Below are 72,089 nucleotides of genomic sequence, written 5' to 3'. Positions count from 1 at the left end.
TTCCAGGCTTTTTCATCTTTGAACTTATATGGTGATCGGCATCTAAACTTTCATAGTATTACCACGACCACCGGCAAAACAGTTAGTCTTTCAATCACCCACGTGGGTATAACCAATGAGGAGATGGCACGTGGGTACCTACTTCTATAAACCAATGAGGAGATGGGAGAGGCAGGACTTTCAGCACGATCTGCGTCAGAAATAGAAAGGAGTTCTATTTTAGCCCTTGGCAGACGCTCGTTGGCGTGCGCGAGCGGTGTGGGTGCAATAATAGAACAACATGGATTTCGAAATGTATTTTGTGACGCTGTCCGGTCTGGTCAGCATGTTAGCGACTCCTGTGCACGCTGACACGGTCGCCAGGTGTACAGTGTTTCCTTCAATACTTTGGTGCAGCTGGCTTCGGGTTAAGCGGGTGTTATGTCAAGAAGCAGAATGGGCTTGGCTGGGTTGTGTTTTGGAGGACGCACGGCTCTCGACCTTCTCCTCTCCCGAGTCCTAAATGGAGTTGCAGCGATGGGACAAGACTAAATACCAACTGGATATGACGAAATTGGGGATAAGAAAAAAACGAGGGCTGAGGGGCTTACGTTGCAAAGTTCCCTTGCTTGGCTAATCATTTTGACCGATGACAAATATGGCTGCGGGGATTCCCCCAAGGGGACACCCAAAATCTCTAGAGTTTACAGGTGTAGAATCTTAAACCTTAAACCTCAAATACACTACAAATGTGCATTTCCTGCTAAGCAGGAAAATTCTCAGCAACAAATCAAATTAAGATCCTACATCTGTAGTTAGTGGTGGATATCATACTAAGATATAGGTAACTTTCTAACTAAACCCATTGCCTTTACATTCCAAATAAAAAGGCTCTACCTGCACCCATGGATCATCTGGATAACAACTGACAAGCCACGTGTAGCACAGAAAATGTCCTCAGAAAGTTCATGGTAAAGTAGTTCTGCAGAGGAACAGATAGCCAGCTGTTTGAACATCAGGGACTGCTCTGCTGGCCTTGTATCTCTGTGAGCCACCTGGCAGTGACAGAGAGGGGAGAACAGCCTCCTGTTGGCCTCACTGAAATATAGGAACAAAGGGAAGCAGTGCCTCAGGGGCATGGTCTAGGACAGGGAAAGGGAGCTGGGGAGAGGGGAGGAGAGGGCCTTGCACTGTGAGGGCTTCTGCTTGACCTCTGCTCTGCCTATCTTTTCGAGATCAAAACAGACCTGTCCTCCCTCGCTCTTTCCGAGAAAAGAGAAGCAGTTGCAGCAACGTGTTCCTGGTTCCCAGGAAGCACAAAGTCCATATATGCACATTAATAATCCTCTCTCACAAAGAGGGAAACACTCATCCATCCCAGAACATGCAGTTACAGGTAGGGTTTGTTACAGAGTTCCTATGAATGCTTCCTCCCTACGTCAACAAAACAGGGTGGGAAGGGAAAGAAACTGAACAAGCACATTAATGCTGGGCCATGGTTTCTAATATGAGAGATGAAAAGTGATGATCAAAAGGAGAGTATCAACCACATCACTTCCTCTTTCAGGAGACCACGCCTGTATGTCTGCTTTACCCTTTGCTAACAGGGAGGGGGGCATGGGGGGGAAGGGTGGTGCAGGAATTGGACCTAGAGGAACCTAGAGCCAACACAGGAGGAGGATGGGACGCCCATATATGAGCGTAGGCTTAAGGATCAGGATAGAATTACATACAGTAATGTATACAACACATCCTACACATAGATCCATCATTAGACAGAGACTGGCACACGCACAAAGAGCTCAGGTTCTCATAGCCTCACAGAAACTACTCAATTGACTCTGTCTGACACATGCACCATTACAGGCTATCCTGTACAGTACAGTATGTGCTTCCAGAGTGTGAATGAAACCTTGGCATTATGCAACAAAGACACAAACCAAAGTGATGAGAGAGCTGAGAGTGGCTCACATGATTAAATCAATCATATCACGGGTTTGGTATAAACAGTCATTTTTAAAATAGTAGATTGCAGCTGGATTCTCGTGCTCATGAAAGCACTACTAGAGTAGTGCAAAAAGCCTGCCTTACTTCTTCTTTCTGAAAATATATACAAAAGTAGGAAATGTAACACAATTCTAACATGAATGACGTCTGTTTGTAGTCATCTTCAAAAAAAACTGCAAGGAGTCACCAAAAAATGGTTTCTTTGGAACAGGCTTCAGTCAATGCAAGGCTGATGACATTGAAACATCCATCAGTGTTCAGGCAAAAGACACTGGTCCCCTCTTCAGTCTGTGCAGAGAGGAGAGGCAGAGAGAGACCCCTCAGCCAGCCTGGCTAGCCCATCCAGCCTCACACCTGTCTAGTCCTCCAAGCAGGAGAAAGAGCTATTGTTGAACACCTGTGCTGTCAGCCTTGCTCGCTCTATCCTCTCACTCCGCCTCTGCAATTACATGGGAGGGACACTGACACACAGTACACACTCTCCTGGTGCCAGCCGCCAGGCCACCTGTACCTGAGTGAGAACACACCTTGAGGCCTTTTCACACTGCATTGTTCTTAGCCTCGGGTTACCTTATCCCCAGAATACGACTGGCACTGGGATAGATTATCCTTTGTTCATGCAAGCATTTGTTAACCCTGGGCTAAACTTTAGCCCTGGGTTAAGAATTGACACTTGTATTCCAAAGTCCCGGGCTAATGGACAAACACACATGCGACCAACATTCTCTCTGTACCACATGACCAATGTTAAGCAATAAGGGATTTTTTTAACACATTACTTCCTCTTGCTTCTAGCTTAGCACTTTATTTCCAACAGTGATGGTTTGAATAAACCATGCCATCTGGCTGTCCAACCTTAGAAACAATGTTTCACTTTTGAAATGCAATCTTGATCTCACCCCTGTAGAGAGAACGCTGTGCATGGACCAGACACAGTTTTATGATCCATGAAACAATATTATTGTCTTGGATAGCTAATAAAATTAATTAAATGTCAGTAGAAAAGCTATAAAAACAACCGAAATTGAGTATTTGCTGCCCTTCAAGCTGTAGTTTGTTGCTTCAGTTGAGAGCTATACATAAATCCAGAAATTAAGTGAAAGGCTACAAATGCACTGAAAAAGTTGATGGTTAAAAATGTTTGTCAGGAGTTGCTTGCTGTCCAGTATTGGGCTATGCATCGGGACTACAAGTTCAACTAGTGCTCAATACTGCCACCATGTGGATAACAGGTTGTAGCACAGCTCTGGAAACAGACACAGTAAATGCTTTTTCTAATCACCAGTAGAGGGAAGTGTCCCCTCAGGTGTCTTTAGGAGTGACTATTTTCCAGGGCCCAGTTTGTCAAAAAGTACTCTGATCAGATTTCAGCAATCAAATAAGATTAAAGGTTAGAATTGGGGTTTTCAAAACCGAAAAATGTGATTCTGATCCTCTGGATAGGGATAAGGAATTGGTATCCAATCTGAGCTTTTTTTAAAAAAATACAACAACAAAAAGTCTTGAATGTAATTTTTGCATTTTTCAAAAGTGAACATAATGATTATGATAGTTTTGATGCTGAAAATCTGGATTATTTTTATCCCATTAGAAGGGTGGATTCAGAAAGGTGAAAGGCACTACAACCAATACATGTCAATGTCACTAAGATGAGGATTAAAAACGAAATCGTACATAAAAATAAAAGTCAACTGTTATATTGACCGCAGTTTAGCCATGTGGTCAGTTTTATAATGAGTGTGAAATAAATGTATCTACTCCTTATAAGTGATATGCAAGCTCTTTCACTTTTAAATCAAGGTATCTTTCATTTATTAGTGTAGTTGACTCATCTTTGTTTACCTATTTACAATGACATTTTAGTCATTTTCTAGTAGTGATGGGGAAGAAATTGATACAGTAACATATTGGATATTATTTTTGACGATATATCGTATCATACCATTGACACTATCCCAATATCATGTTTGATCTAGTTGGCTGTACCTGCACCAACCCTCCTGTATTTTTCCTTTATATCGAGTTGCAATACTCATAGAATCGTGAGAATTGCAATACATATCGACACAGAGGTATCGTGACAATATTGTATTGTGAGGTCCCTAAGAAATTCAAGCCCAATAGCAAAGTGACAACCACATACAGTTGAAGTCGGAAATGTACATACACTTGGTCATTAAAACTCGTTTTTCAACCACTCCACAAATGTCTTGTTAACAAACTATAGTTTTGGCAAGTCGGTTAGGACATCTACTTTAAGCACGACACAAGTAATTTTTACAATAATTGTTTGCAGACAGATTATTTAACTTAATCACAATTCCAGTAGGTCAGAAGTTTACAAAGACTAAGTTGACTGTGCCTTTAAACAGCTTGGAAAATAACAGAAAAGGATGTCATGGCTTTAGAAGCTTCTGATAGGCTAATTGACATCATTTGAGTCATATATTGTGGATATATTTCAAGGCCTACCTTCAAGCTCCGTGCCTCTTTGCTTGACATCATGGGAAAATCATAAGAAATCAGCCAAGACCTCAGAAAAAAATATTGTAGACCACAACTCTGGATCATCCTTGCGAGCAATTTCCAAACGCCTGAAGGTACCACATTCATCTGTACAAACAATAGTATGCAACTATAAACATCATGGGAGCACACAGCCGTCATACCGCTCAGGAAGGAGACGTGTTCTGTCTCCTAGAGATGAACGTACTTTGGTGCAAAAAGTGCAAATCACTCACAGAAGAACGCCAAAGGAGCTTGTGAAGATGCTGGAGGAAACAGGTACAAAAGTATCTCTATCCACAGTAAAACGAGTCCTATATCGACATATTCTGAAAGGCCGCTCAGCAAGGAAGAAGCCACTGCTCAAAAACCGCCATAAAAAAGCCAGACTACAGTTTGCAACTGCACATGGGGACAAAGATCGTACTTTTTGGAGAAATGTCCTCTGGTCTGATGAAACAAAAATAGAACTGTTTGGTCATAATGACCATCATTATATTTGGAGGAAAAGGGGGAGGCTTGCAAGCTGAAGAACACCATCCCAACCGTGAAGCACGGGGATGGCAGCATCATGTTGTGGGGTGCTTTGTTGCAGGAGGGACTGTTGCACTTCACAAAATAGATGGCATCACGAGGTAGGAAAATGTTGTGGATATATTGAAGCATCTCAAGACATCAGTCAGGAAGTTAAAGCTTGGTCGCAAATGGGTCTTCCAAATGGACATTGACCCCAAGCATACTTCCAAAGTTGTGGCAAAATGGCTTAAGGACAACAAAGTCAAGGTATTGGAGTGGCCATCACAAAGCCCTGACCTCAATCCCATAGACAACTTGTGGGCAGAACTGAAAAAGCATGTGCGAGCAAGGAGGCCTACAAACCTGACTCAGTTACACTAGCTCTGTCAGGCAGAATGGGCCAATATTCCCCCAACTTATTGTGGGAAGCTTGTGGAAGGCTACCCAAAACGTTTATCTCAAGATAAACAATTTAAAGGCAATTCTACAAAATACTAATTGAGTGTATGTAAACTTCTGAACCACTGGGAATGTGATGAAATAAACAAAAGCTGAAATAAATTATTCTCTCAGCTATTATTCTGACATTTCACATTCTTAAAATAAAGTGGTGATCCTAACGGACCTAAGATAGGGAATTTTTACTAGGATTAAATGTCAGGAATTGTGAAAAACTGAGTTTAAATGTATTTGGCTAAGGTGTATGTAAACTTCTGACTTCAACTGTATCTCCGTCATAGTAAGTACATGTTCCATAAATAAAGTAGTTATCAGCAAAGTCGGTGTTAGTAATGTAGAAGTAGTACCACAACCTGCCGAGTAGATGGCAAGGTGTATAGTAGGCCTGTTCAAAGCACTGGAAATCCTGATTCAGTGGTATCTGTATCAGAATGATCCTATCCGATTATTTTCTGAAAAAACGTCTCAAAAACAGCAAGATCGATCTGACCCTAAATAGCAATTTATTTTAATCCATATTCAAGGTTTTGAAAAACTGGTCTCTGGAAAGTGATAATGTATCTTCAGGTAACTGCCAAAATAATGAAATGCTTGAGTAAATGAGGGATAGAAAGTATATTGAAAGCAGGTGCTTCCACACAGGTGTGGTTCCTGTGTTAATTAAGCAGTTAACATCCCATCATGCTTAGGATCTAGTATAAAAATGCTGGGCAAGCCATTATTTTGGGTATCATAACTATGGATGACAATGCCCCCATCCACAGAGTGGTCACTGAATGGTTTGATGAGCATGAAAATTATGTAAACCATATGCCATGGCCGTCTCAGTCACCAGACCTCAACGGCGCCTGAGGCAGCGTATCCCACCTCCATCAACAAAACACCAAATTATGGAATTACTCGTGGAAGAATGGTGTCGCGTTCCTCCAATATAATTCCAGATACTTGTAGAGTCTATGCCAAGGAGCATTGAAGCCGTTTTCGGCTCGTGGTGGCCCAAACACCCTATTACTTTATGTTGGTGTTTCCTTTATTTTGGCAGCTACCTGTAGATTGAAAAGGAAGATGTAGCCTACAATATGTAACCTGACCAGCTCTAACAAAGACCTCAATCACAATATGGGGTCAGCGGGTATATAGTAGAGATACACCTGGTGGTAGAAGGGGAAATTTGTGTCTATCTGGAAAGGGAGAGGAGACGGACCTTGCTGTGAGGAATTGCCTGGGACAATTGTTCTTTTTTGTTTCTTCTGGTCCCTCACAAATAGGGAAATGAGTGGAAAGGAAGTAACAAAGTAGGTTACATACATCTACTGTGTAACGTGTGATGATGAACAACGTTATCATCAGAGCAACCCAAAGCATAAGCTATCTCCATCGCTGGCGTGTACAGTCTCATCTTGTCTTCATCATTTGAAGTACAGTAAATGATGACTGGTGACCACACATTTTGGGTGGAGTCAGCCTCCACTTGCCACCCTTGCTGGTCAGTCAGTGAGTCTCGCATTCAACACATTCCAGTGAAACTAGTCAGACCAACGTCTGTTTCAGAGCTGATCGCAGATTTGGGTAAATGCAATTTCAGTCAAATCAGGAAGTACAATGGAATTCTAAACTCCAATTCCTTTCCCAATGCATTTCAAGGAGGAACATTTGGAATCGGTTTACTTTCTGAATTGACGAGAATTTAAATGGAATTGACCCCAACCCTGGTGCTGTGTGTATACTCTCGGAATCAACATAAAGAAGGGTATCCCTCAGTACACAATGCTTTCCTCTTATGTAGAACAAGGAGGATCTTGTTACAGGGGAGGAAGTTAACTACATATGGTAGCAGTACTCCCCAACTGAGCAAATTAAACCATGACATTCACTTTTTGAGCTGTCAATGATGACAAGAGGCGAGAGTCTGATGGGCCAACAGGACCATCTATGGTCTATAGGCTAAACCCACAAAACAATCAGTTTTTGGGTGCATAGGACCATTTTTGGTCCTCATTGATCTTCCATGGGTTTAGAGTGGGTGTAGTAAGCCTGGGGCTGAGGTCATTCAGTGTTGAGTACTTCCAGGTCCATCAGAGCCGTAAAATGGAGCAATTTGTTTAAGGCAAACATCTACAAACATTTTGAGTGAACAGCAACAGACGGAGCAAAATAAGAATTCAGCATCAGGGTGGTATTTTGTTTTTATGGGTCAAAGATAGTTAAGGGAGTTGGAGCGGGCGACATTAACAAAGCAACAGACATAGCAAAGCAAGTTTTCAGTACCAGGGAAGCATCGTTTAACCTCTTGAAGCTATGGGGGCGCTAATTTCATTATTGGATAAAAAACGTGCCCGTTTTAAGCACAATATTTTGTCACAAAAAGATGCTCGACTATGCATATAATTGACAGCTTTGGAAAGAAAACACTCTGATGTTTCCAAAACTGCAAAGATATTATCCGTGAGTGCCACAGAACTGATGCTACAGGCGAAACCAAGATGAAACTTCAAACAGGAAATGAGCAGAATTTGAGGCTCTGTTTTCCATTGTCTCCTTATATGGCTGTGAATGTGCCCTGAACGAACCTACGCTTTCTGCCGTTTTCCCAAGGTGTCTGCAGCATTGTGACGTATTTGTAGGCATATCATTGGAAGATTGGCCATAAGAGACTACATTTACCAGGTGTCCGCCCGGTGTCCTTTGTCGAAATTGCTGCGTAATCTCCAAGCTGCACGCATTCATCCATGTGATTCAGGGGAGAGAGGAGACTTCCGCGAACGATATATCATCGAAGAGATATGTGAAAAACACCTTGAGGATTGATTCTAAACAACGTTTACCATGTTTCAGTCGATATTATGGAGTTAATTTGGAAAAAAGTTTGGCGTTTTGATGACTGAATTTTCTGTTTTTTTTGGTAGCCAAATGTGACGCACCAAACGGAGCGATTTCTCCAAAACAAATAATCTTTCAGGAAAAACTGAACATTTGCTATCTAACTGAGAGTCTCCTCATTGAAAACGTCCGAAGTTCTTCAAAGGTAAACAATTTTATTTGAATGCTTTTCTGTTTTTTGTGAAAATGTTGCCTGCTGAATGCTAACGCTAAATGCTACGCTAGCTATCAATACTGTTACACAACTGCTTGTTTTGCTATGGTTGAGAAGCATATTTTGAAAATCTGAGATGACAGTGTTGTTAACAAAAGGCTAAGCTTGAGAGCTAGCACATTTATTTCATTTCATTTGAGATTTTCATGAATAGTTAACGTTGTGTTATGCTCATGAAGTTGCGAATAGAATTACACTCCTGGATACAGGTTTTTTTCGTAGCTAAACATGATGAACAAAACGGAGAAATTTCTCCTAAACAAATAATCTTTCAGGAAAAACTGAACATTTGCTATCTAACTGAGAGTCTCTTCATTGAAAACATCCGAAGTTCTTCAAAGGTAAATTATTTTATTTTAATGCTTTTCTGTTTTTTGTGAAAATGTTGCCTGCTGAATGCTAATGCTAAATGCTACGCTAGCTATCAATACTGTTACACAAATGCTTGTTTTGCTATGGTTGAGAAGCATATTTTGAAAATCTGAGACGACAGTGTTGTTAACAAAAGGCTAAGCTTGAGATCTAGCATATTTATTTCATTTCATTTGCGATTTTCATGAATAGTTAACGTTGCGTTATGGTAATGGGCTTGAGGCTGTAGTCTCGATCCCGGATCCGGGATGGCTCGACGCAAGAAGTTAACTTTAGGGGTCACTGGGAAGGAAAGTCACAAAACACAGGAGAGCGAGATAGGAGTAGCCTAGTCAATAGGGCAGGATTGCTCAACTACTATTTGAGAAGGTCCGGTCACACATATTTCCTAGATGGCAACGGATGGATATTGTCATTTATCGGAAAAACACTTTTACAACCCTAAACTGTTCCCACCCCTCTTGTTGGCGAAGATAACCTTTTGGCATTTTACAGATTATTTCCCTGCAATTCTACACATTTTGCCGTGGGGCGGAGAGAACATTTAGCCGTTTTAAAGCTATTTTCATGCAATTCTACACATTTTGACATGTCTTATGCATGTTATGAGACATGAGTGACTCAAAACAAAAACTGTGGGCCCCCTGGGGGCCGAGGCCCCTGGGGACGTAAACTGGCCATGATAACTACAATATTTATACTGAACAAAAATAAACACAACATGCAACAATTTCAAAGATTTTACTGATTTACAGTTCATATAAGGAAATCAGTTAATAATTTAAATGAATTCATTAGACCGTAATCTATGGATTTCAAATTTTTTTTAATTTTTTTTTTATTTCACCTTTATTTAACCAGGTAGGCTAGTTGAGAACAAGTTCTCATTTGCAACTGCGACCTGGCCAAGATAAAGCATAGCAGTGTGAACAGACAACACAGAGTTACACATGGAGTAAACAATTAACAAGTCAATAACACAGTAGAAAAAAATGGGCAGTCTATATACAATGTGTGCAAAAGGCATGAGGAGGTAGGCGAATAATACAATTTTGCAGATTAACACTGGAGTGATAAATGATCAGATGGTCATGTACAGGTAGAGATATTGGTGTGCAAAAGAGCAGAAAAGTAAATAAATAAAAACAGTATGGGGATGAGGTAGGTGAAAATGGGTGGGCTATTTACCAATAGACTATGTACAGCTGCAGCGATCGGTTAGCTGCTCGGATAGCTGATGTTTGAAGTTGGTGAGGGAGATAAGTCTCCAACTTCAGCGATTTTTGCAGTTCGTTCCAGTCACAGGCAGCAGAGTACTGGAACGAAAGGCGGCCAAATGAGGTGTTGGCATTAGGGATGATCAGTGAGATACACCTGCTGGAGCGCGTGCTACGGATGGGTGTTGCCATCGTGACCAGTGAACTGAGATAAGGCGGAGCTTTACCTAGCATGGACTTGTAGATGACCTGGAGCCAGTGGGTCTGGCGACGAATATGTAGCGAGGGCCACCCGACTAGAGCATACAAGTCACAGTGGTGGGTGGTATAAGGTGCTTTGGTGACAAAACGGATGGCACTGTGATAGCAAACTGGATGCAGTTTGCTGAGTAGAGTGTTGGAAGCCATTTTGTAGATGACATCGCCGAAGTCGAGGATCGGTAGGATAGTCAGTTTTACTAGGGTAAGCTTGGCGGCGTGAGTGAAGGAGGCTTTGTTGCGGAATAGAAAGCTGACTCTTGATTTGATTTTCGATTGGAGATGTTTGATGTGAGTCTGGAAGGAGAGTTTGCAGTCTAGCCAGACACCTAGGTACTTATAGATGTCCACATATTCAAGGTCGGAACCATCCAGGGTGGTGATGCTAGTCGGGCATGCGGGTGCAGGCAGCGATCGGTTGAAAAGCATGCATTTGGTTTTACTCGCGTTTAAGAGCAGTTGGAGGCCACGGAAGGAGTGCTGTATGGCATTGAAGCTCGTTTGGAGGTTAGATAGCACAGTGTCCAATGACGGGCCGAAAGTATATAGAATGGTGTCGTCTGCGTAGAGGTGGATCAGGGAATCGCCCGCAGCAAGAGCAACATCATTGATATATACAGAGAAAAGAGTCGGCCCGAGAATTGAACCCTGTGGCACCCCCATAGAGACTGCCAGAGGACCGGACAGCATGCCCTCCGATTTGACACACTGAACTCCGTCTGCAAAGTAATTGGTGAACCAGGCAAGGCAGTCATCCGAAAAACCGAGGCTATTGAGTCTGCCGATAAGAATATGGTGATTGACAGAGTCGAAGGCCTTGGCGAGGTCGATGAAGACGGCTGCACAGTACTGTCTTTTATCGATGGCGGTTATGATATCGTTTAGTACCTTGAGCGTGGCTGAGGTGCACCCGTGACCGGCTCGGAAACCAGATTGCACAGCGGAGAAGGTAAGGTGGGATTCGAGATGGTCAGTGACCTGTTTGTTGACTTGGCTTTCGAAGACCTTAGATAGGCAGGGCAGGATGGATATAGGTCTATAGCAGTTTGGGTCCAGGGTGTCTCCCCCTTTGAAGAGGGGGATGACTGTGGCAGCTTTCCAATCCTTGGGCATCTCAGACGATATGAAAGAGAGGTTGAACAGGCTGGTAATAGGGGTTGCGACAATGGCGGCAGATAGTTTCAGAAATAGAGGGTCCAGATTGTCAAGCCCAGCTGATTTGTACGGGTCCAGGTTTTGCAGCTCTTTCAGAACATCTGCTATCTGGATTTGGGTAAAGGAGAACCTGGAGAGGCTTGGGCGAGGAGCTGCGGGGGGGGCGGAGCTGTTCGCCGAGGTTGGAGTAGCCAGGCGGAAGGCATGGCCAGCCGTTGAGAAGTGCTTATTGAAGTTTTCGATAATCATGGATTTATCGGTGGAGACCGTGTTACCTAGCCTCAGTGCAGTGGGCAGCTGGGAGGAGGTGCTCTTGTTCTCCATGGACTTCACAGTGTCCCAGAACTTTTTGGAGTTGGAGCTACAGGATGCAAACTTCTGCCTGAAGAAGCTGGCCTTAGCTTTCCTGACTGACTGCGTGTATTGGTTCCTGACTTCCTGAACAGTTGCATATCACGGGGCTATTCGATGCTATTGCAGTCCGCCACAGGATGTTTTTGTGCTGGTCGAGGGCAGTCAGGTCTGGAGTGAACCAAGGGCTGTATCTGTTCTTGGTTCTGCATTTTTGAACGGAGCATGCTTATCTAAAATGGTGAGGAAGTTACTTTTAAAGAATGACCAGGCATCCTCAACTGACGGGATGAGGTCAATGTCCTTCCAGGATACCCGGGCCAGGTCGATTAGAAAGGCCTGCTCACAGAAGTGTTTTAGGGAGCGTTTGACAGTGATGAGGGGTGGTCGTTTGACTGCGGCTCCGTGGCGGATACAGGCAATGAGGCAGTGATCGCTGAGATCCTGGTTGAAGACAGCGGAGGTGTATTTGGAGGGCCAGTTGGTCAGGATGACGTCTATGAGGGTGCCCTTGTTTACAGAGTTAGGGTTGTACCTGGTGGGTTCCTTGATGATTTGAGTGAGATTGAGGGCATCTAGCTTACATTGTAGGACTGCCGGGGTGTTAAGCATATCCCAGTTTAGGTCACCTAACAGAACAAACTCTGAAGCTAGATGGGGGCGATCAATTCACAAATGGTGTCCAGGGCACAGCTGGGAGCTGAGGGTGGTCGGTAGCAGGCGGCAACAGTGAGAGACTTATTTCTGGAGAGAGTAATTTTCAAAATTAGTAGTTCGAACTGTTTGGGTATGGACCTGGAAAGTATGACATTACTTTGCAGGCTATCTCTGCAGTAGACTGCAACTCCGCCCCCTTTGGCAGTTCTATCTTGACGGAAGATGTTATAGTTGGGTATGGAAATCTCTGAATTTTTGGTGGCCTTCCTGAGCCAGGATTCAGACACGGCAAGGACATCAGGGTTAGCAGAGTGTGCTAAAGCAGTGAGTAAAACAAACTTAGGGAGGAGGCTTCTGATGTTGACATGCATAAAACCAAGGCTTTTTTGATCACAGAAGTCAACAAATGAGGGTACCTGGGGACATGCAGGGCCTGGGTTTACCTCCACATCACCCGCGGAACAGAGAAGGAGTAGTATGAGGGTGCGGTTAAAGGCTATCAAAACTGGTCGCCTAGAGCGTTGGGGGCAGAGGATAAGAGGAGCAGGTTTCTGGGCATGGTAGAATATATTCAGGGCATAATGCGCAGACAGGGGTATGGTGGGGTGCGGGTACAGCGGAGGTAAGCCCAGGCACTGGGTGATGATGAGAGAGGTTGTATCTCTGGACATGCTGGTTGTAATGGGTGAGGTCACCGCATGTGTGGAAGGTGGGACAAAGGAGGTAACAGGGGTATGCAGAGTGGATCTAGGGGCTCCATTGTGAACTAAAACAATGATAACTAACCTGAACAACAGTATACAAGGCATATTGACATCTGAGAGAGACATAAAGCGAGGCATACAGTAATCACAGGTGTTGAATTTGGAAAGCTAGCTAAAAACAGTAGGCGAGGCTAATCCGCTAGCACAACAAACAGCAGGTAAAATGGCGTTGACTAGGCAGCGGGGCCGACAGGTAAAACAAACAAGCAGAATGGAGTACCGTGATTAATGGACAGTCCAGCGTGCGTCAGCTATGTAGCCAAGAGATCAGTGTCCAGGGGGCAGCGGTGGATGGGCAGGGAAGCTGGGCTGGCGAGTGTTATCCAGTTTTTTTTTTAAACTAACAATGACTAAATAGCTTGTAGCTAGTTAGCTGGTTAGTGTCTGGAGGTTCTTGAGTGTGTCATAAAAATAAAATTAAAATTAAAAGTAATAGCGATTCCGTATCACATTGGGTGAGGCAGGTTTCCGGAAGGTATAAACAAATTAAAAATCAAAAAGAGATAGAAAGTAAATGGGGTCAGAGAGTGATTGGGACGCGGTGGTTCAGACGGTTAGCAGGCCTGTGCTAACAAGCTAACAGTTCGTAGGCCCGGGCTAGACAAGGTAGCAGTTAGCGGACCGGAGCTTGACAAACTAGCCGTTAGCAGGCCGAATTAGCAAGCAGGGAGATAGCGAGGGCTAGAGAGTTAACCTTTGGGGGACGTCGCAATGGGGTGAGTCTGTTTATTCCTCTTCATGCGGTGACATCGACAGACCGGTCGTGGGCCCGGGTGATTGTAGCCCAGGAGTATGCTACAGGTGCTCTAGTACGCTAGGTGAGCTGGAGACACAGCGATTCAGAAAGCTCGCGGGCCTTGGCCAGCAGATGGATCATTGGCGATGTCGCAGCGGAAAAGCCTGTTGAAACCACCTCGGACGATTATGTCGGCGGACCAGTCGTGATGGATCGGCGGGGCTCCGTGTCGGCAGTAGAGGGTCCAGGCCAATTGGCAAAATAGGTATTGTTGGACCTCTTCGGCTAGTCGGGAGATGGGCTTAGCTCGAGGCTAGCTCAAGGCTAACTGGTGCTTGCTCTGGGACAGAGACGTTAGCCAGGAGTAGCCACTCGGATTGTAGCTAGCTAGTTGCGATGATCCGGTGTAAAGGTTCAGAGCTTGCGGTAGGAATCCGGAGATGTGGTAGAGAAAAAGCAGTCTGATATGCTCTGGGTTGATGTCGCGCTGGTGTCCTAGTTAGCTTTGAAGACCGCTAGCAGTTGCTAGCTAGTAGCTAGTTAGCTGGCTAGCTTCTGATGAGGGTTCCGGTTCTAAAGTATAGAAAAAGCAGATCCGTACCACATTGGGTGATGCGGGTTGCAGGAGAGTATATTCAGCCTGTAGTTGGAAAGTGAGATTAAAATATGTACGAAATATATACAGAAAAAAAAAAAAACGAGGAAAACTATATTTACACTATATTTACACCAGACAGGACGGGACAAGACAAAACACACGTCCGACTGCTACGCCATCTTGGCAAATGACTGGGAATACAGATACACAATCTGTGGGTCACAGATACCTTAAAGAAAAGGTAGGGGTGTGGATCAGAAAACCAATCTGTATCTGGTGTGACCACCATTTGACTCATGCAGCGTGACACATCTTCGCATAGAGATGATCAGGCTGTTGATTGTGGCATGTAGGCTGTTGATTGTGGCATGTGGACTGTTGTCCCACTCCTCTTCAACGGTTCGACGAAGTTGCTGGATATTGGAGGGAACTGTTACATGTTGTCATACGCGTTGATCCAGAGCATCCCAAACATGCTCAATAAGTGACATGTCTAGTGAGAATCCATTTCCAGCTTCCATCAGGTGATGGTTGAGAGAATGCCAAGAGGACGGACACCCCTTCAATCAGTGGATTGGGCTATTTCAGCCACACCCGTTGCTGACAGGTGTATAAAATCAAGCACACAGCCAAACAAACATTGGCAGTTGAATGGCCTTACTGAAAAGCTCAGTGACTTTCAACGTGGCACCGTCATAGGATGCCACCTTTCCAACAAGTCAATTTTCTACCCTGCTAGAGCTACCACTGTCAACTGTAAGTGCTGTTATTGTGAAGTAGAAACGTCTAGGAGCAACAACGGCTCAGCTGAGAAGTGGTAGGCCACACAAGCTCACAGAACGGAACTGCTGAAGCGCCTAGTGCATAAAAATCATCTGTCCTCAGTTGCAACACTCATTACCAAGTTCCAAACTGCCACTGGAAGCAAGGTCAGCACAAGAACTGTTCATGGGGAGCTTCATGAAATCAGTTTCAATGGCCGAGCAGCTACACACAGCCTAAGATCACCATGCGCAATGCCAAGCGCCGGCTGAAGCACGCCGCCATTGGAATCTGAAGCAGTGGAAATGCTTTCTCTGGAGTGATGAATCACGCTTCACCAGCATACAATGACAATCTTCACGATTCTGTGCTTCTAACTTTGTGGCAACAGTTTGGGGAAGGCCCTTTCCTGTTTCAGCATGGCAATGCCCCCATGCATAAAGCGAGGTCTCTACAGAAATTGTTTGTCGAGATTGGTGTGGAAGAACTTGACTGGCCTCCACAGAGCCCTGACCTCAACCCCATCGAACACCTTTGGAATGAATTGGAACTCCAATTGTGAGCCAGGCCTAATCGCCCAACATCAGTGCCTACCTGACTAATGCTTGTGGCTGAATGGAAGCAAGTCCCCACAGCAACGTTACATCTACTGTTGCTGAAAGTCTTCCCAGAAGAGTGGAGGCTGTTATAGCAGCAACGGGGAGACCAACTCTATATTAATGCCCATGATTTTTAAATGAGATGTTCAACAAGCAGGTTTCCACATACATTTGAATGTACACAGTGCGTTCAGAAAGTATTCATACCCCTTGACTCATTCTACATTTTGATGTGTTGGACTGAATTCAAAATGTATTAAATTCATTGTTTTTCACTCACCCACCTACACACAATACCCCATATTGACAAAGTGAAAACATGTTCTGAGACATTTAAAAAGTGTAAAAAAAATATATATATACAGAAATATCTAATTTACATAGAGTATTCACACCCCAGAGTCAATGCTTTGTAGAAGCACCTTTTGACAGCCATTAAAGCTGTGAGCCTTTATGGGTAAGTCTATAAGAGCTTTCCACACCTGGATTGTGCAACATTTGCCCATTATTCTTTTCACAATTCTTCAAGCTCTGTCAAGGGGTTATTGATTATTACAACACTATTTTCAGGTCTTGCCATATATTTAAGCAAATTTCAGTCAAAACTAACTTGGCCACTCAGGAACATTCACTGTCTTCTTGGTAAACTACTCCAGTGTAGATTTGGCCTTGTGTTTTAAGCTGAAAGGTGTCTGGTGGAAAGCAGACAGAACCAGGTTCTCCTCTAGAATTTTGCCTGTGCTTAGCTCCATACCGGCAGGTAGCCTAGTGGTTTGAGCATTGGGACAGTAACTGAAATGTTGCTAGATCGAATCCCTGAGCTGACAAAGTCTGTCTTTCGGCCCCCGAACAGGGCAGTTAACCCACTGTTCCTAGGCAGTCATTGTAAATAAGAACTTGTTCTTAACTGACTTTCCTAGTTAAATAAAGGTTAAATAAAATAAAACATGCAAAAATCCATTTATTTGTTATCCTGAAAAACTCCCCCGTCCTTAATGATTACAATCATATTCATAACATGATGCAGTCACCAATATGCTTGAAAATATGGAGTGGTACTCAGTGATGTGTGTATTGGATTTTCCCTGAACATAACACTTTGTACTCAGGGCAAAAATGTAATTGCTTTGCCACATTTTTTGCAGTATTACTTTAGCGCTTTGTTGCCAACAGAATGCATCTTTTTGAATATTTAAATTCTGTACAGGCTTCCTTCTTTTCACTCCGTCAATTAGGTTAGTGTTGTGGAGTAACTACAATGTTGTTTGATCGCCTCCTCGGGTATCTCCTATCACAGCCTGAAACTAACTGTTTTAAAGTCACCATAGGCCTCATGGTGAAATCCCTGAGCGGTTCCCTTCCTCTCCGACAAAGCTACGTCTCTAAAAGGGCTGAGGCCATATGTGGGCTTCTGGATTATTAGGCAACGGGCAGGAAACTTGACATGGAGACCAGAAAGAGCGCCACTCCAGATGAAAAGTTCAAACAAAATAACAGGGTATAAAGTGTAACGGCTGGCAAAGTTTAAATGCTACACTATTACTTTATGTCAGTGACGCAACTCTGTTATATGATAGGCCCCACAGAACTTTTAGTGTCCCTTTTAGTGCCCATGAAAGGCTTGAAACTAAAATAAGCTCTTCATAATAATGACAAGGTTTACAATTTAATTTACATTTTAAGGGAAACAGGGGTTTAACTTTGGAGTGAAAGGCTACCCTTTCCCAGGATGTGGTACTTATGTGCTACTCACTCATCTGTGATGATGTTCCCTTTGGGGGTTTCCCCCTAATCACCCCAATGACAAGGGAGCATTGTAACAGTATTGGGTGACACAGAGAAGTTGCTCTGTGGGTTGTTTACTGAAAACAACAGTTGGCATTGTGCTTGTATAATTGGAGGGAAACAGGGAAACCACGGTATGTCAGCACCATTTCAAGCTGCTCAAAAAACAACAGCTATTAATAGAGCCGGGAGAAGGGAAATATGGTATACGTCCGAAATTGCATCCTATTCCCTATAGTGCACTACTTTTGACCAGGGCCCATAGGGTTCTGGTCAAAAGTAGTGCACTATAAAGGGAATAGGGTACCATTTGGGACCACACATGGCATTGTTCTTTTCTGAATATGCAAAGTAGTAATTCAAAACATTTTAGGTTCCCACATCACAATCCCTATTATACAGTAACATGCACTAGACCAACACAAAATACTTGACCATGATAACCTACTAAACCTAGTAACAACCTGTTCTTTCTGAATATGCAAAGGACATTGATTAATCTACAAGTAATTCAAAGAGTTTTAGGTTCCCATAGGACAATCACTTTCCAAAAATACAGTAAGTACATGAATTTGGCAGGTAGCCTAGTGGTTAGAGCGTTGGACTAGTAACCAAGCATTTTCAGGTCTTTCCAGAGATGTTCAATCGGGTTCAAGTCCGGGCTCTGGCTGGGCCACTCAAGGACATTCAGAGACTTGTCCCGAAGCCACTCCTGCGTTGTCTTGGCTGTGTGCTTAGGGTCGTTGTCCTGGCTGTGTGCTTAGGGTCGTTGTCCTGTTGGAAGGTGAACCTTCACCCCAGTCTGAGGTCCTGAGTGCTCTGGAGTAGATTTTCACCAAGGATCTCTCTGTACTTTGCTCTGTTCATTTTTTCCTCAATCCTGACTTGTCCCTGCAGCTGAAAAAAAATCCCCACAGCATGATGATGTCACCACCATGCTTCACTGTAGGGATGGTGCCAGGTTTCCTCCAGACATGACGCTTGGCATTTCCGTAATTTTTAATAATTGTGCAAACATTTCTAAAAACCTGTTTTCGCTTTGGCATTACGGGGAATTGTGTGTAGATTGCGGAGTTTTTTAAATGCATTTAGTCCATTTTAATACATTTTTCGAAGGCACTGTATGTTATATAATGTAGTTGTTTGACCCAATTCGTGGTCGGATGGCTATTGTTGTAAGACTCTGAAACCAAATATGTTTTATTACCCACTGTGTCTGGCAGTTGCTAAGCAACCTGTTACTTCCTAACCAGGGTACATTCAGTTGCTAAAGCGACGCACAATTGGCCTAGCGTTGTCCGGGTTAGGGAGGGTTTGGCCGGTAGGGATATACTTGTCTCATCGCGCACCAGCGACTCCTGTGGCGGGCCGGGCGCAGTGCGCGCCAACCAAGGTTGCCAGGTGCACGGTGTTTCCTCCGACACATTGGTGCGGCTGGGCTTGGTTGGGTTGTGTATCGAAGGACGCATGACTTTCAACCTTCGTCTCTCCCGAGCCCGTACCGGAGTTGTAGCGATGAGACAAGATAGTAGCTACTAAAACAATTGGATACCACGAAATTGGGGAGAAAAAGCGGTAAATTCACACAAAAAAAAAAAAAAAAAATTCAGTTCTTCCCACTGGCTCAATATACGAGTTACAGCAGACTAAATCGATAGCCAACGTGTGGCACACACTTTGGCGATCTGCAGGGGTTTCTGGCCACAATTAATGGTGGCATACACTGCTTTGTACGCCTTGCGCCATTTTGGGGAAATCAAAAACCAGTTGTAGGTTTCCCTGATTATGTACTCAACACTCCAAGGGATGGTTTCTTTGGATGCTACACTGACAGCCAATTGTAAAGAATGGCACACACTGCGGATGATTACCAAATTGGGCAATCACATTCTTCCTTTAAAATCGTGTACACCCAGTTGTGCACCCCAGTCATCACGGACACATTATCAGTGCCAATACCCTGAAGAAGGTAACACTTCTCAAAAAACTAAACTACCGCCTTTGCTATTGATCTGGCATCGCCCCCTTCCAATTCAACCAGCCCGAGAAATGTGGACACAACAGTTATTTTTTTAGCACTGAAATACCGAATCACCACACCCAGGTATTTCAAGACACTGAGATCAGTGGACTCAGTGGATCAGTGGAAGCAAAAGGAGACTGAACTTCTTATCCCCCACATCTGATGTTACACTTTTGAGAAAAGGAGCCAGTACTCCCCTAATGATTTCTGTGCACTTGGTGCGGTGCATTTGGAAGTTTGTTGCTGCCACAGAATCTGAAAAAGCAGCTTTGCAAGTCATAACTAAATGGTCACATGCTAGCAGTGAACAATGCTCCACAATGGCCAGTGCAATAGTAGCTTCTGCAGTTATCCACTTTCATAACCAACCATGGTAATGTAGACTGCGTTGCGGGGTTGTACGGTTTTGATTTATTTATATGCTTTGCTGTAGTACAATGTTTTTTGTTGTCATACATTTTTGAAAGCATATCTGATTTGCAGTACGCACAGTATGCCTGACAATCATCCCCAATTACGGGCTTCAGTCACCCTTTAAATTCAGGTACAGACTCCCACTCGTCTGTACAATTTTGATTGAGACATGTTGATTGATGTAAGTTCTGTTCAAGATCAAACATTCGTGACCAACTATATTCATTGGGTTTGGCTCGTCGAACCCGTGCTACAACTGCTGCAGTCAACCAACAATGATATGCAATTTGCTGAAATTGCTGCTGGCCTGCTGCTTCCATGTGCACGAGCTGTGCGCCTGCTGCTGACGTCACTCACAATGCACTTTTGCAGTCAGGCACGTGCGTTGTCACTGAGTGTGTGACAGAGAAAATCTTTTTTGTGTCATTTAGAGGGAAATTGTGTGCATTTTAGCGTTTCAGTCACTTTTCAAAAGTAGCTAAAAGTTCAAAAAATATATATTTTTTTAAGTAGCTACATTTGTTGCTAGGTGTTGTTTGGAAAAAAAGTTGGTACATCTAACAACAAAATTGCTAAGTTGGCATCACTGGCTGCGCAGTCTAGATTTCTGGCTCAGAGTTTTGACAATGGTCCTTCTCCCTCATGGTTGAACATTGAAAAGTTTGAGGTAGATGAGGACACTGGGGCAGAATTATTTTACAAATTGGACAGGAAGTCTATAAAAACCATCACCGACAACCCTTTAATTATACATTCTGTCCTGGCATGGGGCAAACTGCATGAGCTGTTCAGATGAGGGATTTTTTTGTTGTTGATTTTTACCCTAAAACCCCACTATGGAACAATATATGTATTCCTATGTTTTCCCAGAATAGTCATTTTAGTCCATGGTCTAATAAGGGTATCACTCTTCTGGAACATTGTTATGAGGGAATTCTTATTTACATTTACATTTTACATTTAAGTCATTTAGCAGACGCTCTTATCCAGAGCGACTTACAAATTGGTGCATTCACCTTATGACATCCAGTGGAACAGTAGTGCATCTATACAATACATTACAATACAATACAATACAATGCATTACAATACAATGCATTACAATACATTACAATACATTACAATACAATACAATACAATACAATACATTACAATACAATGCATTACAATACATTACAATACAATACATTACAATACATTTACATTTAAGTCATTTAGCAGACGCTCTTATCCAGAGCGACTTACAAATTGGTGCGTTCACCTTAAGACATCCAGTGGAACAGCCACTTTACAATAGTGCATCTAAATCTTTTAAGGGGGGGTGAGAAGGATTACTTTATCCTATCCTAGGTATTCCTGAAAGAGGTGGGGTTTCAGGTGTCTCCGGAAGGTGGTGATTGACTCCGCTGTCCTGGCGTCGTGAGGGAGTTTGTTCCACCATTGGGGGGCCAGAGCAGCGAACAGTTTTGACTGGGCTGCGCGGGAACTGTACTTCCTCAGTGGTAGGGAGGCGAGCAGGCCAGAGGTGGATGAACGCAGTGCCCTTGTTTGGGTGTAGGGCCTGATCAGAGCCTGGAGGTACTGAGGTGCCGTTCCGCTCACAGCTCCGTAGGCAAGCACCATGGTCTTGTAGCGGATGCGAGCTTCAACTGGAAGCCAGTGGAGAGAGCGGATATCAAATATATAGCAAATATCTTATGTCTTTTGAACAGCTGAAACAGAAATACCACTTGACTAACAGGGACTTCTTTAGTTACCTGTTATTAGGGTGACTCTCAAAAGGACAATGGAACCTACCTAAGATGTCACCTATTGAACAACTCTGCCATGCAGACCAACCACTGTTAGTGTTACTTCCACATTGAACTCCAGATTCAGACTGATCCAGTTTAATTTCCTCCATCAGCTCTATATCATCCCATCTAGATGTTCAACCCTGATATCTCCTCCTTATGGCTCAGATGAAGGAACATTCCTCCATTCCACTTGTTCAAAACTACACCATTTCTGGCAGGGTATATGCGATACTATATCCTCAATTAATGGGGTTGCATTTCCTTTAGAAGCAAAGGTTTGTCTCCTGGGTAATTTTACTAATTACAATCTTAGGCAAAGCCATACTATAAAGCTAACAGAAATATTGCTAGCGATAGCCAAGAAATGTATTGCCTTGAAATGGAAAATCAGATTACCTCCTGCCAGTTGCAATGTGGCTATCAGAAGTTAATAGTTGTATCGAACTGGAGAAAAATCACTTACTGCTTGAGGAATAAGTTAGACATTTTACAGAATTTGGCAACCTTTTGACTATATGGAGAATCTCCCCTCACATCATATTGATTGCATCTCTATATAATCCTCACGTAATATTTCACATTTAATGTATAGTATGTAGCTTACGGCAGGTGACAATATGATCAAATGTCTCCATTTAAAAAATATATATATAAATATTTTTTTTTTACACTCATCTGTTGTCTTGTAAGGTTGTCACTGTTATATTGTTGTCTAATATCTTTTCATTTGTTGTGAATGTTCTTAACTGGAACAAGCAAATAGAAAATATTCAACAACAAGACAAGTTTGATTGAGCCTCTGCCATGTATACACTTGTCTTAGATTATGTGCTATATTGTTGAGACCATAAAAATAATTGTACCAACCTTATTTATTGGACCTGTCGAAGGCGTTTGATACAGTTGACCATTTCTTACTTGTTCAAAGATGGTCTGAAATAGGTCAAGATCAGGATTTTTCACAATTGGTCCAAGAACTATCTAAATGGACAGAACACAACGTGTTGCTTACTGACCATATCAAATGTAGTCCTCAATGTTACGAAAGCTGTGCCGCACGGGTCGATTATTCTCTTCACTATTTAAATAAACTATTTATATAAATAATATAGGTCTATCTGTTGAAACCTGTAACATTCATCTCTATGCAGATGATACAGTTATGTATTCCTGTGCCCCCCTCAGTACAGCAGGCCATTCATGACCTTCAACATGGTTTTGACTCAATTCAAAAATCTTATACTAGTGCTAAATGCTAATAAACCACATGTACAGTATGTTGTTCTATAGGTCTTGTAATATTGACTCTGATGATCTGCACATTTGAACATTAAAAGGGAGCCCAAAGTGAGCAAGTTCCCCATTAAAAAAGTAATGGGGAACTTTTCAAAGTAGTGATTAAGCCTCGTCCTACTATGAAGGATTGGGGTGCTGGCGGGAAAACCTCTTCCTGTGGCTCAGTTGGTACGAGTATGGTGCAAGCCACTCCAGGGTTGTGGGTTCAATTCCCATAGGGGATGCATACACTCACTGTAAGTCAGTCAGTCAATGCCCCATGCAGACAAGCACTAGTGATTCATGGGAGGAAGTAAATAGGGAGAGGAGTAGTGGGAGTTAAAGAGTAAATGACATGTTCTTTATTACAGAACGCAGCAGTTCCAAAGCAGCTAGAGAAGCACTTAGGAGACTTAGTGCACTGTACATAATATAACTGTGGCTGAGTGTTTACCCAATACAATGGTCGGCAGGACGCTGGGTCCTCAACATGTTATCACAGGAAAACATCATCCTGTCATGTTTTTGCTAAACGTTGGGCATCAACCAATTGGCCATGCTCCCAGCAGGGTTTGTGGTGCCAATTGGAAAAGATGAGCGTCAACCACTTGATACTTATGTCAATACATTGCATTCAATGGGAAAATGACAGTGCCACAAGGTTGATGCTTATGTCAATACATTACATTTAATGAAAAAAAAAGATGTCACAGGGTTGATGCTTATTTCAAGACGTCCCTCTCTTCCTCCCTCCCTCTACTTCTTTGCCTCCATGTTTCTCTTCTCTCCCACCTTCTTTCACCTCCATCCTTCTCTCTCGCCTTCCCACATTTCACTGACATCCCTCTCTCTCCCCTCCCTCCCTCCTAGGGCTGTGGTGGTCATGACATTTTGTCAGACGGTAACTGTCATGCAAATGACTGCTGGTCTCATGGTAATTGACAGTTAATTAGCATAAACACATTTAGCATCTTCAGGCCTCCACATGCGCGCCTTTGGAACAACTACATTTTTTTTTTAAAAATTAAAATATATATACCTTTCACCATAAATCCATTGTTTATTTTAGGTAGGTCAACAAAATATATATACACATTACAATATAAAGAAAATGCATTTCAGACAAACAGAACAGTATATTCTGAATCGGCCTACTGTATTTTATCTGGCTATGCGCCATGCCAATTGCAGCCTAAGCTGTAGGCTAGTTCATTTAGCAGACAAGATATGCATATAAATCCCTTGCCATTATTTTATGTTCTATAATTTAATAGTAAAAATAATATAATAAAATAGAAAGAATTTTTTTTCCTATTCCCGAGCAAGTGCGAATATGAAGTGGCCTGGCGGTCATTTGAAACAGGTTCTATACACTAGATTGAGTTATTTGGCAACTTTAGTTGTGAATGATACCAACCTTAGAAATCAAAACATACAGTGCAGTCGGAAAAGTATTCAGACCTCTACACTCTTTCCACATTCTGTTACGTTACAGCCTTCTAAAATGTATTAAATACAATCTTTTCATAATCAATCTACATACAATACCCCATGATGACAAAGCAAAAACAAGTTCTCAGTTTTATCAAATTTATCAAATATGAAAACAGAAATACCTTATTTACACAAGTATCCAGTCCCTTTGCTCTGAGACTCGAAATTGAGCTCAGGTGCAACATGCTTACATTGATCATACTTGAGATGTTTTTACAACATGATTGGAGTCCACCTGTGGTAAATTGAAATTGATTGGACATGATTTGGAAAGGCACACACCTGTCTATATAAGGTCCCACAGTTAATAGTACGTCGGAGCAAAAACTAAGACATGAGGTTGAAGGAATTGTGTCAAGGCACAGATCTGGGGAAGGGTACCAAGTATTGTCTGCAGCATTGAAGGTCCCCAAGAACACAGTGGCCTCCATCATTCTTAAATGGAAGAAGTTTGGAACCACCAAGTCTCTTCCTAGAGCTAGCCGCTTGGCCAAACTGAGCAATCGAGGGAGAAGGGCCTTGGTCAGGGAGGTGACCAAGAACCCGATTGGACCACTGACAGAGTTCCTCTGTGGAGATGGGAGAACCTTCCAGAAGGACAACCATCTCTGCAGCACTCCACCAATCAGGCCTTTATGGTAGAGAGGTCAGACGGAAGCCACTCCTCAGTGAAAGGCACATGGCAGCCCGCTTGGAGTTTGCCAAAAGGCATCTAAAGACTCTCAGACCATGAGAAACAAGATTCTCTGGTCTGATGAAACCAAGATTGAACTATTTGGCCTGAAATCCCTTCTGGAAACCTGGTGGCGGCAGCATCATGCTGTGGGGATGTTTTTCAGTGGCTGCCAGACTAGTCAGGATCGAGGAAAAGATGAACGGAGCAAAGTACAGAGAGATCCTTGATGAAAACCTGCTCCAGAGCACTCAGGACCTCAGACTGGGGCGAAGGTTCACCTTCCAATAGGACAACAACCCTAAGCACACAGCCAAGACAACGCAGGAGTGGCTTCGAGACAAGTCTCTTAATGTCCTTAATTGGCCCAGCCAGAGCCCGGACTTGAACCCAATCGAACATCTCTGGAAACACCTGAAAATAGGCATCGGAGTCATATGCATCGGAGTCATGTCTTTCCCGGGTATTTTACAGCTTGGTTCTAGCATAAAGCATCGCAGACCAAAGCTCTGTTATAGATCCCTTTATATAATCTGATCGTTATTTGTTCAATATCTTAAGGAGGGTGGAAGAGATGAATGAAGGGGAAGGGGGAGAGAAGAGGGGGGATAAAGAGGAGGTAGAGAGAAAGATAGAGGGAAGCAAAGAGTGAGAGAGGGAGGGAGAGCGAGCGAAGATGGGGATTAGAGAAGAGAGAGCGAGAGACGTGTCTGTGAGTCTCATATTGACTGCAATATATTGACATAAGCTTAAATAGATTGACGCTCATCTTTTCTTATTGGCACCGCAAAGCTTGCTGGGAGCATGGCCAGTTCACATAAGCGTTGGTTGATGCCTAACATATTGCAAAAACATGACAGGATGACGTTTTAAGGCGGATAATGGGCAGAGGTCCTGGATTATGTTAGTTAGAGAAGAGGTGGGGCAGCTAACGTGCAAGCACACAGACATACCACACAAGCACAGACACACAGCAGGAGTCTATAAATACCCCCATCACATCAAAGCAGTCACAGCAGCAGCACCAAGGCTCTCTCGTACTGTCTGAAGGTGACCTAGCCAATGTCAGTTACAGTACAGCCATTTGCCTGCATTCACAACACGCAGTGCATTAAGAACACACCATATAGACAGTCCTGAATAACCACCTGCACTAAGCAAGCACCAGGTTGTCTGCGTGCCTCTACAGGGTCGTGACAAGGAAATCCAACAAGGAAGTGCTGAGGATGCATAACTGGGCTGTTCTGTTTCAGAAGCTCCCCCACTTCAGTGTGCAGACCACAGATCAACACACACACACACCTTTGCATCCAGTCAACAGTGTGGCCCTAACACTTGTATGTTTTTTTTTTTTTTTTTTTCGTTTTGGAGAACTGAAGAAAAAATAAAATTGTGTTTGTTTTCAAACACGATTGTGTGTACAAGTAATTAATCCTTTAAAAAGGGTGAAGCTGTGAACAGAATCGTGTGCTGCTATTGACGCAGTCTGACCTGTCACTATTAGGCTGGACCGGTTTGGGCATACAAAAAAAGAGGCAATGTTTAGAATTATAATGAAAAACTCATTAATTGACTCAGACAACAGAATGACACTCCAACAACAGTACCAGATTTCATAGAGATTTGGCAACCACAAGCATGACCGCCCAGCGTCATACTGATGTCTGCTTCCAAAAATAACTTCCTCCCATCACCCCCTCTTCACCACTCACACCCCTCCCAGTGGACTAGCCTCTTTAAACATTAATTCACAGGAGCAGAAAGCAATTTTCAGCTGGTTTCCACTAGGGAGCCCAACATATGGCAAACTATGGTTCAGGGTCCCACTCTCCCACAGTACACTGCTATCTCAGTAAAGCTCTGGTAGTGGAGGAAAACATGTCCTTTGTCTAATCTCTTAAAACAATACACCAACAAGAACATGCCAAGTCAGTCTCCTTCTGCTTCTCCTCTCTGCTCCTCCTCCCCTTCTACATCCCTCCTCTCCCCCACATTACCCTCAACAGTAATTTCAGTGTGTGGTCCTTTTTGCAAATCAATGGTCTCATTAAACTGAAGGGCGATTCCATGCTAGCTTAGGCCAAAAATATTTCACATGCTCTTTACATTTGTATTAGAAACAATTTGAGAAAATCATGGTGAAAAGGGGCCGTTTTAGCCTCCTGCAAGAACCTAATATCTCTGAACTGTACATGATAAAGACAACATCTGGGTGTCATTGTACTCCTTCTAGGGTTCTCTAAAATATAGAGAATGTCTTGATTCTGAATTTTTTGTTGTTGATTTATTCAACATATTGATATCTCAAAAGTACCCTTTTTGATTCTGTTCCTTTTAGGACATATTGTTTTGTACAATATACTGGAAAGGGAAAGGGGATACCTAGTCAGTTGCACAACTGAATGCATTCAACGGAAATGTGTCTTCCGCATCCAACCCAACCCTTCTGAATCAGAGAGGTGCAGTGGGCTGCTTTAATCGATGTCCATGTCATTGACGCCAGGGGAGCAGTTGTTTTGGGGGGTTAACTGCCTTGCTCAAGGGCAGAACTGCAGATTTTTCTACCTTGCTCCCTCTGAGATTCGAACCAGTGACCTTTCAGTTACTAGACTAATGCTCTTAACCGCTAATTCTGAATCATTTTATGAGCAGTACTAACAGAGTGAATGGAAAAATGGATTCAACTGGAACTCCCTCTGCTGGTGATTTGCTGAATCTGCAATCATAAATGAGGGCTGTGATTGGTTATTGACCTATGTCAGAGCACACTATAGTGAGTAATAATGGCACCAAGATGTCTGTATCAGATACGGTTCAAAGATAATAGGCTCTTACAGGAAACATGTCTTGGTCTAAAAACAGCTTAAAAATGGCCAATCATCATGAATTTCTCAAAAGTAATTTGTTACAAATGTAAAAAATCATGTCAAACATCCTCACTCCCAATGAAGTTTCTATGTTAGAATTGCAAGAACAATCTCAGATACCAAAAATATGGAATCGCCCTAAAGGTCACGCCTCCTCTTTTCATTCTACTTGACTTTCATCCTCTTGCATTGATCCAAGAAACACACAAAGAGGGAGAGAGCAACACAAAACACTACTGCTGACTAACTACAGTGTGTGTGTTCCTTCTGTTGGTGTGAATTAATGGAAGACGCCCTGGTAACCCAATGACACAGATGAGGAGAGACATGGAGGGTTTTAATTCCATCTACGCTGCTCAGTTGTCCAGGCAACGCTCTCTATGACGTCACCATTCCGTCCCATTCCGGATGAAAGAACTGTGTTCCAGAGCCCCCGGGGGAAAAGGTGAGATTGTCCCTTTTAACGCAGTCATGGTTGCTTCCTGCAAGCTGCTTGTCATTCCTCTGTGATACAGCAGGTTTGATGCAACAACACCCATTTATTTTAGTCACTTACATCACACACGTAAGGTGACAACACTTTGGACATTTTAATCAGGGAGCTGAATTTTCTTTTAAATAATATATATATATATATATATATATATATATATATACACATAAACACACAACCGTTCAAAAGTTTGGGGTCACTTAGAAATGTTCTTGTTTTCGAAAGAAAATCAATTTTTTTGTCCATTAAAATAACATCAAATTGATCAGAAGTACAGTGTAGACATTGTTAGTTGTAAATGACTATTGTAGCTGGAAACGGCTGGTTTTTAACGGAATATCTACATAGGCGTACAGAGGCCCATTATCAGCAACCATCACTCCTTTGTTCCAATGGCACGTTGTGTTAGCAAATCCAAGTTTATAATTTTAAAAGGCTAATTGATCATTAGAAAACCCTTTTGCAATTATGTTACCACAGCTGAAAACTAATCTTCTGATTAAAGAAGCAATAAAACTGGCCTTTTTTAGACTAGTTGAGTATCTGGAGCATCAGAATTTGTGGGTTCGATTACAGGCTCAAAATGGCCAGAAACAAAGAACTTTCTTCTGAAACTCGTCAGTCTATTCTTGTTCTGGGAAATGAAGGCTATTGCATGTGAGAAATTGCCAAGAAACTGAAGATCTCATACAACACTGTGTACTACTCCCTTCACAGAACAGCGCAAACTGGCTCTAATCAGAATAGAAAGAGGAGTGGGAGGCCCTGGTGCAAAACTGAGCAAGAGGACAAGTACATTAGAGTGTCCAGTTTGAGAAACAGGGTAGCCTAGTGGTTAGAGTGTTGGACTAGTAATCGGAAGGTTGCAAGTTCAAACCCCCGAGCTGACAAGGTACAAATCTGTCGTTCTGCCCCTGAACTGGCAGTTAACCCACTGTTCCTAGGCCGTCATTGAAAATAAGAATTTGTTCTTAAGTGACTTGCCTAGTTAAATAAAAAGGTAAAAAAATAAATAATAATAAGTCCTCAACTGGCAGCTTCATTAAATAGTACCCACAAAAGACCAGTCTCAACGTCAACAGTGAATAGGTGACTATGGGATGCTGGCCTTCTAGGCAGAGTAGTAAAGAAAAAGCCATATCTCAGACTGGCCAACATAAATAAAAGATTAAGATGGGCAAAAGAACACAGACACTGGACAGAGGAACTCTGCCTAGACGGCCAGCATCCTGGAGTCACCTCTTCAATGTTCTGGATGCCTTGTAAGGATCTGACGACGAGTGGGTAATCAGATCACATCAGATGGTGCATGAAATCTAAGGAAGTCGCAAGGTTTTTCTCACCTGAGGTAGAGTATCTCATGATAAGCTGTAGACCACACTATTTACCAAGATAAAGTTTCATCTATATTCTTTGTAGCTGTCTATTTACCACCACAAACCGATGCTGGCACTAAGACCGCGCTCAATGAGCTGTATACGGCCATAAGCAAACAGGAAAACGCTCATCCAGAGGCAGCGCTCCTAGTGGCCAGAGACTTTGATGCAGGAAAACTTAAATCTGTTTTATCTCATTTCTACCAGCATGTTAAATGTGCAACCAGGGGGGGGCTCTAGACCACGTTTACTCCACACACAGAGACACATACAAAGCTCTCCCTCGCCCTCCATTTGGCAAATCTGACCATAATTCGATCCTCCTGATTCCTGCTTACAATCAAAAACTAAAGCAGGACTTGGTCAATAAAAAAAGTGGTCAGATGAAGCAGATGCTAAGCTACAGGACGGTTTTAGTAGCACAGACTGGATCATATTCCGAGATTCTTCTGATGGCAATGAGGAGTACACCACATCAGTCACTGACTTAATCAATAAGTGCATTGATGACGTTGTCCCCACAGTTACTGTACGTACATACCCTAACCAGAAGCCATGGATTACAGGCAACATCAGCACTGAGCTAAAAGGTAAAGCTGCCGCTTACATGGAGTGGGACTCTGCCCTCTGAACCATCAAACAGGCAAAGCACCAATACAGGACTACGACTGAATCGTACAACACCGGCTCCAATGCTCATGTATGTGGCAGGGCTTGCAAACTATTACAGACTACAAAGAGAGGCACAGCCACGAGCTGCCCAGTGACACAAGTCTACCAGACAAGCTAAATTACTTCTATGCTCGCTTAGAGAAAAGTAACACTGAAACATGCATGAGAGCATCAGCTGTTCCGGACGACTGTGTGATCACGCTCTATGTAGCCAATGTGAGTAAGACATTTAAACAGGTCAACATTCACAAGGCAGACTGATTACCAGGACGTGTACTCTGAGCATGCATTGACCAACTGGCTCATCACGAAGCTAAAGGCCCTCGGACTAAACACCTTCCTCTGCAACTGGATCCTGGACTTCCTGAAGGGCTGCCTCCAGGTGGTAAGGGTAGGTAACAACACATCCACCACACTGATCCTCAACACGGGGGCCCCTCAGGGGTGCAACAGCCTATAGGGAGGAGGTCAGACACCTAGCCGTGAGGTGCCAGGACAACAACCTCTCCCTCAACGTGATCAAGACAAATGAGATGATTGTGGACTACAGGAAAAGGAGGACCGAGCATGCCCCCATTCTCATCGACGGGGCTGTAGTGGAGCAGGTTGAGAGCTTTAAGTTCCTTAGTGTTCACATCACCAACAAACTAACATGGTCCAATCACACTAAGAAAGTCATGAAAAGGGCACGACAAAACCTATTCCCCCTTAGGAGACTGAAAAGATTTGAATGGGTCCTCAGATCCCCAAAAGGTTCTACAGTTGCACCATAGAGAGCATCCTGACTGGTTGCCTCACTGCCTGGTATGGCAAATGCTTGGCCTCTGACCACAAGGCACTACCGACAGTGGGGTAGTGCGTACGGCCCAGTACATCACTGGGGCCAAGCTTCCTGTCATCCAGGACCTCTATACCAGGCGGTGTCAGAGGAAGGCCCTAGAAATTGTCAAAGACTCCAGCCACCCTCGTGATAGACTGTTCTCTCTGCTACCGCACGGCAAGCGGTACCAGAGCGCCAAGTCTAGGTCCAAAAGGCTTCTTAACAGCTTCTACCCTCAAGCCATAAGACTCCTTAACAGGTCATCAAAGGGCTACCCAGACCCCTCTTTTAGGCTGCTGCTACTCTATACCGGTACCCCCTGTATATAGCTATTCTTATTTTACTGGTGCTGTTTAATTATTTGTTACTTTTATTTTAATTTTTTTACAGTGTAGTTTCAAGAAAAAAAAGCGTTAAAGGGCTTGTAAAGTAAGCATTTCACTGTTGTATTCGGCACGTGACAAATACAATTCGATTTGATTTTAAGCACTTGAGACTTACCAAAAAGACTCACAGCTGTAATCAGTGTGAAAGGTGCTTCTACAAAGTGACTATCTATTTAAAATATATATCTATATTTCATTTTCAATACATTTACAAAAATGCGTTTTCACTTTGCCATAATGGGGTATTGTGTGTAGATGGATGAGAGAAAAAAAACATTTAATCCATTTTGAATTCAGGCTGTAACACAACAACATGTGGAATAAGTCAGGGGGCCCAAATTGGTGTCATTCAGTTTTACAGTTAAGCATCATATGACAGCTTTGTATCACCTACAGATGTAACATTATGGAGTCTCAAAGGAGGCCTGGGTAAGGCCAAAATGTCACAAATATACCAACTTCAATTCATTATTTTTCAATTATGCTTTAAGATAGAAAAGTGAAATATATGTCAACAATCCTTCCTCCAAAAGGAACTGTATGTTGATAACATTTCGTGAAAATACAAAAAAAATATCATGGTCCTGTTTTGTTCTAGTTCAGTGAGGAATCACCCGTAAGGTAGAGAGAGATGGGCAATACATTGATTTTGATCAAAGAGTACCATTAGTAACGTTAGTATTCAACACAGGTTTTGAAGTATAGCTATAAATTCCTCAATAAAAGTCAGCATTCAGCATCAACTATTTTCTCTACCAAATGGCAAAACGTTTGGCAAATTACAATGCAATTAAAGACATTTATACTTTAGTGTAAAACGAACACATTTACAAAATGCAATGTTGTTACTGGAGTAAACCAGTGATGTTACACATTTTCTTACACCCATATGAATAACAAACTGGCCATGACAAGACTGACAACGGCATCATGCAAAAGTGAGAGAAACCCTAGTCCTGTGTAGCAAAGATACGTATCCTAATCCTACACATCCATACCGACTATATTCCGTGGAAGTTCAGTTACATGTGCTGTAGTCGCCTATAACATTAGAATTGTTTATTCTCACCAATCTGGTTGACACCTCGATATCTCTACACTCACCTGTGTTATGGACTCGGTTCCAAGCGCAAAGTGGAAAGGGTCTAGGGCTGTAAATAGTCAAAAATCAGTTCATTGCCTTCTTGGAATCGATAAAGTATGTTGAAGTCGGTGAAAATCGCGTCGTGTAGACTTTCTTGTGTAAAAAGTAATTAATTATTTTTCAATCAACATAAACCTACTGTTATGACCAACTCCGTCGCCTTTGCGCCTACCGCGATTTCGCTAAATTGCGCAGCTGGATGACAGACGGGGAACGACCTTCTCTCTGAATACATGGAATCGTGGGAACGCTGACTGGAGGACTGAAGTTGTGACATTTCTTCCCATCCTCTCCTTCTCAATATGTAGAGCGCCCTCTGCCTGTGAGTCTGCCTGTGACTGTGAGTCTGCCTGCCTGTTGCTCAATCTCATAGCTAGGCCTACATTGTTCAGTCTGACACCAGCTCTCGAAGTCCTTCTATTCCTACTGTAAAGAAAATTGGAAAGAGATTTAACTCCTGGTTATTAATAGATCTTTCTTTATCTGGACGTGTACTTTTATCACAATCTGAAGGTCCAGATGAGTTTATACCCCCCTTGCCTTGGATGTTCCTCTGTCAGTGACTAGAATGGTTGATTCTAAATGATTTAACTTCATATGGAGGAATAAACCTCATTATTTAAGAAAATATGTTGTAATATGTAGGACCGAAAGTGAGGGAGGGTTAAATGCTCTGGATTTTAAAACTTCTAATATAATATTTAAGATGAAATTGATACAAAACTATTTAATCAAAATGATTGCATTTGGAATATCATCCCTGTAATATTCCAACATATTGGTGGTCTAGAATTCTTACTAAAATGCAACTTTGATGTGGGTAAAATCCCTATTAAGCTTGCAAACTTTCATAAACAAGTACTTCTAACTTGGAACCTCATGTACAAACACAATTTTTCCCCACATAGGTATACAATCTGGAATAATAAAGACATAAAATACAAAAACAAGTCTTTATTTTTCCAGAACTGGTTTGACGGCAACATTATTTGGGTTAAACAATTAGTGAATAATGATGGACAACTATATGATTATCCAGAATTTATGAGAACACACAATGTTACAGTCACTCCTGAGGAGTATCAAATTGTTGTTAGAGCTGTCCCTAAACTTGCTATTCTTCTTTTAGGAGAATATAACAATACTCCAAGTGCAACTGTTGAGGATTTCGTAGCCTCAGTAGAATTAGAAGGAATTTACATTTTAAACTATAAATGTAATAACATGTATATAGGGAAACTATGTAAATATGTTGAAATGTACTGGAATGCAGCCCTAGGACAAGTGAACTTGAACAAAGTTTTGTTGTTGTCTGGTAAATATTGTATATCTAATAAGGTGAAATAAGTATCATACAAAGTCTTTCATAGAATCTACCCTGTAAAGACCTTTATTATACACTGATTTAAAATAGCTGTTGATAACAAATGTGTATTTTGTGGTTGTGATCCAGAAACTCTTGACCATTTATTTTGGGACTGTTCTCATGTAAGAAGATTTTGGAGTGAGTTAGAAGATTTTATTTGAAAAGAAACGACTATTAATGTTAATCTGATAGACTGATGTTATTTTATTTTGATCCAAATGAAATGGACCATGATTTAACTCCCATTGTTCAATTGTTTATCTTTCATGGAAGATTCTTTATCCATAAAATGAAGTGGGCAGAGAACAAACGCCTTTTCACATGATTTAAGATCAAATTTAAATATTATTTTGAAATGATTAGTACATGTAAAAACAAAAAAGCAATTAAGCACCAAAGAAGTATTTAACAAATTGAAAATGAATGTTGATATGTAATACCCTGTCTGTTAGGTTTATGTACTCTTGTTTGTATATTTCTGGGTTTTTGTGTGTATTTGTTTTGTATTTGTTGTGTTCATAATTCAAAAGAAAGAAAGAAAAAGCTATTTGCTGTGTAGTCACGTGAGCCAGGCTGTACCGATGCTTGAATGAAATGTAGGCAATCTATTAAAATACTTATCAAGTTCAAGTTTATTTGCACCCACATACTGTAACAGTCAATACCAAACAGGAATGCATGGGCATGACAAATCGCATATCATACATTTGACAATGCACATTTATATAACGATAAGGTCAAATATCATATATCATTGGCAAAGTGAATAAATTGACAAACCATGATATGCATGTCATAGGGCTTTACCATATGTATGACGATAATGCTCCCAACATCAAGTCGTAGACAGAGTGCGAGTTTGTATAATATATTTATATACAATGGGGTACAAATTTATTGGCACCCTCTTGATAAAGATGAACAATAATGACTGTCTACATAAAATAAATAATGCAAATACTGATCTATATTGTACGTTCAAAGAAATTAGGAAATTATATTATACTTATACAATTTCTCAGAGAAAGAGATTTAGTTTAACAAGTAATAATAGTGTTTCTCAAAAAGGTAGGGGTCCAAAATTATTGACACCCCTAAATGACACAATACATTACTTACCATTAATTTCTATTTGGCACAAAATAATCTGAAACACAACCAAAACGAACGGCACATTCAATAAATCTGATCTAACAAAGTGGATATTTGTCAAATCCGTAATGATGTATGTATTATGGTTGGTTACTTAAGTCTACATTTACATGTTGGTCATTTAGCACAGGGGTTCCCAAACTTTTTCACTCGGGCCCCCCTTCCAGCATTGGGGAACATCACGCGGCCTCCCTGCTCGCGCAACACGTCTATTTCTATGGGCACAAGCATTGTTCATGACACAAACCGTTCACACCCCTCTTGTTGGTGGAAAGAATTTTGCAGGAATAAAGTTTATTTCCTGCAATCCCCCCCCATAAAAAAATCAAGGAGTGCAAAGAAAGTTATGCCGTTTTAAAGCAAATGTTATTGTATTTATATGCATTTTCCATGTCTAATGTGTATTCGTGTAATATTTGAGTGACAAAAGAATGTCAACAATATCTATGGGCTAAAAAAACGAAATAAAAATATGCTAGTTAATCTGGACATTTCTGACAAGTTATAAATAGATCTGTAAGGTATGCAATAACTAACATGACAAGAGAAACTGATGATGCACTACCCAATTTCAAAATTGCAACTTGCACATTTTATTATAAACATTTTCAAGAGCAAGTTTAAAGCTGGACTGAGTTACTTTAATATATATATATATATATATACACAACACATTCGGAAAGTATTGAGACCCCTTCCTTTTTCAACATTTTGTTACAACCTTATAGGAAAATGGATTAAAAACAAATCCTCATCAATCTACACACAATACCCCATAATGACAAAGCTAAAAACATTTTTTAGACATTTTTGCAAATGTATTAAAAATAAAAAACTGAAATACCTTTATTTACATAAGTATTCAGACCCTTTTCCTTGAGACTCAAAATTGAGCTAAAATGCATCCTGCTTCCTTTGATCATCCTTAAGATGTTTCTACAACTTGAGCGATCAGGACCTCTTACTCGGGCGAAGGTTCACCATCCAACAGGACAACAACCCTAAGCACAGACAAGACAACGCAGAAGTGCCTTCGGAACAAGCCTCTTAATGTCCTTGAGTGGCCCAGCCAGAGCCCGGACTTGAACCCGATCGAACATCTCTGGAGAGACCTGAAATAGTTGTGCAGAGACACTCCCCACCCAACCTGACAGAGCTTGACAGGATCTGCAAAGAATGGGTGTGCCAAGTTTGTAGTGTCAGACCCACGAATGCTCAAGGCTGTAATCACTGCTGAAGGTGCTTAAACAAAGTACTGAGAAAAGGGTCTGGATACTTATGTAAAGTTGATCATTTAGTTTATTTTTTTTATACATTTGCATACATTTCTAAAAAAGCTGTCATTACAAACATTTTGCATTATTGGGTATTGTGTGAAGATTGATTAGGGAAAAATTGAATCCATTTTAGAATAAGGCTGTAATGTAACAAAATGTGGAAAAAGTCAAGGGGTCTGAATACTTACCAAATGCACGGTATATATCAGTAGTTATCCAATAGGAAACACTCTTCAGTATCCGTTGCAAACTGGGGGGGGGTTATTATTGTTATTTAGTTTTCCCATTTAGAATAATTTAGCCAGAAGTGTGAACATTGGATTTACATTGCTTGGAATATGGTGGAAATGTATCATAACAGCATATTGTATAACTTGTTGGTCATAGTAAAAAAAAAAGTACAGCTTTTGTCCATGAGGATGAAAAACTGAGGGGGCTAACATAGTATAGTTAACAAAAAATTAGGAAAGGACTGTAAATAACTCCACAAAACATTAAGAGGAAGGATTGGTCTCTATAAAACATGTTAACTTTATTGCTTAAAGAATACAACTTTATAGAAGGCATGTGAATGTGTATCACACCTAGAGGTTACCAATCTTTACATTTTTAAACAATTCACCACACATTCACAATGCAACTTTTTCCTTCCACACTGGAAAAAAAGGGTACACCCCAAATGGCACCCTATTCCCTACATGGTGCACTACTTTTGACTAGAACTAAAGTATTCATATGCACTAAAGGAAATAGGCTGGCATTTGGGATGCAAACAAAAACAGATTATGCCAAGATAAAGCATTTTTACAAAGTGAAAGTTACCATCAGCATTGTGAACAGTAACCTGAGTGCACACTGCACCCAAGTCTCTGTTCTACACATGGAACATACACCTTGGCCTCATCTCATATGCTCAGGGTTGTTAAGTTGTGTCCCACATTGCACCCTATTCCATATATAGTGCACTATGACCAAGGCCACTTGGGTTCTGGTAAAAAAAGTATTGCACTACATAGGAAAGAGGGTGCCATTTGGGATGCAGCCTATATATTTGGTTCTATGAGTCAAAAATATTCTGAAATGAGTAGCTAATCAATTAGCAATACTGTAGGTGAACATAAGAAAAAAAGCATCAACCTACTTTGATAACGACTGAGCTAAAATAAAAAGCATTTTCAAACCCAATTTTACAAATCAAATACATATTCACAACCCCCCTAAGTGTTTCAGAAATATTGTGTGCATCCCAAATGGCACCCTATTCCCATTATAGTGCAATGCTTGACCAGGGCCTATGGGGTTCTAAATGGCACCCTATTCCCATTATAGTGCAATACTTGACCAGGGCCTATGGGGTTCTGGTCAAATGTAATGCACTATATAGGACATAGGGTGCTGTTTTAGACACATCCGTCCTGTTAAACAAACATACAAAGAAGGGGGTAAGGAACTATTTATGTCAAAACTACTACCAAAAAAGGACCACAAATGGGTAGGAGGAATTAAGTAAAGCCCACCTTTGGCAAAGAGTGAGGAGCTGTTCTCCTGAACCCCCCAAATAATCTAGTAGAAACAATCTAAAGGAGCAGTACCCGAACTGTACTAATGTTCTTTTCTCAACATAGCCAAAACCATGATACTTTTTTTCCAATACACTTTCTACCTTCAGCATGTTCCATTCTACCTTGCATCCAACAATCTCCAGATCACACAGCACATGACAATTCCATGACAGAGTTAACATAAAATTTCAGCTGAGTGGAGGTAATGCTTGAAAATGCATCTTTATCCAAATAAGTGCATTTTCAGATACTACTGTCAAATTCAAAAAAAATATGTCTATCTATATAGCTTGAAACTGTCCATAACAACATGTACGCCTGATACTTGACTGGTGGGATTACGCACATTATGCTTCTACATAGCTCAGATCTCTACCAATGAGAGCGTTGGAAGAGAGAGGGCTGCTTGCTGACACTGTCCAAAGAAAAGGGATATGGCCTAGGTTGTGTTCAAACAGGGAGAAAACAGCCCGGAACAGGGTGGTAGCCTACTATCTGTAGTGATCCAATAAGAAATGCCTGCTTTCAGTATCCATTGCAAAATGTTTTGCTACGGTGTGCCCTTATGAAGATGACCCTGCCTTCTTGTTGTTGCCCAAATTCCAGGCCCCAGGGGTCATCATCATCACATGTCATCCTCGTCATCCTCATCCAGTGAGGAGCCAGCCTGCTGTCCAGCACTGGCAGATGCTGCAGCCAACTGGGCCTGCTGGGCAGCCTGCTGCATCTGGAGCCACTCCTGCTGGGCTAGCTCTGCTTGCTGTTGCCGTGCCTGGAACATAAACAGGTTAGTCAGGGTTAGTGATTCAGGTTGTGTGTAACACCACAACTCTATGCATATACTGTCCCCCACCAGAGACCGGGGTTCACTTCCCAGTCCAGGCTCTCATTGTACCATCTCTCCTGTAGAAACTGGTGTTGGGAATTGACATGTTCATGTATGAAGGGTATTAATCAAAGATGAGATCATCAGGCAATGTACACTTACCATGTGATCTGTGTGTGAAAGTGTAGTCAGACATGCAACAGGAAATGGTCTGACTCCTATTATAGGTTATGCAACTTGAACCTCCTAACACAGGTTATCAGTCTTGATCTTATTACTGTGTCTTGATAGCCTGGTCCCAGATTGTTTTGGGCTGACAGCTTAGTCCCAGATTGGTTTGTGCTTTTGCCAACTCTATTGTGGCATGACAGCACAAACAGAATAGCACTCAGACTACAAACTTGAACATTACCTTAGCAAAGAGTTCCTGTTGTTGTCTAAGGAGCTCTTCCTCTGGTATACCCAGGTTTTCCAGGCGAGAGCTGGCCTTTCTCCTCTTAAGTGCTACAGTTTTACATTCCTGCAAGACATCCTTCACCTCTGTGATGTACGACGCAAAACCCAGGCTTTCAAGTGCTGTGGAAAATTATGAATACAAGGTTAGGGGGGAAAAACTGAATCTTGTCACTTGATTATTGAGGACCTAATAGTACACAGCTAGCCTGGATCGAGATCTGATTGTTTTGAGCTGGTAAGACAGAACAAAATGTGGGACCAGGCTAGTTGATTGCTAACAGACATCAACTTCAAAACACATGGCAAGAATGGGAAACACCCACACAGTACAATAATGCATTGAAATATGTTGGCACTGACTAGATAAAGACAATAATCACTAACCATTAATAACATGTTCAGGAGATATAGTCTTCTTTTCAGACTTGTTACATATTTCATTCGCCTCTGATGAAATTAGATGTATGAACTCTGTGCAACAGTTCACAACAAGTTCTCTCGCATCGTTGGCAACCCGTACGTTGGGCAAAGTTTCTTTGATCATTTTGTTGATAGCTGCCCTGGGAATGGTGAGGTCGTCATCGTTTCCCGACGAAGAAGCCATCGTATTCCAGACAACTAGCAAGCTTGTCAAGTTAACGTAGTACAAACGAAACTGGAAGAAAGCCTTGCGTTGATAGTAGGGTTTCGTAGCGGTCTTTGCGTTGAACAATGTCGTGAGTTAGAAGCTAACATTAACATTGGCTAGTTAGCCGAACTCGGAGTAGTTGGTTTTGAAAAGTTATTAAACTAAACAACGTTTTCTATGTATAGTAAACTAGATAGTTACAAAACAAATGCCCATTGACACAGCACACCATAATGCTACTGCAGAGGCGTTGGATGTAACGGAAAAGTCAACGTAAATATGATGGCGAGGAGAAAACTAGCTATCGAGTTACGTTAGCTATGGTCCCTCTCGTAACGTCGTTAGCTAGCAACAACATTGCTTTGCAGCGGCTTTTGAGGACATAGCTACGCTAGCAAGCGTTTCGTTGGGATCATTTCGTAACGCAGTGCTGATCCCCCCAAAAATATCAAACAAAATATTGTATGCACTGAAAGATAATTGCTGTTCCTTTATCGCCCGAATTAAATACTTTAATTAATTTATTATTTTATGTCTGCTTCATCAGCACTGAAATGTCTCCGGAAACGACTCCACGCGAACAAAATCCACATCCGGTATATCATTTTTTTTCCACAGTGCCTGTGCTACGGACCAAAGACACATGTCGCCGTCTACTGTATTGGAGGCGAAATAATACTGTCATAAAAATGTGGGCCAAGACTACAAGTAGACCTATGGCTATAATACTTGGATTTGCAAGATCATTTAGCTTTCCACATTAGACTGAAACAAGAGTTGCTGTGGACTTTTACCATATTAGTTTCATCACGTCACCATATTCCTATTTTGTGTTTGTTCAGACAAACAAAAAGTGGATATAATAATGCTTAGGTAGTTTTTAATATTGGATTATCCATCAATACAACAGGGCCTTTGAATGCTAGTGCAATATAACCTCTGAATCATTACTGACTCAGTAGATAACATTGTTACATAATTGAATCTCCATACAATTTATCAGTGGATCATTTTATTGTAGGCTCTGTCAATACAAAAGTCCATTGAGATTACCCAGTAAAAATCTAATAAAAAATTCAAAGGTAACTTTTCCATCAGCATTTGAAGCTGTACATTTTCAACATAAACACTCTTCAAGACACAAACATTATACTTTTATGGTGCTTTATCATTGATAATAAAAAAGGTCATTCATTTGATCATTTGATCACAAAATGTTGTGTTTAATGATTTTGCCACTGTCATTTTTTGTTCTGCTTATGGAGCATAAAAGGATGCATATAGTGAAGGCTTTAAAAGGCTTGAAGGGAGTACCATGTATATGGGATAGGGATATCATGGGGACGTGGAAGTTTGTGGTCTATCTGTACTCTGCAAAGTAACATACAGTTCATGCGGAAAGTATGTAGACCCCATGACTTTTTCCACATTTTGTTACCTTACAGCCTTATTCTAAAATTGATTAAATGTTTTTTTGTCCTCATCAATCTACACACAAAACCCCATAATGACAAAGTGAAAACAGGTGGTGGTTGCAAATGTATGAAAAAAATAGAAAACAGAAATACATGATTTACATAAATATTCAAACCATTTGCTATAAGACTCAAAATTGAGCTCAGGTGCATCCTGTTTCCATTGATCACCCTTTAGATGTCTCTACAACTATGATTGTAGTCCGTCTTTGATCAATTTAATTCATTGGTCATGATTTGGAAAGGCACACACCTGTCTATATAAGGTCCCACAGGTGACAACGCATGTCAGAGCAAAAACCAAGCCATGAGGTCGAAGGAATTGCCGTAGAAGGGCCTTGGTCAGGGAGGTGACCAAGAACCCGATGGTCACTCTGACAGAGCTCCAGAGTTTCTCTGTGGAGATGGGAGAACCTTCCAGAAGGACAACAATCTCTGCAGCACTCTACCAATCAGGTCTTTATGATAGAGTGGCCAGACTGAAGCCACTCCTCAGTAAAAGGCACATGGTTTTATAACGGCGCCGGAGGAGATGGCTGCCGTTTTATGGTCCCCTAACTAATTGTGCGATTGTGTGTTTTTTGCGTTATTGTAACTTATTTTGTACATAAGAGACAGTAGCAGAAACATTATAACTGAAAAGAGCTTCTAGATATCAGTACAGTGATTACTCACCCCCTAATGGAAGAATAATTTTTGTTTATTTTTGCATTTTTTATTATTTACATATACACTACCGTTCAAAAGTTTGGGGTCACTTAGAAATGTCCTTGATTTTGAAGGAAAAACACATTTTCTGTCCATTAAAACAACATCAAATTGATCAGAAATACAGTGTATACATTGTTAATGTTGTAAATGACTATTGTAGTTGGAAACGGCAGATTTTTAATGGAATATCTACAGAGGCCCAGGGAACACTCTATAGACCCGTGGCAGAGCAGGGAAGGGTGTTGCGGGCGTATTCCACCCACACAAGCTGCTGGCTCCAGGTGGTGGGGTTGGCGGAGAGCGAGCTGGAACCAGGACGAGAACTGAGGCCCCCCGGTCGGAGACCATGTCCACGGGCAGTCCATGGATCCGGAAGACGTGCTGCACCATGAGCTGGGCTGTCTCCTTGGCTGAGGGTAGTTTGGGGAGAGGAATGAAGTGGGCGGCTTTGGAAAACCGGTCGCCCACAGTCAGGGTGGCAGTGTTGCCTTCAGACGGGGGGAGACCCGTGATGAAATCCAGGGATATGTCGGACCAGGGAAGGTGAGGTACAGGCAGTAGATGCAGAAGACCAGCCGGAGCTTGCCGAGGAGTCTTGTTCTGAGCACAGACCGTGCAGGCAGTGACAAACGCGCCGACATCCAGAACCACAATAGGCCACCAATAGCGTTGTCGCACAAAGACCAGGGTCCGACGGGAGCCCGGGGGGCAGGCAAGCGTGGAGGATTGGGCCCACTCCAGGACCGCAGAACGGACAGCGTCAGGCAAAAACGTCCAGTTATCTGTGCCCACCCCAGGGTTCAGCTGGGACCGCTGCACCTCCCGGACCTGTTTCCCTATATCCCAGCTGAATGCCGTCACCAGGCACGAGGTGGGAAGGATGGTCTCGGGCACCGGAATGTAAGCGTGGGGCTATAGTGGCGAGACAGGGCATATTGCCGGCCGGTAAGAGAGGGAAAAGTTGGACCCGGGTAAACAGCAGGGCCCATCTCACTTGCCTGGAGTTGAGGCGTTTGGCGGCGCGGCGTTACTCCAGGTTTTTGTGGTCGGTCCACATAATGAACAGATGTTCCGCCCCTTCCAGCCAGAGCCTCCATTCCTCCAACGCCATCTTCACCGCGAGAAGCTCCCGATTCCCCACATCATAGTTCCTCTCCATGGCGTTGAGGCAGAGGGAGAAGAAGGCACAGGGATACAGCTTATGGTCTAGGGCAGAACGTTGGGGCGGGGACAGCCCCGACTACGACATTCGAAGCGTCGGCCTCCACCACAAACTGACGGGAAGGGTCAGGATGAGCCAGGATAGGAGCAATGGCAAAGCAGTTTTTGAGGTGCCAGAATGCCCGGTCAGCGGCAGAGGACCACGAAGTGAGTGCAGACACGGGGGATGCCAGGGTGCTGTATCCACAGATAAAGTCGAACAGTGCTTACTGGATCCACGCACTCTGCGCTGCCAATGTACGGAAATCCACCACATAGTCGGCCACAGTGCGGGCATCCTACCGGAGCTGGATTAGCTTCAGGGCAGCTTCTCTCCCGGAGAACAGGGCATCAAAGAACTTCCTCACCTCTCCCACAAACCCTTCCAGGCTCACGCATATGTAAGGCTGCTTTTACCATACGGCGGTAGCCCAGGTGAGAGCTCTTCCAGACATCAGCGTGATGAGGTAGGCTATTTTGGAGTGATCCGAGGGGAAGGAGGAGGGCGGTAGCTCGAAAATGAGGGTACACTGAGGTAAAAACGCCCAACAGGTGCTCGGTTCTCCATTAAAGCGTTCTGGAGGAGGTAACCGGGGCTTCCAGGAAGGTGGAGTGGAAGCTCCAATGGGAGCTCCTTGGGAGGAGATGACGTTGCGCAACTGGTCCGGATCTGCTGGGTCAGTTATGGCCAGTTCGTACTATCAGGTATGAAGGTAAGACCCAGATGCATACCACGTCGGAAAAACAATAGTTTAATATTCCAACAGTGGCATGCAATAGACAGGTCTAGGCAGGCACGGGTCAGTAAACCAGAGGTGGGGCAACAGTACCGGGTGGCAGGCAGGCTCCGGGTCAGGGTAAGGCAGAGGTCGTTAATCCAAAGGGGGGCAAAGGTACAGATCGGCAGCAGCCTCAGGGGCAGGCAGAGTGGTCAGGCAGGTGGGCTCGTAGTCAGGACAGACAAGGGTCAAAACCAGGAGGGAGAGAAAATAGAGACTGGAACAATCAGGAGCTGAGACAAAAAACGCTGGTTGACTTGAACAAACCAGACGAACTGGCAACAGACAAACAGAGAACACAGGTATAAATACACAGGAGATAATGGGGAAAATGGGTGACACCTGGAGTAGGGTGGAGACAATCACAAAGACAGGTGAAACAGATCAGGGTGTGACAAGGTCTTAATTAATTTATTTCAATTTACTGATTTCCTTATGAACTGTAACTCAGTAAAATCGTTGAAATTGTTACATATTGCGTTTACATTTTGGTCAGTATAGATCTAAGTGAAGGCTTAAATTAAACCTGCCTAGAGGCAGGTTTAACTTCAGATGAATGGATGTTGGCTCCCAGGTTGACCTTGGCAATGGAGGAAAATGGATTACCTGGACTATTTCAATGATGATCAAAGAGTAGCACCAAGGCCAGACAGAAGGGTGGTTATAGACAGGAGCAACCCACTGAATGATTTAGATTCAATCAAATTTCCGTGACCGTTTTTGTATGTACATAGAAACTGTAGATGACGTCATTTGTTTGCTTGAGCCAAGGCTTTCATCTGCAGACCCATTCCTCCTTCCCTACAAGTACTGATCACCTTGAGGTTTTTGGCATCTTGAACCTTCCATCGTGAAACAGGAGATTTGTGTGGTGTAAGTAAACATGCAGAATAGTCCACAAAGTCTGCAGTGCTTTAAATGAAGTGAAAAACAATTACATCAAGTTCTCTGATGCTGCTGCCCAAGACAACTACGGTACAAGGCAGAGCTCTATGGATATGGGAACTTGCGCGGAGTCATTGGCTGTATAGTTATACCGTTCACGTTTCCCTCTACAGCAGATGTTGAGGAGTACAGGAATCGTAAAAACTGGTTCTCAATAAATGTACAAAGTGTGTGCACTCCCAATTTGCAGTTCTCCAACATTGTTGCACATATTTTCCAAAACTTCTCTTTGTATGCTCAGCTTGAAGGGGGACAACATAGTGAAATCATACTTGGTAACAGTGGGTATGCAGCACCCACTTTTTGTTCAACCCCTATCTTCATGCAATAGGGCCTAAGCAACAACGGTACAACCAAGCTCATATCCACACCAGAGGTGTCGTGGATCGCATGTTTGGTGTATGGAAGAGACATTTCCAGTGTCTCAGAAACACATTGCACTTTCAACCAATAAGATGCTGCATTGTCATAATTGCAACAGCAGTGCTTCATAATTACTGCAAACAGCATGGCTGCCCAGATCCTCATGTTGAAGATGAGGATGACCCAGATGTTCCCGTGGTTGACGCAGATAATGACAGAAATGGACTAGCCTGCAGAAATGCTTTTGCTATGGAGCACTTCTCTCCCAAAGATAGCTCAAGTGATTGAAGCAAGCAATATCCATGGATTGGTAACAAAGATGGTTTTAATTCACAAATGGAAATATCGGGACCCCTAAGAACATTGGTACTGGTTCTTCATGTTTCGCTCTTCCACCTCTTCATTCATGCTTCTTTTAAATAATTGTCTCAGGAAATTCCATTGCCAGTTTCTCATCCATGTTCAGCCTTTTTTGTCTTTGTCCTCTGGCCCAGGATATTGACAGTCTTCACTCCTGGCTACTGCAGATGTAGCAGGCTGACCTTCATCCCGTCTTATCCCTTCCAAGCTATGGTGATCATTTGCCTCTAGAAAATGATTACATTGCTGCATTATTGAGTTAAGTTCATTACAAGAATTGAGTTCATTACAGAATTTTTATTATGGGAGTGCAAGAGATGACTGACAACATTACATATTCGCTGCAGTGCGGGAATGGAACATGTTAAATGAATGTGTCCAACTAAATGAGGATTGGAGCGGACCCCCATCTGAACTGTCCAAATACCATCCAGGGGCTGCTCGCTATCAATAATCCCAGTCAACTAGTCCCCCAGTTCATTTGTCTCTGGTCTCACTGGGGGTCCGCCACCAGTCTTGAAACACTCCCTGCGAGCAAGAACATTTGTCTTATTTAAGTAGGTTTTTATGTTTTTCCACAGGACATTGGAAAGAGAAGAAACTATAAAAATGATATTAGTAATTATGTATGATATTGTTTGTGTTACATTTCTGTCACACAAATAGATTTAGGCCCAACTGTGTTGTGTTACGCAAGAAAACTAACATTTAAAAGGCACTCTGATTTGTAAAAGTGGACCAAGAATAAATACAGTATCTTACCTGAAGTTGTTGTGTCATTTTGTTTACTTTTTACTTCGAATTGAATTCATTACAAATGTTTAACACAATTAACACAGTTTAATAACACAATTCGCTTCAAGGGTTCACTGGAATTCCTCCGTCCATTGTTTGGTTGGTAAACACTTTACTTGACACAGTCATAATCATGTCATAATATGTCATAACAGCTGACATAATGTGACATAACCTGTTATAATATGGTCATAACACTGTCATGACCCATATATTTACACCTGTTGTGACATAGATGGCCTTATTTTATGGCTATTTATGGTACCTACATAATAGTGTCAAAACCCACATTTATTCAAATGAGTTTTTTCCCTGCCAAGAAGTTTCCTTTAGTTTGAAAGTTTGTTTCTTACATCCTTTGTTGTTGTTGTAATGATTTCTTTACAGTCATGTTTTTTTCATCATATTTTAAATAACTTATAGAAAATAGACTTTATGACACTGTCATGAAGCAATATGAACATCCTGTGTCACTTTACTTGGACTCTGAAAATACACTTTATGACACTGTCAAAAAGCATTATGACCATCATACAAGCCAGATAGGCCTAGACGTACTTGCCCTTATATTAGTAATCAGTCAAAAAGAGGGTGTCTTGTCCTGCTCCTGAAGTCTGCTACTGCATTCATTCCAGTCACCAGCAACAGAGAATTGTCTGACATCAATGTGTGCGTAATTACAATGATAATTTAATATGGTCAATAAAAATATATACATATTACAAACATACTGTTGACATGTAGGGTATGGTGTAATGGAATGTTTTGCCTTGGGTGGTAGGTTTTGTGGGTTTTGACACTCTTTTGTAGGTGTCATAACCACCTATAAAATAACTACCATGGTAGGTTGTGTGTTTTGACACTCTTATGTAGGTGTCATAACCAGCCATAAAATAACTACCACGGTAGGTTGTGTGTTTTGACACTCTTATGTAGGTGTCATAACGACCTATAAAATAACTACCATGGTAGGTTGTGTGTTTTGACACTCTTATGTAGGTGTCATAACCAGCCATGAAATAATTACCACGGTAGGTTGTGTGTTTTTACACTCTTATGTAGGTGTCATAACCAGCCATAAAATAACTACGATGGTAGGTTGTGTGTTTTTACACTCTTATGTAGGTGTCATAACCAGCCATAAAATAATTACCACGGTAGGTTGTGTGTTTTTACACTCTTATGTAGGTGTCATTACCAGCCATGTCACAGGTCTAAATTTACATGTATGGTCATGACAGTGTTATGACCACATTTGAACAGGTTATGACAAGTTATGTCAGCTGTTATGACATCATATGACATGGTTATGACCGTGTCATAACGTGTTAAACCGCTGGGTGTCAAGTAAAGTGTTACCGTTTGGTTTAGATGACTTGCTCCTCAGGTCAGCACCAAGTGCACATCATTAACATAATTAGGCTTCACAAAGATGAACTGGTTAGTCTGTATTTACCTTAGTCTGGGACTCCCTAGTCTAGAACTAATTAATCTGAAGTTAAGCAACGTCTCAGAAAACCATTTTTTAAATCTGGATTCATTTAAGTAGAGTTAGCCTAGTCATGACTTAAATTCAACTCTGTCCGGGAAACTGCACTGTAGTGTATTTGAGGTTTTAAAAAGTTTCTAAAGTGTGTAATTTCTGATTTGATTTCCCACATGAAAAATGTATCAAACCCTACAAAAATGTCAATAATTATAATCCACATAATAATTCACATTTCCTGTTGCTGCAGGATTATTTTTCCTGCTGTAGCAAACTGGTTCAAATTAAGATCCTACATCTGTACATGCAAGACGCAATAAAAAAAGCACAACCTTCTTTCAAAAAACAGGATGTTTTATTACTAACAAAAGTTAATTTACTACAGTATACAAGCATGAAATAGACTTTGTTAGGCAAATTTTACAATAGCAAAAGTGTCTTTTTTAAATGCCCATCATTGTTAAAGTGGAAATCAGCAGAAGAAACAATAACAAAGCGGTCTCCTCAGCCCTGGTTTGGTAAATCAAATTTTATCACATGCGCTAAAATGCTTAGTTATAAACCCTTAACCTATAATGCTTTAAGAAGTGAAGAACATTTTTGAAATAAGTGTTAAATAAAAAAAAAAAAATTGAAAATAAAAGTAACAAAAAGCTGAGAGATGGGGCTGGAAAAATGCAATCACTCTCAAATTCATAGACAGAGCTATGGACGCAAGGATTGACCATCCATTATATCAAAATTATAGTTTTAACCAATGTTTTGAGGCTATATTGTTTACAAACATTGGAGTAAAATAAGCTTATATTGGGGTTCTAATGGGGTACGTCAGTTGAACTAAGCTAATGAGGTATTTATGACATATATTCTTCAAGAATCAATGGGTACACATAATTCATCTCTAAATCCAAAAATGTATGTCGCAACTTCTGATTGCCCCTTGAAGGCCACATTTACACGTGTAGCTAACATATTTGAGAATCCACACAGTTATACATGAAAATAGTAAAATAAAGACAATACTCCTTGTCACTCATTGTTATGTCAAACATTTGGCTTGACAATCACAGCAATGGAGTAGGCTAGAACACAAACATATCCGCGACCGAGCTAATCCAAGCAGTAAACTGTAAACTGGTCCAATATAATGGACCAGTTTCATCTGGCTTATGGGTCCAACTGCTCGCAGATGTCTTGCAGATGTCTTGGCCTTGTTTTTAGGAGTACAGGATCATGCTGGAGAAGAAGCCATGCGAGGGTAAAGAACGGGAGGGAGCAGGGGGAAGTGGTTGTCCTAGTGACAGTACATTTTAAAAACGGGCACGGATACGCTCCAGAGGGTCTGTTTCCCACATCTTGGGGTCCCAGGCCTGGAACCAGCCCGTGAAGGTTGCCGGTTCCATTCCCTGCTTGATCGTGGTGATGGCAATGCCCCGGCGACCAGAGGGGTCCGAATCCAAGTAGTCTTTAGCTGAAAGGCAAGAAGAAAGCTCTACATTAAGTCCCATAGATTGACACTTTTTGTCAATGACTACAATGAGGTAGTGATAGAGTGTATGTATGAACAATGGCCAATAAATCCAGATTATTAATCAATCGTACCAATTTTTGCTGATCCGGTCCTCTCCACTTCGTTGGCCTCGCTGCCTATCCAGATGAAGACCTATTAAAATAATAGAAAAAGAGAGTGGATCATCAATAGAAATAGAATAACTAGACAGACATTCCCAGTCAAGTCAATGCTACACTAGATGACAGACAGGAGGTGCTGTTTTGAAGTAACCACGCCTCCATCATGGCATTCCCCAACCATTGTAAATAAAATATTTAACCTAAAGAAATACATGTATTAATGTTTACATTTGTTTTTGCCACCTTTATTCTATTATAGACACCTTAATGCACACTTTTAAATAATGTTATGTGAGCTACTAAATATATATATTTTAAAAAGTCCTTAAAGTAAAGTTTTTTAAAATCTTATGTTACTGTTCCCACTACATCAAAAACATTCTTAAATACATGTAATTTTGTCCTTTCAACATTTATTTGAAATACTGTAGAATTCCATTCATTCCTGTGGATGACTGCCAATACGGCTGACCGGTAACTTCAAAGCCTCATGATATTTCTATGGGATCAATCCTGCACACTCAAATTATTATACAGAAAACAGTAAAAGCAGGATGTGAAGAGGGATTGGAGGATTGGATCACTTCCTCTAAAAACTCATGGCAGGACTTCAGTTGTATCAGAGCCACTGGGATCATGCAGATTATAATGTATAATGGTTTTATAATGGTCTTCCACATCATGCCAAGACCTTACCTGATCCCAAGTGTCCAGAAGCATGACATCATCGGTTGCCAAGTCTGACTGGGTGAAATCTCCAGGCACTTCCTCAGCCTGAGAAAGAGAAAGAGTAAGAGAAAGAGAAAGAGAAAGAGTAAGAGAAAGAGAGAGAAAGAGAAAGAGAAAGAGAAAGAGAAAATTACAGAGTATCCTTTGATGTCTCCAACCTTCACAACCAAATAGTCCACCCCTTCACTAAGAGAAAGCATTCCTCTACTCACTATGAGTCTGCCAGTCTTGTTAGAGCAGCCAAACAGGCGCGGTGGCTTCACCATCTTCTGCAGACCGCTGGAGGTCTGGTACTCCTTCTTCCCTCCCAGAGCAGACCAGAACCCAGCTGGGGAAGAGAGCAGAATATGGTACATCAAAACACTCATCATACCAGTTTCATTCAATGCAAATGAAGAAACATCAGAAAAACACAATAATAAATTATAGTGAGTACAACATTTTGTAATGGTCGTTCAAATGTAATATTTGCTAATAAAAGCACTACAATAAAAGTATTTAAAATAGAAACAAATAATGTAAAATAAATCAAGGCACGTTTTGTTATGACAGTCACCAGGTGTAAGACTACAATACCCACCAGGCTCCTTGCCCTCTGACACCACAGTGGCTTTCCCTCCTCCCAGGAAAGAGGTGACATACTGTGCTGCAGCCATCTCCTCCTCAGTGGCCCCCACTCCCCTCCACAGGAACACAGTGTCAGGGGACTTCAGCACAAACACATCATTGGTGTTCAGGAATGTAGCAGAGGGCTCCACCTGAGGAGAGGATTGGAGACGGGGGGAGTCTTGAATCTTGTGTCGTTTTATAAATCAACGCATACACCATGGAATCATGGAATCGGTAGATCAAAAATCTCTTCCCAACTATTTTTCAATTTGTATGGCACAGCTGTCAACATCCTGGTCCTCAAATGAAACTGGTATACTTTGCTATTTATGCTATTTTTATTCCTCCGCCAGTTTTGATCCTTTATATTAGGCAGACAGACCAGTTCCCTACCTCTTCCCGCTGCCACCTGCCTCCTCCATTTTGGATTGAGCAGACCTTCCCATACAATTCTGATAACTCCATAAAATACATAACTCTACCATTCCAATTTACAATATCATTTAATAACAAAATACCCTTTTCAAACATCTTTTACATAAATACAGGTTTTTATTTTTTTACCTTTTTACCAGCCACACCCCTCCCTCAATCTTCCATACACTTTATTTTATTTGTCTTTAACCTGATTCAGCTTTAGAATGTACAAATTGTTTATTCATTAGTTAAGTAAGAACAATTTCTTATTTTCAATGAAGGCCTAGGAACAGTGGGTTAATTGCCTGTTCAGGGGAAGAACAACAGATTTGTACTTTATCAGCTTGGGGATTTGAACTTGCAACCTTGCAATTACTAGTCCAACACTCTAACCACTAGGCTACCTGCCGTTTAATAACCAGCACATTTGAGTTCAGCCATAATATTTGTTCTATTTTTTCAGGGGGGTGAAATTGAAATTGTAACCAGCTTGAAAAAGAGAGATACTTGAAAAATGTTTAATTTTAAATTAATCGAAAATGGCAATCTGCACGAAGGCAAAAAGGCCACTTTTAAACAATGGATGAGCTTTTCTTAGTAATCTACTTGAAAAACATTTAGGGTTCAATAAAAACTTGAAGCTTTTAGAGAAAGGTTTAGTCCTTTTATATTTAATAACCTCAACCGACACAATTCATATTCATTATATAGACAGACATGCTTTATCTTGTCTTGTTTAGCGTCCCAGACATACGTGTATGTTGTGTGACTGACTGACCTCTACAGCCCGTGTAGCCTTGGTGGAGCTCTGGCGGATGTGGAAGAGGCGTGTGGAGCCCACCTTGCTCTGGCCCCCCTTACGGGACGTTCCGCCCAGGTGGATCACCATGGGCTTCCCCTTGAACAGACTCATCAGGTGGGCCGGCTCCTGGCCCTGAGTCACACGCACCTGGAGGAGATAGGAGAGGAGACACTTCAACACATCCATTAGATCATGGGCTTTCACAGCCAGGTTGTTATTGTAAAATAGATTTTGTTCTCAATGACTTACCTGGCTAAGGTTAAATAAATAAATCACACTTCCAAACAACATTGACAAGAGGACACTTCTCTGAGTGTTTGAAAGACATATGAGGTGTGTTTAAATCAGATTTATCTGAATGGTGAGCAATTGTTCTTGGATTGTCTTTGTACAGTAAGTGTTACCTGGACAGGTGAGCCTCCCATGGAGTCGTCCAGCTTGACCGTCAGGAAGGCGGAAGCAGCCAGCTCATCCTGAGTACACTTCCGCCCCTGCCTGAAGACATCAGTCAATCAATATATCAATCCATCAATCACTGTTATGGGTATGGGATAACATAGACACAAACAGAGATCTTAACTTCTTTGGGACTGAGTAGCTTGGATGAATAAGGTGCCCAGAGTAAACTGCCTGCTACTCAGGCCCAGTTGCTAATATATGCATATTATTAGTAGATTTGGATAGAAAACACTCTGAAGTTTCTAAAACTGTTTGAATGATGTCTGTGAGTATAACAGAACTCCTATGGCAGGCAAAAACCTGAGAAAAGAATCCAACCAGGAAGTGGGAAATCTGAGTTTTTTAGTTTTTCAAATCATTGCCTATCAAATATACAATGACTATGGCTTCATATTGCACTTCCTAAGGCTTCCACAGTCTTTAGAACCTTGTTTGATGCTTCTACTGTGAAGGAGGGGGGAATGGGAGCTGAATGAGTCAGAGGTCTGCCAGAGTGGCATGAGCTGATCACGCGCGCTCACGTGAGAGTTAGCTTGCGTTCCATTGCATTTCTACAGACAAAGGAATTCTCCGGTTGGAACATTATTGAAGATTTATGATAAAAACATCCTAAAGATCGATTCTATACTTCGTTTGACATGTTTCTACGAACTGTAATATGACTAATCGTCTGAACTTTCGCCTGGACTTGCTCGCATGTCTTGAGTTTGGATTGTGTACTAAACGCGAGAAAAAGGAGGTATTTGGACATAAATTATGGACTTTATCGAACAAATTAAACATTTATTGTGGAACTGAGATTCCTGGGAGTGCATTCTAATGAAGATCATCAAAGATAAGTGAGTATTTATAATGCTATTTCTGACTTCTGTTGACTCTACAACATGGCGGATATCTGTATCGCTTGTTTTGCTGTCTGAGCGCTGTACTCAGATTATTGCATAGTATGCTTTTTACGTAAAGTTTTTTTGAAATCTGACACAGCGGTTGCATTAAGGAGAAGTGGATCTAAAATTCCATGCATAACAGTTGTATCTTTTATCAATGTTTATTATGAGGATTTCTGTAAATTGATGTGGCTCTCTGCAAAATCACCAGAGGTTTTTGAACTACTGAACATGTAAACTGAGATTTCTGGATATAAATATGAACTTTATCGAACAAAACATACATGTACTGTGTAACATGAAGTCCTATAAGTGTCATCTGATGAAGATCATCAAAGGTTAGTGATGAATTGTATCTCTATTTCTGCTTTTTGTGACTCCTCTCTTTGGCTGGAAAAATGGCTGTGTTTTTCTGTGACTTGGTACTGACCTAACATAATCGTTTGGTGTGCTTCCGTCGTAAAGCCTTTTTGAAATCGGACACCGTGGCTGGATTAACAAGAAGTGGATCTTTACAATGGTGTAAAATACGTGTATGTTTGAGGAATTTTAATTATGGGATTTCTGTTGTTTTGAATTTGGCGACCTGCAATTTCACTGGCTGTTGGCGAGGTGGGACGCTACCGTCCCACATATCCCAGAGAGGTGCTAATGCATATTGAGTATATTAAGAACACCTGCTCTTTCCATTACATAGACTGACCAGGTGAATCCAGGTGAAAGCTACGTTCCCTTATTGACGTCACTTGTTAAATCCACTCATATCAGTGTATATGAAGGGGAGGAGACAGGTTAAAGAAGGATTTTCATGTGTTGAGATAATTAAGACATGGTTTGTGTGCATGTGCCATTCAGAGGGTGAATGGGCAAGAAAAAAGATTTAAGTGCCTTTGAACAGAGTATGGTAGTAGGTCCTAGGGGCACTGATGTGTGTCAAGAACTGCAATGCTGCTGGGTTTTTTCATGCTCAACAGTTTCCCTTGTGCATCAGGAATGGTCCACCACCCAAAAGGACATCCAGCCAACTTGACACAACTGTGGGAAGCATTGGAGTCAACATGGGTCAGCATCCCTGTGGAACGTTTTTGACACCTTGTAGAGTCCATGCCCAACGAATTGAGGCTGTTCTGAGGCCAAAAGGGCACAACTCAATACTTGGAAGCTGTTCTCAATGTTTGGTATACTCAGTCTATAGCTCCAGCTCTCTCTTGTGGCGACATGGTGAACAACACTAACCAGGTGTAGATGATATGCTGCTCCCTGCCTCCTAGGCGGTAGCTGTACAGGACCAGGTAGCAGTCACCTCCATAGAACTGGCCGTAGCTGGAGGGGTCCACTGGCACCTGGGCACCATCCTCCACACGCCACACCTGAGGAGGAGAAGCATCACCTTTAGTTACCAAGGTGTAACTCTCAGTGTGTGGTACATGAAAAACAATTCACATATGGGCTGGGTGGTCTAGTGGTCGGGACGGCAGCCTCCAGCACACATGCACAAGTTTGCCTTCCTTGTAACACATTCTCCCTCTGCCTGTTATTCTCTCTATGGCTCTATGGCACATTGGAGAAGAAGGGGGGATGGACCTTGGATGTTCTCATCCAATACAGTTCAGAAGTAGAGGAGATAAGATGAAAGTATTTGTGGAAAGACAAATTGAGGTTCACTCATTTCACTCCTTTGAACAAAACAAAAAAACAATTCTCACACCACCAGGAGTAGTAGAATTTGACAGTGGTGTAAAAATATTTTTGGGATATCTGTACTTGACTATTTATATGTTTGACATATTTATATTTACTTCACTACATTCCTAAATAAAAGTATGTACCTTTACTCCATACATTTTCCCTGACACACAAAAGTACTTGTTACATTTTGAATGCTTAGCAGGACAGGGAAATATTCTAATTCACACACTTATCAAGAGAACATCCCTGGTCATCCCTACTGCCTCTGATCTGGCGGACTCACCAAACACATGCTTCGTTTGTAAATGATGTCTGAATGTTGGAGTGTGCCCCTGGCTATCCATAAAATTTTTTAAAACAGGAAAATGGTGCCGTCTGGTTTGCTTAATATAAGGAATTTGAAATTATTCATACTTTTACTTTTGATTTTTAAGTATATTTTAGCAATTACTTAAGTATATTTAAAACCAAATACTTTTAGACTTTTACTCAACTAGGATTTTACTGGGTGACTTTCACTTTTACTTGAGTCATTTTCTATTAAGGAATCTTTACTTTTACTCAAGTATGACAATTGGGTATTTTTCCACCACTGGAATTAGATCATCATACTGATTCTCATCACTAGATTCTTTCAGCAGTACCTGAACCTTCCCAGATCCGTCATCCACCATGCCGTGTTGGGCAACCATGGTCTTGTTGGTGTGTAGGGAGGAGGAGTCGAAGGGGACCTGCTCCACCCTGGCAATACGTCCCACACTGTAGGCCTGGCCTGGGCCCGTGGTCTGGTCCTTGTCCTTCCAGTTACAGAAGAACTGCTTAAACAGGGTAGTCTCTCCTCCGCACGGCAACACCTGGATCTGTACAGGACAGAAGAAGACATCAAAGGGCTTAAATCATTCAACCCACATATCTGTAAAGGGACATGATAGCAGTAGATCCAATGGAATTGGTCAATACACAGAGCTGAGTGGGTGGTGATGGGATGTGGAGAGGTTGTTCTTGTAGTGTATGACTTTTGCACAATTCAACAGCAGTAGGGTAGAAAGGTTACTGTCATGGTGCATAACTTTGGCATACAAATTCACGGCAGCAGCATGAAGACATGTTTGCTGTAACGTTACCTGGGTGTGCTTGGGGTAATTCTTCTCCTTGATGAACTGTTCTGCAGCATTCATGGCAGCCTTGCGCTCTTCTGTGGAGGCACTAGGTCCTTTCCAGACAAAGATCTTGCAGTCCGATCCGTTGTCCAGAATGTAACACTCGCTGGGGGAGAGCATCTCTTGTTTGAAGGGGCTGGTCTGGGCCACCACTGACACCTTCATGGAGCCTGCCGCGTCAGAGATCTACAACCCAATACAATACATCTGTGTTCACCCACATTATACAGAGACAACTGAAATGGACCATTGTGCTTTCACAGTACACAGCGCCACCACAAAACATACACATATGACAGACTGGGAGCAGCACAGGGCTGTGAGTCTTTACCATGTAGAGAGCTCCCTTCTTGTTGGCTCTTTCAACAGTCTCGTCATCAGGGCTTCCTGCAGGGATGTTGGGTTTGGGCCCCAGAGCCTTAACATAAAAGCAAACACAGCAATTATTAATACCGTGAATAAGGAGAAATAAGTCCTCGCCAAGTTTATCAGCTCTGCCTGAGAAGTCCCATTGCACTCATCTACAATTCCACCATTGCATAAAAACCCTTGTATAGAGCTTGTGACCACCGTGCAAGACCAGGAACAACCCCTTCCTTTTAAAAATGCATTAAATGAGACAAAATAGAAGACAGCTAAAATTATTCAAGTTCACACTGCAATGTCTTAGTGTGCTAAAAGGGCATAATAATGCCAGATGCCAGTAACCTCGCTCCCATATTCCCTTCCTGTATTACAGGGACAGGAAGTGGTGGTGAAGGTGACTCACGTCGATGACAGCCTGTCGGTGAATCCCAAACTGCCTGCTCGCCCCTATCCACTTGCTCGGAGCGTCACGTGTTGCTAACTAAACTCAGAGGGTGACCTCCAGAGAGTAGGGATGGGATCAATAAACCCATCAACTTCAGAACACACTCCTTACTTGAATGATGAAATTCATGTTCCACTTTTAAACAATAAAACAAGCATAAAATTCAAATGAACAAATCCCCCTGTTGTTTTACAAGATATAAACCACAGTAACAGTTAAACATTTAATTTGGGAGGTATGTCATCTGTTACATGTATCAAGTCTCGAAATCAGACATTAACAAATGCAAACAACATATAATTAGGAATTCCTCTCCATTATTTTATGAAATTGCGCAGACTCCAAACATATCGCAGTGCTTCGGTCTAAGTGACTATCTGCATGTCTAATTAGCCCCTGGACCCTCGATCATCTTCACTCCCTCAGCAATGAGACACTTGTGCAAATGGCAGAGGTGCGCGTGAACATGCAATTGGAGGGGGAGCGGTGAGGGAATGATTTGGGATTCAGTCAGCTGTTCTCCTTCCTCCTCGATTGTCTGTGTGTGTGTGTGTGTGTGTGTGTGTGTGTGTGTGTGTGTGTGTGTGTGTGTGTGTGTGTGTGTGTGTGTGTGTGTGTGTGTGTGTGTGTGTTTGTGTGTGGGCGTGCGTGCGTGCGTGCGTGCGTGCGTGCGTGCGTGCGTGCGTGCGTGCGTGCGTGCGTGTGTGTGTGTGTCTGGATAAGAGAGTGTTAAATGACTAAAATGTAAAAATGCAAATGTCTCACGTTGATGACAGCCTCTGGCTCTCCTCCCTCCTCAACAATTTGCAGCTTGGCACGGCCATTCCTCTCGTTGTCACGGATATCGATGGCCACCTCGGACGCCTTCAGTCGCTCGAAGCGGTTGCACTCACTGCCACACCACTGGAAGATGTCCTGAGAATAGAAACAAAAGTTGTCGTCATGGCCACGACTCAGACTTAAGGTAAGGGAGGAGTCTTGCCTCTGGATATAACTACTTATGCATGCTCATGTATGCTCCACAAAATAACAACTGGGGTATTTTACTGCCCTCTCCGTCTTTAGAGCCCTCATTCCTCCCATTGCACATATGCAAAAATTGTGCAGGTGGGATCTTTGTGCTTCTACCTATGTGACAATCCCCCTATGTAGCATCGGCTAAGTTCAATGCACATGGGTCTGGTTTAGCAGATCTAACTCCTTAACTTCTAATTTCATTGTTGAGCTTAGTCACTGATACCCTGGCCCAGCTCACCTTTCCCAGGTCGATGATGAAGCAGTCCCCATTGTTGAAGCTGGACCAGGACATGTCCACCTCCGTGGCTCTGATGACCCTGCGGCCCTTGATGTGCAGCAGACGCTTGACGTTCATCTCATTGGTCACCACGTGCTGGAAGCCAGAGGCCACCCCACCTTGCTGAAGGACGGAGAATTTAAATAATGTGTCAGGTTAACGAAGCTAACAATAAAACATAGTTTATAAGAAGTTTATATTCACACTGAGTATACCAAACATTAGGAACACCTTCCTACTATTGAGTTGCACCCTCCTACTTTTGCCCTCAGAACAGCCTCAATTAGTCGGACATGGACTCTAGAAGGTGTCAAAAGCATTCCACAGTGATGCTGGCCCATGTTGACTCCAATGCTCCCCAAAATTGTGTCAAGTTGGCTGGATGTCCTTTGGGTGGTGGACCATTCTTTATACACACGGGAAACTGTTGAGTGTGAAAAGCCCAGCAGCATTGCAGTTCTTTACACAAACCAGTGCGCCTGGCACCTACTGCCATAACCCATTCAAAGGCACTTAAATATTTTTTCTTGCCCATTCACCCTCTGAATGGCACACATACACAATCCAGGTCTCAATTGTCTCAAAGCTTTAAAATCCTTCTTTAACCTCTTAGCCTGTCTCCTCCCCTTCATCTACACTGATTTGAGTGGATTTAACAAGTGACATCAATAGGAGATCATATCTTTCACCTGGATTCACCTGGTCAGTCTATGTCAGAGGTATTGAACTCTTACCCTGTGAGGTCCGGAGCCTGCTGGTTTTCTGTTCTACCTGATAATGAATTGCACCCACCTGGTGTCCCAGGTCTAAATCAGTCCCTGATTAGAGGGCAACAATTTAAAAAAGCAGTGGAACTGGCTTCAAGGTCTAGAGTTGAGTTATAGGGATCTATGTCTTGACAACTTGATTGCTGAGAAGTAAAACATTTTAGGACTATGTCAACAATTAACTAATGAAACAAATACCAAAAGATAGTTTTTGGGTGGAATTTTCCATAAATGTTTTGTATACTCATTGTATATTACATATGTTACAAACTCCAACTTCAAAGTTCATTGTGAGTAACTTTGTCCAGAGTAGTAAGTAAATATGTACTTCCAAGGCTTCCTTCCTCTGCTTTCCAATTCAGAAGCCAATATAAAATCTTGCCAGACATGCAGCCATTTGGCTTTCTGGAAAAAGACCCAGATGTGTCCTCCCTCAGACTTTCTGAAAATTCAAACTCTCCATAGCAACCTTCTATGGAGAACTTTAACCACTGTAGAAGCTAAAACTTAAAGACACTGTCCTTTAAAAATAGTACAGTTAGCTTTTTGGCAACATGTGTCGAGACTCATTAGCATTTCAACACAGGATTGGACCCTTTTTTTAAATTTTCGCCTAAAATGACCTACCCAAATCTAACTGCCTGTAGCTCAGGACCTGAAGCAAGGATATGCATATTCTTGATACCGTTTGAAAGGAAACACTTTGAAGTTTGTGGAAATGTGAAATTAATGTAGGAGAATATAACACATTAGATCTGGTAAAAGATCATACAAGGTAAAAAAGTTTTTTTTTTCATCATCTTAGAAATGCAAGAGAAAGGCCAGTATCTAACTTAGGACTCCAGGCACAATTTAGATTTTGGCCACTATATGGCAGCAGTGTAAGTGCAACGTTTTAGACTGATCCAATGAACCATTGCATTTCTGTTCAAAATGTATCAAGTCTGCCCAAATGTGCCTAATTGGTCAATATATACATTTTCATGTACATAACTGTCACGACTTCCCCTGAAGTCGGTTCCTCTCCTTGTTCGGGCGGCGTTCGGCGTTGAAAGTCTTCTAGCCATCATCAATCCACTTTTCATTTTCCATTTGTTTTGTCTTGTCTTCTCACACACCTGGTTTCAATCCCCTCATTACATGCTGTGTATTTAACCCTCTGTTCCCCCCATGTCCTTGTCCAGAATTGTTTATTGTAATTGTTATTGTTATCTGGTGTGCGATGGGTTTTGTACCCATTGATTGTTTGTTTGGTTGATTTTATTTATTAAACTGCTCCGTTGTAATCCAGTTTTGGCTCTCCTGCACCTGACTTCCCTGCCGCCAGTATGCACCCTTTACAATAACAGTGCACTCTCCTCAAACAATTGCATGGTATGTTTTCACTGTAATAACTACTGTAAATTGGACAAGAATTTAGCTTTCTGCCGATATAAGACATGTCTATGTCCTGGGAAATGTTCTTGTTACTTGTCTGAATTGTGACACTGATTTGAACCAGTAGGGGGGGACATAACCGTTTTAAAACTACTGAAGTGACTGCAAGGGGTTCTTACATGTACACACTGTATGTACATTGTCATTCTCTGGCTGTATGAGTTTGCGGGTGGGACGGGTGGGACACCGATCTGAAGAGATCCTTAACTTAATGGGAGTGTTGCTGTTGGGGTGGTCCTCACTAGAGAATAGATTACTACTTCTTTGACCACCTATTGTAGGACCCTGTAATTCAATAGATCTAAACTTCAGTCTCATTAGTCACCAAGTTCAAATTGGAATCTACTTCGTTGTTAATACTTGGTTATCAATACTTAACCTAATAATGCAAAACCCACACATATTATTTTCCTTCCCTTCACTGCATTGGGTTTCAATGTCATTGACATGAACAGAGAAGTATAGTAGTGGGCTGTATAATAACAGAGTAAGCTTCTAAGTGCTGGAAAGGAAAACAGAGACTTTCAGTCATTTTTAATGATACAGTTTGCAGTAATACCTCACCTTGTACTTGATACCAGACTTGAAGTATCCCAGGAAGGTGATAGACTCATTGTTCTGGACCTCTCTGAATTGTACCGGGCCTCCGCCCAGGAAATCATCCAGTTGGGAGCTAAAGATGGCCGCCGCACCCATCTCATCCTGAGAACTTTCATTTCCTGTGGTATCAACCAATAGAGACAGAGATAAGGAGGAAGGTTACCAATGGGAAAGGCCATAGAACATACAGAATGATGTAGGGTGAAGTTCCCCCTTAGGCAGTGTTCTTGGGTCAGTTTTGCATTTTTCATACCAATGATTAAGGTTAGAATTCCTGAACCTAGATGTGTACCTAGGGGAAGCTTCACCCTGGAACATCCAAAACATCAAAGGGAGGAACCATTCAGTCAATTATCAAATAAATATGACAGGTGAACTGGCATGTGTCTTTTGATAATGCTTATCATTATCATTTTCTGCACGTATAGCATAGCAGTTAAAGGCTCAGCTTGAGTGACCCTGGTGGTAGGATATATCAGTAGGGTAACCAGCTCTCTCTCTCACCCAGCCACATGTGGATGTAGTATGAGGGGGCGGCGGTGGTGTAGAGCAAAACGTAGCAGTCTCCAGTGAAGAAGTTCCCATAGAGCTGTTTAGGAACCGGCTTCAGATCCATCTTCTCCACACGCCATACCTGAAGACCAGGCCCCTTTCCTGCAATCTGGAACTCCTTATGGAACACCATGGTTCTGGAAGGGAGGAGCAGGAGAAAGCAGAGGGGTGATTAGGAGGAGGAGGAGGAGGTGATGGAGAGTCAAGGTCATACACAAGATGACTGTCATTATCACTGACAAACACAAAATAAAACTCAGAATCACAGTAAAGTCAAAGATATGATGTAAACGTATGGCTCTTTATCACCAGTTAATGAGACCTTGGAGAGTGTCTGTAGTGTTAAAGGCTAACATATAGTGCTAATAATGGAAATCTGTGGGGAGTACACTTTAAAAAGAAATGCTGGGTTAAAAAAAACTATGTTGGTAAATATTGGACAGAACACTCGTTGGGTTATTTTGGAACAGCCAGTTGAGTCACTTAGTTGGGTTATTGATGCTGGCTTATTAAGCTATGACCCACTGGGTCAGATCAAAAGACTGGAAGCGTGGCTTAGTGGGTGCGTGGCTTTCAAATTGTTATTTTTTGCCTCCCATGAGAGTAAATATCATTCTGGTTCATGTTATGTTATATTATATTGTCATCACTAATGAGGTTGAGCACTGACAATTTTGTGGCTTTTATGAGGGTTCAAATCAAATCTTATTGGTCACATGCAGATGTTAATGCGAGTGTAGCGAAATGCTTGTTGCTCAAGTGCCTATGCATATCCCAATGTTGGGAGAGTTACCACATTGTTACAATATTTAAATAATGTTAGAACATTTATATTAACATATGTAACTTACAAAAATATTGAAGAATATTTCAAATTTGCGGTGCAAACATCTCATGATCAACAGGAATGACATTTACTCTCACGGGTGGCCAAAACTAACTATCTGAAAGCCACGTCACTAATAAGCCATGCCTTCAGTCTTCAAAGAAAACCACCCAACTAAGTGACCCTGTGTCAAAATACCCTATCTGTGTTCTGTCCACTATTTACCCAGCATTTTTTGAAGTGTAGATGTACCAAAGCCCTAGGTTTCATAATACACCACTACTTTAATATTGTGTCATATGTGTAATAGGATAATTACTGTACGTCGTATGTCAATTAGGTTAGTTCATGTTTGACTGAATCCTTAGAGGCATTTATTACACAACACAAGTCAAAGCTCCAGGTAATATTTTCTCCAGGTAAACAGAGGTCATTATTGGCTCACTGAAGAGAAGGACATATCACATGACTATTGACTTTAAACAGTATTGTTTACTTAAGACAGGTGTGTGTTCTGCTGAATGACCCAATATTATGTCAGCAGATCCCTGTGTCAATTGCAAAACAAAGGAGTGGTTGCAGTTCCGGATTTTCTGGAAACCGTTTTGCTGGGACTAAAAATAAACAGATTTCTGCCCAGGTGAAGGATTTCTTTACATTTTATCTCCTGCCATATAGATCCTATGAAATTACTAGAGGGGCTCTGTCATAAAGCCTTAATATTAAAGAATGGAGTGAAATTGGCAGCCACATTCGTCAGGGACAAATCCAAACCAGTGTAATATGAGCTAATGGCAGTAGAGGCGTAATCCAGATTTGATTTATGCAGGAACATAACTGTGTGATTATATCAGAAATTGTGTAATATAATTACTGTCAACCAAAAATATTGTTATATAGTTATAAATACAGTTTATACAGGTTTTGTACAAATGTTCTGTATAAATAGCCTCTAAATTATATTCAAAAAGACCTGAAATTACTAAATGATTTGTTTTCTTGGTAAACTGTGAGTGCTATTATATGATACATTATCAGTACTTGTTGATTTTACAACTTGTCTAAGTCTTATCATCAACTGATTTCAGCCAGTGTATTGCTGTGGATTGACTGCCTTGTTTGAATGGAATGTTGGCATATTGGCACTTAATCTGACAAATGAATGGAATCATTCCTCTTAAACTGTCTGGCTAGCTAGCTGACAAACATACAGTGAGGATAAATTCTTAAATAATTTTTTCCCCACACTATCTTATTACAGCACTGGCAAACCATGGTTGACCAACTCCTTGACCAAAATGGCTGACGCTTAGACCCTCACCAGAAGGTTCATGTCCATTCTGGTATGTTGATCTTAATTCTAAGGCTGTTGCCTATGTAGTTGCTGCTCATTGCTCCGCTAACCACTTTGATCGGGGATGAACGCCTTTGTCTGATGTTTTGTACACAAAGCAGATGGTCGACATGTTCAAACTATTGCATTCCATGCCTCAGTATGCTTTTACGCATAAGCATGATTTCATGTTCTTTTTTCAGAGTTTGGCTACATGCAGCTGTTTACATGTTGTCCAAAAAAAGACATGACCAACATGTTCGTACATACTCCCAGATAGTTTTTTGCAGCAACACAAAACCCAAGTGAGGAGTTACATGTAGCTATCTAGCCAACAAATCAAACACAAGCAAGTCACAGACACAAGGTCTAATGTTTTTTTTTCATCATCATTGCAAACTTTGGCTAAGCAGGAAGCAGACAGGCAGTCAAAGCAGTAGTGTTATTTTTCAGCAACTCTGGCTAGTGACTATGATATGGCAGCAACTACAAATATAAGCCTACATCATCACACAAACAAAGATTGTTTTTACTCCAATGCAATGTATCAGGACAGTATCCTGCTTGTGCAGCTGCAATATTCCTTACAACAGACAGAGAAGGCTGTAGCCTTCACATTGGCCTTGAATGTTTGCTCAAAACATCACAAAGCTTTTACTTCAGCTGTCCGGAAAAATGAGTCAGAGACATAGGCTACTTCCTCATAGGCTACTTCCTCATAGGCTACTTCATTTATTTGGAAACAGTATTTAGTCTTTCTTTACTATGGATGTCATCCACATAATTAAAGCAAAATGTCATGCTTTTAACATTGTGTGTGAAACCTTATAGAATGTTGTGTTGTCAAATAACCCCTCTGTATCACAGAGACAGTATATCTCTCACACCTCATGTTTTTTTAATCAATATCAGACTCACATGAAACCTGATACTTTACCATTACTCCTTAATGAGAAGGGTGTCTATCTCTAACTCTGACAGTAACTCAATGTTGATCTAGGGTTGTGGTGCAAAGGAGAGAGTGAGTCACATGAGCCTGACTGACTCAAGAGAGAACTGTTTCTCTCCCTTTCTCTCTCTACTTATCTCTCTTTCTTTCTCTGTCTCTCAAACTGACTGTTAGGACGACTTATCCATGTCTTAACATTTCAGCATCTGAAAATGTATTGTAGTCCATATTCACCATACAAGCATACCTGACATGATTGCGTTCCAAACTTGGAATTTGATGTACATAAAGACGTGATAGAATATATTTTTTCATTTTATTGATCTGAGCAAGTACAGTGTTTGATTGAAGTGTCTCATGAGACTGGATTGGAATAAGAAGAAACATTTTCCCCAAGACGGGAATCTGTAAACATAAGTCCCTGTAGCCCATGTGGTCCTCTAACCAATTACTCTCTCAGTATTCCGAAAGCAGTTTGATTCCTATGTGGTTCTACTGGATGGGTTCTAGGCTAATTCACAACACTTAGCCTCCTCAGACTCCAAACAGTAAAAACTATAAGATGACAGACCACAAAATTACATATACACTACATGACCAAAAGTATGTGAACACCTGCTCGTCGAACATCTCATTCCAAAATCAAGGCAATTACTATAGAGTTATTCAGCAACAATTGCATTAGTGAGGTCGGGCACTGATGTTGGGTGATTAAGCCTGGTTCGCAGTCAGCGATCCAATTCATCCCATAGGTGTTCGATGGGGATGAGGTTAGGGCTCTGTGCCGGCCAGTCAAGTTTTTCCACACCGATCTCGACAAACCATTTCTGTTTGGACTTTGCTTTGTGCACGGGGGCATTGCCATGCTGAAACAGGAAAGGGCCTATTGCCACAAAGTTGGAAGCACAAAATTGTCTCGAATGTCATTGTATGCTGTAGCGTTAAGATTTCCCTTCATTGGAACTAAGGATCGTAGCCCGAACCATTAAAACAGCCCCAGACCATTATTCCTCAGCCACCAAACTTTACAGTTGGCACTATGCATTGGGGCAGGTAGCACTCTCCTGCCATCCATCAAACCCAGATTTGTCCATTGGACTGCCAGTTGGTGAAGCATGATCCATTACTCCAGAGAAAGCATTTCCACTGCTCCAGATTCCAAAGGTGGCAAGCTTTACACCACTCCAGTCGACGCACGGCATTGCGCATTGTGATCTTAGGCTTGAGTGCGCCTGCTCGGCTATAGAAACCCATTTCATGAAGCTCCCGACGAACAGTACTTGTGCTGACCGTGCTTCCAGAGGTAGTGTTGCAACCGAGGACAGACAATTTTCATGGTGCTACGTGCTTCAGCACACGGCGGTCCCGTTCTGTTAGCTTGTGTGGCCTACCACTTCATGGCTGAGCCGTCGTTGCTTCTAGAAGTTTCCACTTCACAATAACAGCACTTACAGTTGACCGGGTTAGCTCTAGCAGGGCAGAAATATGACAAACTGACTTGTTGGAAAGGTGGCATCCTATGACGGTCCCATGTTAAAAGTCACTGAGCTCTTCAGTAAGGCCATTCTACTGCAATGTTTGTCTATGGAGATTGCATGGCTGTTTGCTCGATTTTATACCCCCGTCAGCAACGGGTGTGGCTGAAATAACCGAATCCATTCATTTGAAGGTGTGTCCACATACCTTTGTATATATAGTGTATAATTTATGATATCTGTGTGACACACCCTCCCAAAAACATTTACACACTGCTACTTTTACATAAAATGTAATGTAATATTGAGACATAAACAACATAATAAAATATGAAATAATACATGGAAAATAGAATAAATAATTAATTATCTGTCATTAGTTTATTTAGTTCACAATATCATTGTGTTAAAACACATCAATATGCAGAGATATATGACTCTTTTTTTTTTTACCTCATATACCAATGTGTGTAACTTTCCATACTATTTATTCACTGCAGCATTCTAATACAGCAACTCAATTGAGCAATACAATTGAAAAATGGCTGTAGTATACAATACAATGAATGTATTCTAAAATACAATCTAAAAAAAATTCTGTAAAAGTCTTTCCAATATGCAATCATACTGTTAATTTCTCTGTAAAATATGAATATGACTTTTTGTGTAGGTTTCTTCCCTTCTGGATCCGACTAGGTGAGCCACCAACTACAATTTAAAGGCACAGTGCATTACTGAAACAGTTCTTTTTCTTTTCTTTTCCTCTGCCATTCTACACATTTAGTGGGAATTAACCTATGAACATGTATGCATCTATTCAAAAGAATAGCTAATATATCTAGCCAACCCAGAAATGTGTTTGCAAGGCAACTGCGATATGATAAAGAATAGACTGGCAGCAACATGTTACTTTCACACCAAAGATTCTGCTGATAAACAAAAAAAAATACTTTTAAGTTTAGTTCTCGTGTATATCTGTATCCTAATTGGATGAGAATTGCTGATGTAAGGATATAAAACTTCTGTATTAAAAAAAAAAAATACCTGATAGTAGAAAACTTTCGAAGATGAACTCAGCAGCAAAGGCAGATGTGGATGTTGTGTAGTAGCCTATTCAAGATTCTGCAAAGATTGTGAGTGAGGCTATTATAAAGCTAGAGCATCTTGGAAAGAAGAGGCATAATCAAGCCCCACCCAATCCAACTTGCAAGTAACAACACGTCGTAAACTAGAGCCGGGTGACCAAAAATAACTATCTGAAAACCACGCCCCTAATAGGCCATGTCTTCTGAAAATAGCCCGGTTAATTTAACCATCAGTTGGGTTTTTATGAACTTTCATGCTGGGTTGACCCAGCACCTGAGGAGGTGTGCCCTGTTGGGGGCGTGACTTTCAGATTGTTCGTTTTGTCTATCAGTGGGAGTAAATGTCATTCCTGTTCGTCAGGTTAAGTTTGTACACTGCTGATTTTAATTTTCTTCAATAGTTCTGCACATCATATATTTGAATATACATGTAATGAAAAGATACATAATGTGCTTGACTCCACCTTACAGAAACATGTTGCTGGATATTTGCAACATTACTACTTCAATATTAAAACAAAGTAGTAAGAATCCCAACATTAAGACATGCATAGACATTTGAGGAACTCACACTCTTGTGTAAGCCTCGTTAATACTCATTAAGTCTGTGCTCAATCTTAACAGGACCGATTAACTGGAATAAAAATGACTCTCACGGGTGGCAAAAAAATGAGAAAGCCACACCACTACTAAGCCACACCTCCATTTTTGGGAGCGTGTAAACAATTGATGTGAACAAAAAGTTATTTCATATTTCCCTCGGACATTGTACACATTTTGTAGGAATGAACCTATTGACATTTATTCAAAATAATACCCAATACATCTGGCATACCTAAGATGAGTTTGCATAAAGAATAGACCGGCAGAAATATTTCTTTAACACAAAAAATGCTGCTGATAAACAAACAAATAACTTTAAATTATACAGAAAGTCAAGGATTATCTCTGATATAATTTAATGTAAATGAGTGGAGCCAATTTATTTTACAAATCTATCTATATCCTAATTGTATGACAATTGCTGATTATACAACTTGTGTATTTATTTTTAATTTTTTACCTGATAGTAGAAAACTTTTGAAGATGAACTCAGCTGCAAAGTATGTGGATGTAGTGTAGTATTTCAGATTCTGAAAAGATTAGATGTGAGTGAGGCTATTATATAGCTGGAGCTTTGCGCTCAGAAAGAAGAGGCGTCTCCCGCCCTGCCCCAACTGAACCTGCAAGTAACAACACATGGTAAACTAGTGCTTACCACTGTAGGCCTACTTTGAGTAGGTAGTACAGGCCTTTAGAAAGCCTACACACTCTTGAACCTTTTTTCACATTTAGTTGCGTTACAAAGTGGGATTGAAATATATTTAATTGTCATTTTTTTGTCATTGATCGACACAAAATACTCCTGTAAATGTCAAAGTGAATAAATATATATATATATTTTTTTACAAATTAATAAAAATGTAATAACTAAAATATAGTTGTTGCATAAGTATTCCCCCCCTTTGTTTAGGCAAGCTGAAATTAGTTCATAAGTTAAATTTGGCTCAAAAAATCACATAAGTTATATGGACTTATGACTCTGTGTGAAATAATAGGGGTTGACATGATTTTTGAATGACTACCTTTTCCTCTGTGCCCCATACATACAACATCTGTAAGGTCCCTGAGTCAAGTATTGAATTTCACAGATTCAACTACAACGACAGGGAGATTTTCAAAAGCCTCATAAAGAAGGGCAGTGATTGGTAGATGGGTAACAATAACAAATCAGACATTTAATACATCTTTAAGCATGGTCAAGTACTGAATTATGCTGTGGATTATGCTAAACCACCCAGACACATCAAATATGCCGTTTTCCTTCTGAACACACTCCCCCCCAAACCCACTCCTCGCTTCATCATACTGAGCAGCACCGAAACCAAACCCTTACCTTACCCCTTACCCTAAACTGGGTTTGTATCCTAACCCCGATCCCTTTTTTAACCCAAACTGGTTTCATATCCAAATCCCAATCCCGCATTTTACCCTAAACTGGGATTGTATCCAAATCCCTCCCCTCCCTGTATACCGACACACCCCACTCTTTCCCTTCTTTGAGCCCACCCCTCTCTTTATTCATGTTTTGTTAAGTCTGATGTTTTGTTAAGTCTGATGTTTTGTTTTGACTCCTGTTTTGCTGTTTTTCCTTTTCATTCCTATAATTGTAAAGCGACTTTGGGTCCTTATTAGATTACTTGTAGTTTTTCATGTTGTCTGTCTGTAATTTTTTTGAAATGGCTTGGTGCTGCCTATCCTGGCCAGGGCGCTCTTCAAAAAGAGATTTTAATCTCAATGGGCCCTTCCTGGTTAAATAAAGGTTAAATAAAATAAAAATTATTATTAAAGTAATACTGAAAAAAAAGTGTGGGCCTAAATTCAAAGCCTTATGTTTGGGGCAAATCCAACACAACACTGAATAACTGCTTCCTTATTTTCAAGCATAGTGGTTGTGCTTTTTTATTTATTTTAATTTGAACCTTTATTTAACTAGGCAAATCATGGTATGGGTATATGCGTAACATTAGCAAAGACTGGTGAGTTTTTCAGGATGAAAGAAATGGGATGGAGCTAAGCACAGGCAAAATCCCAGAGGAAAACCTGAGTCAGTCTGCTTTAAACCATACACTGGGAGAGGATTTCACCTTTCAGCAGGTCTATAACCTACAAAACAAAGCAAAATATACACTGGAGTTGCTCACCAAGAAGACAGCGAATGTTTCTAACATGTATTGACTCAGGGGGGTGAATACTTATCCAATCAAGGTACTGTATATTAGTGTTTCACTTTTCATTCATCTTAAAATACATTATAGAATTTTTCTTCCATTTTGACATCAGAGTACCTTGCGTAAATTGTTAACAAAAAATTACAAATAAATCCATTTTTCTAAGACAATACAATTTGAAGAAATCCAACGGGGGTGTAACCTTTCTGTAGGCACTGTAGGTACATACCAGTCATACAGGTACACAGAACATTTATGTTACATGAAGTTCAAAAAAGTGTTTTTATCCTTATTTATGTAACTTTACAACTACTGTCACTATATGATAAATTGCATTCATTCCATAATTCATTCTCACACCAATGGAGCACACATCAAGATTATGACATTGTTATGTTATAAACATGTATTTATGTGTAATAAATTATGTTCTGGGTTGTTATTTTTATTATGGTGGTGTAGGTGGATGATGGCATGTTTTTGCAAACAAAGTGGCATTTCAAACAATGTCAACAACTGCATAAATAACATAGATGTTGAACAAAAGGGGTCTTGAGAGAATATCTCTCTAGAGAATAACTAAATCTCTGCTGCCATGAGATTGGTGCCTTTCTCTTCTCATTGTCACTGATATCAGGCATCATGCTGTACTCAAAGACGTTAAACCTATTGTGAATGAAACTGCATTTTGTGGCACTTTCATGTGAATCACTCATGAGTGAAATGTGATTTCCAAGTGTTTAAAAACATTGTCCTACCAAGAAGAGGTTTTAACTAGGTGTAACTTCCTTCCCAAGCCTTTACATGCCAATTGTATTATTAATAAATCCTATGTGATCAATATGATAATTTCTCTGTATGTATTTTTCTATAAAAAATTGGGCGCCTACTGATACATGTGGTATAAACTGTGTAAATTTTAGTGATAGGGAAACTACGCTTCCTGAAGCACTGAGGCATTCCATCCCATTGTGTCGAAAATAGGTTAATTATTTGAAGCTTTGATTAACAAAGTGTACACTAGAGGCACCTACTGGTCAAAAGAATTTAGAGCAGCCAAATGATCATAGATGATGTCCCACACACCGTAGCATGTGCGCAGAGTAGCTTTTTGTCTTCAACCGAAACCAATACCAAACCAATCAGGTGGTTGTTCGACAAAACTAAGCTTTGGACG

The 72,089-nt window shown here is 41.5% G+C and overlaps 2 protein-coding genes across 3 annotated transcripts; both read right to left on the bottom strand.

Moving 5' to 3' along the window:
- Window positions 1-37,549: 37,549 nt before the first annotated feature.
- Window positions 37,550-41,104, bottom strand: LOC115145187 (protein Dr1-like). The gene is made up of 3 exons (XM_029686529.2): window positions 40,271-41,104; window positions 39,843-40,006; window positions 37,550-39,376 (listed from the first exon to the last, which is right to left on the bottom strand). Exons 1-3 carry the CDS (start codon window positions 40,488-40,490, stop codon window positions 39,230-39,232), a joined length of 531 nt encoding a protein of 176 aa, XP_029542389.1. The 5' UTR covers window positions 40,491-41,104; the 3' UTR covers window positions 37,550-39,229.
- A 7,857-nt stretch (window positions 41,105-48,961) lies between these two features.
- Window positions 48,962-69,312, bottom strand: LOC115145186 (gelsolin-like). Of its 2 annotated transcripts, XM_029686528.2 has the most exons (17): window positions 69,205-69,223; window positions 68,101-68,178; window positions 62,426-62,610; window positions 61,886-62,040; window positions 59,079-59,240; window positions 58,589-58,738; window positions 57,344-57,430; window positions 56,977-57,198; window positions 56,497-56,712; window positions 55,400-55,533; window positions 53,222-53,312; window positions 52,794-52,964; window positions 51,570-51,747; window positions 51,202-51,317; window positions 50,957-51,034; window positions 50,231-50,291; window positions 48,962-50,099 (listed from the first exon to the last, which is right to left on the bottom strand). In XM_029686528.2, exons 3-17 carry the CDS (start codon window positions 62,604-62,606, stop codon window positions 49,939-49,941), a joined length of 2,163 nt encoding a protein of 720 aa, XP_029542388.2. In that variant the 5' UTR covers window positions 62,607-62,610; window positions 68,101-68,178; window positions 69,205-69,223; the 3' UTR covers window positions 48,962-49,938. The 2 variants fall into 2 exon arrangements, with proteins under 2 accessions (XP_029542388.2, XP_029542387.2); XM_029686527.2 differs by lacking the exon at window positions 68,101-68,178 and having other exon boundaries at window positions 69,205-69,312.
- Window positions 69,313-72,089: the final 2,777 nt, after the last annotated feature.

This window comes from Oncorhynchus nerka, linkage group LG17 (genome assembly GCF_034236695.1).
Source record: "Oncorhynchus nerka isolate Pitt River linkage group LG17, Oner_Uvic_2.0, whole genome shotgun sequence".
NCBI classification, from domain to species: Eukaryota; Metazoa; Chordata; class Actinopteri; order Salmoniformes; family Salmonidae; genus Oncorhynchus; species Oncorhynchus nerka.
Note: the sequence above shows the minus strand (reverse complement) of the source record. Positions and strands in the feature narration are given on the sequence as shown.

Coding starts and splice junctions, on each gene's coding strand:
- LOC115145186 (XM_029686527.2), bottom strand. CDS start 62,606: ATGGTGTTCCATAAGGAGTTCCAGATTGCAGGAAAGGGGCCTGGTCTT. Junction 57,199..57,343: donor AGAAGGGAGCTCTCTACATG/GTAAAGACTCAC, acceptor ATTGGGTTGTAG/ATCTCTGACGCGGCAGGCTC. Junction 52,965..53,221: donor TGGGAGGCTCACCTGTCCAG/GTAACACTTACT, acceptor TATCTCCTCCAG/GTGCGTGTGACTCAGGGCCA.
- LOC115145187 (XM_029686529.2), bottom strand. CDS start 40,490: ATGGCTTCTTCGTCGGGAAACGATGACGACCTCACCATTCCCAGGGCA. Junction 40,007..40,270: donor TCCTGAACATGTTATTAATG/GTTAGTGATTAT, acceptor AATTTTCCACAG/CACTTGAAAGCCTGGGTTTT. Junction 39,377..39,842: donor AACAGGAACTCTTTGCTAAG/GTAATGTTCAAG, acceptor TTTATGTTCCAG/GCACGGCAACAGCAAGCAGA.